At 40.4% G+C, this 52,997-nt stretch overlaps 2 protein-coding genes across 2 annotated transcripts in view; one reads left to right on the forward strand and one right to left on the reverse strand.

Annotated features, from left to right (window-relative positions):
* Nucleotides 1-4,973: 4,973 nt before the first annotated feature.
* SELENOT (selenoprotein T) lies at nt 4,974-31,071 on the forward strand. The gene is made up of 6 exons (XM_027876074.1): nt 4,974-5,122; nt 23,324-23,434; nt 25,843-25,969; nt 27,297-27,384; nt 28,036-28,189; nt 30,332-31,071. The coding sequence occupies exons 1-5, from the start codon at nt 4,989-4,991 to the stop codon at nt 28,152-28,154; spliced, it is 579 nt and encodes a 192-aa protein (XP_027731875.1). The 5' UTR covers nt 4,974-4,988; the 3' UTR covers nt 28,155-28,189; nt 30,332-31,071.
* Nucleotides 31,072-48,694: 17,623 nt separating this feature from the next.
* The window catches only part of ERICH6 (glutamate rich 6), a 41,806-nt gene continuing 37,503 nt past the window's right edge, over nt 48,695-52,997 (reverse strand). The window contains exon 15 of the mRNA XM_027876042.1: nt 48,695-48,958. Within this exon, the coding sequence (XP_027731843.1) occupies nt 48,695-48,958 (264 nt within the window). The remainder of the gene's footprint in view (nt 48,959-52,997) is intronic.

A 52,997-nucleotide genomic window follows, 5' to 3' on the forward strand; every position in this document is an offset into this window, starting at 1 on the left:
GTAGTGGATAAAAAATAGAATGGTTGGCCAATGGAATATATTAGATATACAACATACAGAAACAAATGACCAAGTAACCTAGTGTTTGATAAACTCAAAGATCTCGGCTTTGGGGCAGGAACTTAATATTTGACAAAAACTTCTGGGAAAATTGGAAAGTAGTTTGGCAGAAACTAGGCATAGATCAGCAACTCACGTTGTACACCAAGATAAAGTCAAAATGATTTAGACATAAAGGATAATATCATAAGGAAATTAAGGAACATAAAAGAAATTATTTGTCAGATCTTTAGATAGCGGAAGAGGTCATGACCAGACAAGCAAGACAGAGGTTTATAGGAGGTAAAATGGATAATTTTGATTACATAAAATTAAAAAGTTTTTGCACAAACAAAACTGGTGTGGCCAAAATTAGAAGAAAAGCAGGAAGCTGGGAGAAATTTTATAGCAAGTTTCTCCAATAAATGTCTCATTTCTCAAATATATAAAGAACTGAACTAAATTTATAAAAAAAAATGAGCTATTTCCTAATTGATAAATGGCCAAAACTCAAAAAATATAAACAGGCAGTTCTCAGAAAAAGAAATCCAAGTTTCAAATAAAAGAAATAAAACAAAAATCATATGAAAAAATGTGTTAAATCATTAATAATTAGAGAAAGGCATATTAAAATAACTCTGAGGTATTACTTCACACCTGTCAGATTAGTTAGAATAACAGAAAAGAAAAAGGCCAAATACTGGTGGGAATGTGGGAAAATAAATACACTAATGCTCTGTTGGTGGAACGGAGAACTAGTCCAATCATTCTGGAGAACAAATTGGAACTATGCTCAAAGGGCTATAAAACTGTGCATACCCTTTGACCCAGCATTGTTGCTATTAGATCTGTTCCCCAAGGAGATCAAAGAAAAAGGGAAAAGACCCATATGTGCAAAAGTATCTATGGCAGCTTTCTGTGATAGCAAAGAATTAGAAACTGAGGGAATGCCCATAAATTGGGGAACAGCTAAACAAGTTATGGTATGTATACATACATACCATAACTACATATATGTGATATATACATACCATATGATGTAATATATACACACCATAACTTTATATATGTATATATGTGTGTATGTGTATATATGTGTGTGTGTGTGTATATGATGGCATAGTATTGTGCTGTAAGAAATGATGAAGGGGATAGTTTCAGGAAAACCTGGGAAGATTTGTATGAGCTGATGCAAAGTGAAGTCAGCAGAACCAGGAGAACAATGTACCCAGTAACAGCAATAATGCAAAGAGATTCAATCCTGAAAGATTTAGTAACTGATTAATTCAACAATCCATCACAGCTCCAATGAAGCCCAATGTAGTAGTGGTGTTTGTCATAATGATGTCAGCATATTCTGCTGAGAAAAATATGGTGGCTAGTTGTGTGGCATATTCTACGTTAAAGTCAGATACTAATTCAGAATTCCCCTGTGCTTGGTTAGTTTCAGCTAGGGTAGAAATAAACATTATTGTAATAAGTCAGAAGATGGTTAGTCCTATGTATTCTTGTGTAATAATCAAACTTATTAGAGTAAGGGAGCCATAAGTGAGCATGTTTGGACGAAAGGATAATTACTAAGGTGACTTCAAATTAAATTGTCTGGTCAATTGCCCATAGGGTGGTTAATAGTGTGTAGCCAGAGTGTAGAGGCTTACCCTGCTCATAGAACTGGGTAGATGGATAGTCTTGATATTATACCATGCAATCACACCGTAAAACACTGGCTTTTTAAAACTAGGTTTTCATATAGGGAAGCAGTTTGGAATCTTTCAAAACACCCAGCAGTTTCCCAAAAGTCATCCAAAGCTTCTAAAAAGTTGGCAACATTTTGATTCATGCTTCTGAAACAAAGTATTTTGAGATACAAACTGTGAGGGACTGTCTGATGTTGGCTACTGCGAGGTGGACGTTGTGGCAAGATCGGGGTAAGATCTGGGTATTTGGAAGTACGGAGGCAGGGGCTGTGGTAGGCGGAGTTGTGGTGAACTGGGATGGGCTGGATACGGAAAAGCCCTGAGGCAGTGGGCAGTGCTATGTGAGATAAGCTGGGGAAGGATCAGGATACAAGGAAGTAGCGGAGCACGTGCTCCTGAGGCTGGGGGCTGTGCCACGTGGGAGTGGGACGGCAGAGGACGAGTTCCCTTTGCTTAGTCCCCTCCCTAAGTGCAACGTCAACCCCAGACACCTCCTTCCTGTGTCCTTCCTGACTTCCTGGGTCACGTACTCTTTGTCTATGCACTAATCCCAGACGCCTCCTTCCTGTATCCAGTCCTAGCCTCCTGCGTCACTTCCTCTCCCTTGGTGTGCTAAACTGAGACAGCCCCTTCCGGTATCTGACCCTACAATCATTGACTAGTAGGCGGGCTGAGGAGGAGGGGCTTAGTAGGTACTTAGGAATGGTAGCGGTGAGGAGCGCACGCTCTTTTTGCTCCTGCTCTGTTGTTCTGGCCTTCCTGCTTGGCCTTGCTGTGATGGCCTCTGAATAAAGCTCGGGTGTTGGCAGCCTCCTGATGGGTTCGTCTCTGTGTGTGTATCCGGGTAGGCTCCGAAGACTGGTAAGTAGTATGACTCTGGCAGCCTTCTCGTTATAGGAGGAGAGTGTACGGCGGGCCGGCACAAGGTCGGCGCAGCCGGTACAACAAACACTTAAATTCAAATCATGAAACAAAGGCGAATTTAAGTATCTCCCTTAAAATATTATTTCAGAAGCATGAATCAAAATGTTGCCAACTTCATATTACAAGAAGTAAGAGTGCTACAGATCCAGACAGTGAAAGGAGGGTCTATTGGAATGACTATATTTTAAGTAAGCAATGCCTTTGGAAAATGAAAATTCACCTTAGTTATTGACTCCTTTAGCTATTTGTACATATCCGAGCTTTTTCTGTTCACACAAATGCAAAACTCTAAGCTTCCAAGGATAAGGACTACATACTAATTAACTTTGAATCCCCTTCTGCACAATGATTGCAGAATCAACTTTTCTCAGTTTGTGGAATTGATTTAACTAGTTAGTGAATCTTCCAATTCCTCTGTAGGTATACTGGTTCTGTACAATTTCTTTCTTGCTATATTTTGATCTGAAGTATAATAAAACTGGTTTATTTTCCTGCAGCGCTTAAGCTCTGGATATCAGTCTTGAATATAATAGGTTGTGTTATTTATTTTTATTTGACTTTACTTTGCATTCTGGGAGATAATAATCTGGTAGTCATAATTTATGAGATCCTATTACCTGAGATTAGTGTTTTGTAGCACACTTTGAGTCAGAGGATGTGGGTTTGAATCTTTCCTCAGACATTTAATGGCTGTGTGACCCTGGGCAAGTCACTTAACTTTCAATTTCCTAATTGGTAAAGTGAGGACAATGACATATACTTCAGAGAGTTGTGAGAATCAAATCAAGTGGGATAATATATGTGAAGTGCTTGGCACACCTTAAGGTGCCTTATAAGTGTTAGCTATCATCTGTTTCACCTTGGGCAGGTCTAAACCTCTGTGGGTTTCATTTTGCTTATTTCTAAAATGACAATTGAGTGTTGGATTTGGGGTCTAGAATACCTGGGTTCAGATCTCACCTTTGCCATTTATTGTAAACTGTGTGACTGTAGGCAAATCACTTCATTTCTCCGGTGTTCAATTTTCTCATCTATAAAATAAGGCAGTTGGACTGTCAGAAAGCATTTATTCAGGGCTTACCATGTGTCAAGCACTGTGTTAAATACTGAGGATACAAAGAAAGGCAAGAACAGGGTCCCTTAAGGGGCTTACATTCTAATGGGGGAGACAACATGTAAAAACTATGTACAAACAGGATATATACAGGGTAAAGGGAGATAATCACACCAAGCACTTAATCTCCAGACTCTGGGTACTTTCACTTTCTTCTTCTCCCTTATCTCTATGTCCTGGTTTCCTTCAAGTCTCAGTTAAAAACCTACCTTTCTACAATAAACCTTTCATGTCCTAATCTTAACGCCACCCCTCTGAGATGATTTTTATCTCGTCTTTATTTTATCTCTCCCATTGAGCCTTTTACAGTAAGGGGCTTTCTGCCTCTTTTAGAATTCTCAGAATTTAGCACACAGCCTGGCACATAGTAGTCTCTTAACAGATGTTTATTGATTCTTGGATTATTTGCACATAGTTGTTTGCATTGTTGTCTTCCCCATCAGATCATGATTCCAGGGCAGGAAGTGCTTTAATCTTGCTTTTCTTTGCAGCTCCAGAGCACAGTGCCTTACACATAGTAGGCACTTGCTAAATGCTCGCTGATTTAATCTAAGAAGAAAGACACTAGTATTAAGGGGGGCTAGGAAGGTTCCGGGACTGGAAGACTTTTTCATTTTTAATTGGGTGATTTTCACTAACAACATCAAAAAACAGTAATAACAGCCAGCATTTATTTAGGGCAAAGCACTTTACACATGTTAACTCATCTGGTCCTCACAACCCTAGAAGTAGGGGCTGTAATTGTTTCCATTTTCAGATAAGGAAACTGAGGCTGAGAAAGCCAAGGTGATTTGTGCAGTCCGATGGAGTCTGAAGCAGGATTTGAACTAAGTCCACAGAGCCGCCAGGACGCCTCTACAGTTTCCTTCCAGCACCAAACAGATGTCTCTGGGTCAGGAAAGGTGCACGCAGGAATTCAGCGTTGCCTGGTCGCCTTTAGTGGCGCGCCTGCGCGCAGCGCTCCTTCTGCCCAATCAAGGGTGAGGCGCGCGTGCGCGTGCGCGTGTGCGGGAAGTGGAGGGAGGAGGAGTTCTTCCCTGCGCCTGCGCGCACTCAGGCTCTGGTTCGCCTCGCGCTCGCGCTCCCGTTCGGCTCTGCTCGGCCGGTGTTCGGCTCGGCTCGGCTCGGCACGCGCAGCTGCTCGCCGCCGGTCCCGGCCCTGCCCTGTCCTGCTCAGTGTCAGGCTGAGCGGCGGCCGCTGCGGCACCGAGACGATGAGGTTCTTGCTGCTCCTGCTCATGGCGGCGGCGGCGCTGCGGGGCGAGGCCTCGGCCGACACGGGCGGCGTGCCGGGCAAGCGGCTCAAGATGCAGTACGCCACGGGGCCGCTGCTCAAGTTCCAGATCTGGTGAGCGCGGGGAGGGCCGGGGAGGACGCGACCGCGGAGCCGGGCGAGGCCGGGGCTGTGCGGCCTAGTGCGGCCGGGCGGGCGGGCGGCGGCGGAGGAGGACGCGGGGTGGGGGAGGGGGCCCGGCTGCCGGCGACACCCACCTGCAGCGGAGGGGTGGGGGAGGGGATGGGGGAACGCCTCCAAACTTTGACAGTTGGTTCCCTGAGCGAGTGATGCCCCTCGGACCAGCCCCAGCCCTGCAGCCAGGGGGCCCTGGGTTCGAATCCCGCTCGCGGCCTTGGGTCCCTGCTTCGCCAGTGCGGGGCCCGGTCTGGGTGACCCCCGGGGTCCTGTCCGATGATCCCTAGCCGGGGTCCTTCCCAAGGCCGCCCTCCCCACGCGGGGCTTCCGAACCTGGGTGCCTTGGCCTTGAAAAAAGGCATCCCGAGCTCCCGTGACTGCTTCAGGGTCCCTGGTGCTTCGGTGGGTGCATTCAGTGCCTCCCTCCAGGAGGACCTCCCCAAGGGGCCCGTGACCCCCCAAAGACCGAGGACCCCGGGAATCAAGGCAATGGGGTGCAGAGGCAGAGCTGGAAGGCAGCGGAGAGGGCACCAGCCCAACCCCCTCATGCTACAGATGCCAAGGGATGAGGGAGTCGAGGCTCCGGGACCCAGATGACTGACTTAGCCAAGGTCACCCAGGTAAACCAAGCCTGGCATCTGAACCTCGTTGGCTCTTTGACTCTAGACCCAGGGCTCATCCCACTGGGCACGGAAAACAAAACCAACCTTGTACATTTTGTTAAAACCTCAAACCAAGGTGGCTTAGAGTTTTTTGGCTTTTCTCATGGATGACTTAAAAAATTACAGTACTTAGCATACTAAAATAAGATTCAGTTGGGAAAAAAAAAAGGCATGAAACCAGAGGAAACAAAAGGCAACTTGCAAACTTGCAGCCTCATCCATTCACATTATGTCCATCAGTTTCTATCCTTTCAACCTTCACCCCAGGAGAATACTTTCTAATAAAAATGCCACCTAATAGAAATGCTCACTTTACTCTTTTTGAATACAACTTATAGGCAAGTCCCCACCGCCCTCCTCCTAGAAATGCTCAAATGCCATAGATCCTTAGGGATCCCTTTTTCTGCTCTTCAGAAACTTGAGGCAGCCCACAGAACAAGGTCCCAGGAAAGGCAAAATCGTGTTTGAACAGAAGAGTTTGTGTGCTTGAGCACACATGAGAGTTCTCCAGATTGGTGGAGTGGAAAAAATCGGGGTACAACCTCGAACTGCCTTACCTTTGTGACCTTGGCCAAGTAATCCCACTTCTGTGGGTCTCAGTTTCCTTATTTCCAAATTGAGAGAAATTAATTAAAGGATCTCTAAGGTCCCTTCCAGCTCCAAATCGTTGATTCTGTTTTTTAAAGTTCATTCTATTCTTGTGTTCATCAGCTTTTATTTCTCAGTAGAAAGAAAAAAAACACAAAACTAAGCATTTGAAATATTAGAGCTTTAAAACTTGGTTTTAATAATGCTGTAACATCTGCTTCAGGAAGCTGACTTTTTTTTTGTTTGTTTTTGTTTCTTTTGTGTTTTTCTTTCATAAACAGGTAACCAATCTAGGACTTTTTCATTCTTTGCAATTCTTGCCTATGTGTCCCCTCATTAAGGCGTAAAATACCTTAATGTACTTTACAAAATAGCAAGTAATGAAATTAGCAAAAGAATATGCATTTTGAAAGTCTATGGCTACTGCCTTCTCATGGTGGGTGAGGGGCGGCTTGGCTTGTGTTTGGTCTTTTAATTGCTCATGGGATGGGAGGGGTGAGGCTTGGGTTGCAGGTTAGACTTAGTCCTGCATTGATTGTTTGCCCAAGAGAGAGGAAAAAGAAGAGGATTTGGGATAGTGGCTCCCTTCAAAGTCTTTTATATCTCCATGTAGGCAGCTTTTTCCTTGGTTTGCCCACCTGTGACCCTGGAGCAGGTAGATGGATAGAGCCCCAGGCCTGCAGTCAGGAAGATTCATCTTCCTGAATTCAAATCTGGTTTCAGATGCTTACTGAGCTCTGTGACTGTGGGCAACTCATTTAACTGCCTCAGTTTCCTCATCGGTAAAATGATTTGAGAAGGAAATGGCAAAGCACTTGTGGTGTCTTTACCAAGAAAATTCCAAATGGGGTCATGAAGAGTCAGACACACCTGAAACAATTGAACAACAACAAAATTTGTACAGCATGTTCCAGTGGATAAGTGAGGAATATTTGGGTTCAAGGCTTGCCTCTGACACATTCTGGCTCTGGTTTACAGGCAGTTCCTTTCACCTCCATGCCCATACTTGCTCTGCCTTGGTGGAAGGGGTTCCCTTATTGGGAGCTCCCTATCCCAAGGAAATGGCAGGTCCAGTTAGTCCCCTCATACCTGTGCCATAGGGGGTGGCGTTGGGAGCAGGTAGAATGAAAGGGAATGGCTGGGGGTGGGGCTTAGAGAAGAGCAACAATCATAGCTCACTTTTCTTAGTGCATTCTGGATCATAAAGTGCTTGCCATACATTCTCATTTAAACTCCACAACAATTCTGTGAGGTAAGCCTTCAATTATTTTTATACCCATTTTACAGGTCAAGAAACCCAAAACATTTTAGTGACTTACCCCAGATGGCCACTAGTGGCAGATTTGGGACTTAAACATGGGTCTTCTGATTCTTAATCAAGTGTACTCTTTCTAATACCGTACTGCTGCCATTAGTTTCATTTGAAACATTAAAAAGTCATATAAACTTAAATGTTCATTAATTATAATTACAAATAAATTCTATAAAAAAAGCATAAACTATTTTCACAGTGCTTTAACATTGTTTTCGGGGCATTTTTATTTTTTGAGCAATTTGTATTTAGCATAAATAATTTTTCTGTAAATTTGTTTTGAACTTGACATTATTGTTTTTCAACTCTTAATAGTACTGCTCTGGTGTACTGCTGTTACATCAGCATAGCAACACAACACACAAATGGGACCAGAGGGAGATATGTAGTGTTGTTATTGGTTTGTTTTTTTTTTTTTAAATAAAACTCTTCTGTTATTATCATTACTAAATACCACAAAATTGCTATAATATTTTTGAGTATTTGGTTTTTAATTGTAAATTGATGGAAGGATGAAGTTAGGTTGTAATTTTGATGCTGACATTGATTTTATATATGGAAAATAACGTAGTTATTTGAGCTTTTAAATATTGATCTAAAATAAATTTTCTTAACTGGAGCATAACCAATGTTCCTTTTAGTTTTTTACATTTGTGCGTGGAGTGAATTTTATTACATATAGATTTGTTTCACACACTAGTTAAGGTGGTGCAGAGAAAGAAAAACAAAAATACAAGTTTGGCATTATTAAGGGCTCTTCTCTTCCCTGCTTTGACCCCTACCATTTATTTATTTGATACTGATAAAGCCATAATGATAGTTTCCTTCTGATTCCTCCTACAAATTTAAGGCTTTATGTAATTAAGTTTATAACATTTAATTGACTATTACAGCTTAAAGAGATGTTCTGCCTTTGAGGGGATGATTAGTTACTTACAGTTTTGAGAAGTTGACTTGCTTCAAGAGTGTTAGAAGTTTTTTAGTTACCAGGGGATCAAAACATAAACACAATCTATAATTTTCGCATTTTTTTAAACTCACTGTTAATGAGCTTAAGAATCGAAATCCTTTTATTTGTGCTACCTATGACTTCAGTAAAAACATCTTCTAAATGGAGTTGGCCAATGGAACAACCCCTTGAGACAGATTTTTAAAAAATCTTTTGAGTGTTATTTGGAGTCAGGAAAATAACAACAAAAATAGAAGCTATGGAATCAATATATGGTACAGCAGAAAGAGTGCTTGACCTGGAGTCTGGGACCCTGGCTCAGATGCTGGCTCGGCCACTTTTGTTACCTGGGTGATCTCAGTGAAATCACTGGGCTGGTTTGGGTTGGATTGGACGACTCCAGGGTGCCCATCTTGACTGACATCTTTGAACCTATCAATGCAGGTGCATTGTAAATGCTCTTTGCAGAGAAATTCTGCTGAAAGTTAGGTTAGTTACTATACATAAATATTTTCACTTTCAAGAGTCAAACTCTTAATCTGCACTCCAGTATCTTTGCCAAGAAAACCCCAAATGGGGTCACAGAGAGTCAGACATGACCGAAAAATGATTTAACAGCAACAAACATTAGTTTGCCAACTGGTAGAAAATTTATGTTACTATTTCACTTGAAAATACTTCCTAATGTAAATCAATACCTTTTTGCTTTTTGATATCTAAGATCCCTTTCAGCTTTAACAGAAGTGTGAGATTACTCCAAAGTCTGACTTCACGGATGGAGACTAAACCCAGGAAGCTTGTGCACTGGTTCTTCTCAGAAGGCAAAGTCTGATATTGGCATGCCTTGCCTCCTTCTTAATTAATTCTTAATTAATGGTGACCTATAAGTTGTGGGAAAGGAAACCACCCCATATTTCCTTCCTTAATGACAGCAGTAAATTTCCTGGCTCTGTGCTAGGGAGAAAGAAACTTTGTAACTAGGTTTTAACATGAACTGTTAATAAGCCTTGATGGAAGGGTTCCAGAACTTTGGAGAGCTTTTCTGTGGAGGAATTGTGGGAAAACTAGATGCATGGTCTGCATCAGTGGGAAGAGTTTCTACAAAGTACTTTATAAAGTCTAGATGTCAACGATATCTACGATGGCAACATTTCTGAAACTGTGCTATGGAAATCTGGTGTTCTATAAAGTGTGAATAGACATTCCATGAGAAAATCTTGATGCTAGTGAAATCTCCCTCTTAAAATGAAATTATTTCGATCATTCAGGTATTATAAATAGCAGTTTTTCAAAATGACAATAGGCCAAATTTCCTTTTATTGTTAAAAATTTGCCCAGCCCTTCTTTTTTTGAGGGGATATTCCAGATAACCAGGATCAACATTTATGACTTCCTGTAATCCTAATGTGATGGATGCTAAATGAGTTTGGGAAATTCTTTGCTGAAGTCTTTGCCCCTGCTCACCTGCCTTTCTGTATTCCTTCTTCCCTCTCCAGGATAAGTAAGAAAATATAAATTTGCTTTTAACACTTACCCTGCTGTCTCTGATTGTTGCGTATTAGTCATGATTGGATGTATATACTACTAAAACTCTGTAAAAGACAGAGGTATAAATGTCTTATCTTCTAAAAATTAAATCTCAGCATTCCTTTGTAACTGAAAGCACAGAAAAACTATGAATTATAGGAATTAAATGAGTTTTTAGAAAGTTTCTTATACCGTGGGATCTAGAACTAGAAGGCATTGGAGATCATCGAGCTCAGCTTCTACATTTTACAGATAAAGAAATTGAGGCCCAGAGAGGGTGTGACTTGTCCAAAGTTATATAGTCAGTTAAAAAAAAAATTGAAACTCTAGCCTCACCATTGGAATCCAGATCCTTCCTTCTTCATTATACTCTCCTGTCTTTCTACCTGAAGGAAAAAGAAGACTAACAGAACAAATTCTTTTTCAGTACATTAGCTCATTGTTCTCTTAGAGTGCTATAGAGTTTACCAAATGATAGCTTAGTTGTCTGGCGTGGCTTGGCATTTGTAAGCAAGTTCACAGGAATCACGTACCTTTTTTCTGTTTTATGGGGAAGAGGTTATATCACTGATCTGGAGCTATTTATGGCTGTTGACTTGAATTTGTTGTTATAGAACTATTGAGGACAGGTAAATCTTCCTCTTTGTTGTCAACATGTCTTCCATTTTGTACTCCAGTGAGCAGATTAACTTCACAGCATTCATAGCTCAAGTAGGGCTTAGGAACCAACTAAAGAGAGCAAGAGCTTCTGAATACCATGCTGAAGTTCACATGGGAAAATAAACAAAGCCAAGTTTGAAATGAGTTCTTTTACCTCCAGGTTACATGTTGTTTTCACTATATGTCATAGGGGTGCACTGGTGGATCCACATACTGCATGTGTTTCAGTTCAGTTTTAATAGTAGAAAGAGCAAAGAAGATTCACATAATTTTAGGTAAAGCACAGCTATTGAATTTGAAATGGAAAAGGAAGATACTGTTAAATGACAGAAAGAAACCAATAAATTTTCATCCAGTGGTCTTTTTTTTTTTTTTTTGAACTGATCTCCTTCTCATGCCTGGCTGGAAGTATTAATGGTTACTCACAGTGATCATCATGGAAGCTTTGACCTGCTCTTTTTCTAGACTGGGCCAGTTAATGCCTCTTAGGCAGCCTGGTGCCCCCCTCACCTTCCCTTACTCCCTGGGGTTTTACCCTATGGGTGCAAGATTCAGTTCAGACACCTCAGAACCCCACCCTGGTCTTCCCTGGCAGTAGGGATCGTAGGTGTGTGCCACTTCACCCTTTTCAAGCCAGTTCTTAAGTTTGTGTGTACAGTTGAGACAGTGCAGTGTAATGCAAAGGACAGTGTGCTGGATATCATAAAGGTTGGCTGGGGTCTCCCCTTTACCCTTTACTAGTGTGTGACTTTGAACAAGTACTAGTGTCTTTGAACCTCAGTTTCCTCATCTCAGAATGAAGACATTTGTCTGCTTACCTCATGGGGTGTTGTGACCATAATAAATAATGTATGTGAAAATACTTTGTAACTGTAAAGCATGCTATGTGTATAAATGACTTCTAATTGTAGTTGGCTGGTTTCCTGTGGGCTTGTTTTGCCTGTTCTAGACTGAGTTCCTAGAAGGAAGGGACCATGAAAAAGACTTAAACTTATTGGTCTGGATGTTCTCTAAGATTCCTTCCAGTTTTAAATTCTATGGTCCTGTGAGGTTGGGGTTTTGGGTTTTTTTTTAAATTTTGTTTTTTGTTGTAAACTACTAGGAATTTTCTCTTTACCTTTTCTTGATTATAATTTGCTCTATATTGTACCAGTACAGTATGCAGTCCTTCTCCAGTCTTTCCCATCATTCTTCTTGTTGGAAAAGACCAAGTCAGGCTATGTTTATAGTTTCATATGACACTACTATATCTGTCCTTATCATTTGTTAGGCCTCCTCCAAGTGGGCAGTGTAATATAATGATAGAATGCTAGATAGGACTTGGGAGAGATCTGGTTTTGAATTCCATACTTGACACTAGCTGTGTGACTTTAACAAGGGACTTAACCTCTCTGAGCATCACTTTGCCTATCTTTAAAATGGGGATAATAATACTTTGGGGATAAATAACTTTGAAAACCTTAAGTTGTCATATAAATATCTTTTCATTTTATGTGTGGGCATTTCCTTATTTCCTTTGCCATCTACAATGGATTCTGTAGATCAGAGGTTCTTAACTTTTTTCTACCATGGACCCCTTTGGCAGTTTGATGGAGATTATGGACCCTTTCTCAGAATAATGTTTTTAAAATGCATAAGGTTAAAAATGAAGCCAGTTATAGTGAAATATAGCTATCAAAATATTTTTAAAAACAATTTCCCAGAACCCAGGTGAAGAACCTTGCTTCAGGTGCTTTGCCTTCCCTCTGGTCATGATTGAGGAGTCAGTTTCCTTCTAAAAATAATCACCTATTTCCCATCATCTGTGTACACTCAACACTGTGATTGGAGGATCATATATATCTTTTCTTTGAATTTTCTGAAATCAGTTTTCCTAAAGTCTAGGTAGTTATCTGCCAGAGTGTGCTAGATGTTTTTATTCCTTTCTATCATTACAACTTAGATGAAGTACCTTTCCCTTAAGTTTCATGCCATTCCTACACCCACAGTTTCTTTTGACTCAGAGCAGCCGTTTCCTTTGTTACTTCTGTCTTTTTTGAGATGAAACTGTCAGCAAGGCAAGAATTAATCCTGTTTCTGCTTTTAACAGACTCTCACTTGCAGCAGATGTCAGGGTAGTTGAAGTTTCCCCTCGCGGTAGTTTGCCTCTGTGTGATTTTATAATCTGTATGAGGAAACCATTCATTCACTTGTTGCCCAATAAATGCATTTTACCTGCTTTAGAAAATGACGTTTGATAACCCATCCAGTTTCATACTGTTATTTTTGTATATATCTTTCCACAAGGGATTGACCCAATATGGCGGAGACAGAGGAAGGTCTCTGATTCTTTTAAGGTTTCAGGGATATTAGCATAGTGGTTAGGCTCTTTCCATATGTCATTCCTCACTCTGTCTATACTCCATGACTGACCTGCCTCTTTTTCCAGTGATACATAGCCTTCATGAAATCCTTTTACACCATTTCTTGCAACAAGTCAGTAATGACAGTGTATAGCACACTCATCCTGCTTATTAATTGCCTTTTGGATCTCCGGCAGTTTTTAAATGCTAGTCATGCCTTGCCAAGCCCAATCTGGGTTTCCCCATTATGATCCTCTTTTTCCACTTCTGCTCATATACTGCTGGGCACTAGAGAAAGTCATGTAATTATGCCAACTTGGTTGAATACAGATTTGTTATCTAGTCTCATTTGGGCTCTTGCTTTTGTATGACCGTTCTTTTGTTCCTCCCTGATTTTTCTGACATTCTCAAGAACAATTATTCCCAATCTTTTCCTCTCTCTTCATACGTCTGTCGTCTCCCTTCTTCAGTAAGGATTCGCCTCTTATTATCCTGAGGAAAATATAGGCCATCTGTAGGCCATCTCCTTTTTGTCCTCTCTTCCACATTTTAGGAGCCCTCTTCATTATATCCGATTCTCTCATATTTGAAAACAGCATTCTTTGCAAGAATTTTTTCCTCCTGTCCAGCAGCAAATCCAAAGGTTTTCCTATAATAACTGTTTTGGATTATCTGTAATTTCACTGTTGATATAATTTCAATCTATTTCCTCTTAAACTGCTTAAGAGAACGTAAGGGTAACAAAAATACTTGTGTTTGTTGTGTCATCAGCCTTAGAGTTATGTATGCTATAATCTAAACAAGGTGTTCTGTAATCTAGTAGTGCAAACAAAGAAAAACTTTATTAAATCTAGAGGGTGCTGATTCAGTAAAAGAATAGTAGAAAAAATTACTGTAAAGAAAAAAATTTTTTTCTGTGAACTTTGAGTTTATCTGCAGGAGGGTGGGGTTATGGTTGAACTATTTTGGTTTTTGGACATGGGAAAATTTTAATGATATTTTGATAGTTCTTTGTATCCCCTTTTGGCAAGTGATAAGATCGGGATCCTCTTTCAACCTCTCCTCTCCCTACCAAAAGTCCATCATATAATACTGGTTGGTTGAAAGTGAACCTGGAATTGTAGAATGGATGAATGAGCACCCTGACGATTGCATCCTAAATCAACAGAGAGGTGTTTTGATGTGAAAGGTCCTATTCTCAGGATAGAACAGGACTGGAGCAACAGGCAATATTACGGGCTCCTAGGGGATAATGAAGGCCACGGTCAGTCAATGAAACATCAATTAAAGATGAGTTAGCATGGTATAGATAGTTACTTTCATATGCACTTCTGATATATTATCTATGAATTTTTATATACTACTTTTCCTTGTGAATAAATACCAGAAAACGAATTCGAGTGGTCTAGAGCATGGTATGGCAATGATAAGAAGGGAAGGAAGAAATGCCTTAGGTGGTCAAGTGACAGTGGTAGCAATGGAAGGAGGAATGATTATTGACAGATTGGGACTGCTTACTGACTGGAGGAAACTAAGCAGTCAGAAAGGTCAGGGATGAGGAGAATACACCTCCCAGGTTGGGGTGTAGCGAGTAGTGAAGTTTAGAAATAAGTAGAGAGAGACTTGGGGTCAAGGGTAAGGCCCCTGGGTAGGTTGTGAAAGGAGCTGCTGTCCGTGCAAGCAAAGGTTAAGTTTCAGATCCTTTACAGGCACACAGAATATCATAGATGATGATCAAAAGTGTGGAAGTTGACTTGCTTCAGAATTAAAGGACAAAAAGTCGTTGTAAAAACAACGAGAGAGGCATCAGCGTATCGTAGGTAGAGGCATCAGCGTATCGTAGGGCTACCATCCGTCACACCAGATGCGTGTTAAATGATAGTCATGTTTTTTGTTCCCTCCAGTTTCAGTTATCAGTCTTGAACCTTTGAGGACCAAGTCCAGACTCGCTGCTTCTGTACACATCCCCTAACGAACAGTGAAGTACAGAACAAATAAAGTAACTTCCTCCCTTCTCCCCCAGCCCACCTCAAAAAAAAAAAAAAACCCAAGCTAGCAAAGAATAATTCCCAGGCTTGCTACTTAATCATTTCGGAACAATATTGAACCTGTCTGTGTCTGATTGGACTGATGGTAATCCTGTCACCTCCCAAGAGTGTTGTGACAAACTATCAAAGGACTAGAGTCGGTACAGGTGTGAGGGTGATAAAAGGACAGAGGGAGATGTTAAAGAATTCTAGAACTTAAAAGGGGCTCTTAGTATTAGAAACCCCATTATCACGTAATTCTGGAGCATGGTTGGCATCTAGAACATCTGTGAAAGAGTATAGCAGTGCCTCAGGGGACAAATGATAAAATATTGAAGGTTCAAGGAGAATGTACCCATTGGATACCTATCTGGATATTATAGGCATCTCAGACTCAGTGTCTAAGACAGAACTAATTATGTTTCTCATTAAATCCAACTACACTACTTCCTAACTTGTTTATTTTTAGTCAAGGGCACCTCCAGGCTTCTGGATTTGTAAGCATAGAATCATCCTAAACTCTTCCCTTTCCCTCATCCTGTATCCAATCAGTTACTAACTCGTGTAAATTTGAACTCTGTAATATGTCTTATGTTCACCTCCTCGTCTCCAGTCACACAGCCATCACCCTCATTAGGGCCCTTATCACCTTTTGTCTGAACTGTTGGAATAACTTCCTGATTGATCTCCTTCCTTTCAGTCTTTCCCCTTCCTAGTCCATCCTCCACATAGCTGTCAACTTGACGTTCCAAAAAGACATCTGTCACTCAAATGTTCAAGAGCTTCACTTGTTTCCCCTTGCCTCTAGGGGCAAAGACAGACTCCTCTGATTGGCATTTAAAGCACTTCACAGTCTGGTTTCAACCTATCTTGACATACTCATTTCATATTATTCCTCCTTACTCTGCCTTCTAACTCTGGCCTGTTTGTTCTTTCCCATGTAGGACATTCCATTTCCCACCTCCTTTCCTTTGTGTAAGCCATCCTCTGTACGAAATGCACCCTGTCTTCACCTGCTTCTTGGAATCCCTGATTTCCATTAAGGTTCAGCTTGGGCATCACCCTCCATGCAAGGGCTTTTCTAGTTCCCCTAGATGTTCATGTTTCTGTCTGCTCCTAGTGTACTTCCAGGAGACTGGAAGGTTCTGGAAGGCAAGGACTGTTCAGTTTTTGTCTCTGTGTTCCTAGCACCTAGCACAGTCACATGTAGTGAGCACTTAATACATTCTTAATGAATTTAATTGCTCTGGGATTTAGATCCTTCACAAAGTTCTTCTCAAATACCTTATTGTGGTATGGTTCTGAATCTGGATTTTTGAAGAAGTCTTCATCCTATAAAAGAATAGTGACTTGCCCAAAGTTACAGTATAATCACTGGCAGAGTTCAAAGGGAAGCTAATTATCCTAACCCTGTTTTCTCGTATCAGCAGTTTCTTAGCTTTCTTAAAAGTCAGTCAAACCAACAAGCATTTATTAAGCCCCTACTATATTCCAGGCACTGTGCTAAGTGCAGGGATACAAAGAAAGTTAAACAGTTCCTATTCTCAAGGAACTCAGTCTAATGGGGCAGATAACATGCAAACAACAATGTACAAACAAGATAAGTACTGGATAAATGGGGGATAGTCAAAACAGGAAAGGCACTAACATGAAGGGGATCTCAAAGCACTTCTTGTAGCTAGTGAGCTTTTAGGTGGGACTTGAAGGGAGCTGAGAGAAGAATCCTTGAAATGTGAGAAGTTACAGCGGAGATTGTAGGAAACTATTTGTATGTGTTTGTGTGTAAGACAGGGACAAAAGTAATGGAAAGAAGTTTGTACAGTGATTCAGCTCAATGTAAGTGCAGTGCACATTTGTTAAGCACTTAGTGTGGGGGAGGCCTACAAATGCAAAAGTCAAAACCCAAAGTCCCTATTCTCAAGGAACTTACATTCTGTCTCAGATAATGATCAGTTCTGATCAATTGTAGGATGGCACTGTCACCTGGTAAGGCCCCATTTCCATGGCTTTCAGTTAGCTAACACCACCCCAACTTTTATACTACCTCCTACACTGAGCCTGTTCAGGTTTTTCACTGAATAACTTTCTAACAGTCTAAAATACATTTTTTTGAAAATTCAGCAAAAACTTCCTTCAAAATAATTGAACACTATGTCTTCCTCTTTATATTTTAAAATAATAAAATCAAGACTTTAAGATGATATAAGCATGAATGTCTGAAGGATGCATATGGATTATTTTGGATATAGATTTATACAGTAAATGTGTATGTGTGCATAACATAAGTAAATGCCATTCTTTTTTCAGATGCTATATTTCTCATGCAGGGAAAAACTTCCTTACAATTAGAGCTATCCCCAAGTGGACTGCGTTGCCTTTGAAAGTCATGAGATAGCTCTTATGGAGTCTTCCAACAGTGGTGGGATGACTCCTTGTTGGGGATGTCCTGGAAGGAATTATCAATGAGATCTGAGTAGGGTTTGGTGGGCTCCAAGATCCTTGACAGCTTTTGGGTCCTTTGTGCCCTAATTTTAAGAAAAAAAGTCACACACACCCCAGACAGTTGTTCCCTCCAAACTATTTTCTCCCTTTGAAACTAATTACTGCTGCAAAGGTTTCTCAAAATGGAACTTACTTTTCCTCGTATCAAGGCAGACAACTCAGTAAAAGGAGAAACTCAACTGAGTGTGTGTGTACAATACTGTGCAAACTAGTCAAGTTATTGTTATTGGCTTTGCAGCTAGTTAGCACTCAGTGTCTGTTTGCCCTCCCAATTGTCTTTATTTTCTCCCTTTTGACCACTGTAAGTCTTCAGTGCAAGGTGAGCAGAGAACTGACAAACCCTGATACAACTTAGGAAAGGTACTAGAAGTGAACTCCAACTGCAGCAGCGTCTGTGTCATTCACCTGAACCAAAAATGCTTCAACCCCAAACTTGGCAGGAAAAGGAAATGTGAACTGTTACCATGAGCTGCCTTCCAAGCCTTTTCTCCATGTTGCTGTTCTTTATTTTTTAAAACATTGCTGAAGAAAGGAAAATGTTATTTCTAGCTTTGAATTAACTTCATCTTTTATATAAGAATGAATGAGTCATTGCTTTTTACTAAATGGGAGTGAAAAAAGCAGATTGGCTGGAGTTGCCATGGGTGTTAAGGAGACCAGGACCCAAAAATGCATGTTCTGGAGTAATAATGTAATGAGACTAGAAGTATATGTTCAGCATAATCAAAAAAATTCAGTGGTTTAATTTAGGAGAGAATAGTACATATTAAGAAATGATGTGGTTTAGGGATGCAGGGATCCCAAATTACTGAGGTTCGGGGCAGAGTTGTCTGGAAAGAATTTGCGGACTCAATCCATCTTCCAGTATAGTGGCAAAAAGTTTATTGTAACACTAATATGGCAGGCAGAGCTCCTTTGGGGAAATTGCAACCTAACAGAAGTGATGTTAAAGGTTATATAGAAAAGTTCAGTGAGTGGTATGCCACGTACACTAATTAAGTGGTGAATAGTAAGTTAACTAATCAAGAGTTTTTTCTCCTTGCAGACTCTACTTTATTTCAAGTAACTTTTACTCCCTTTCCCCCTGTTCTGTGTCCTCACCTTTCTACCCAAAAATGCATCAATAAAAAGGTTAGCAAGCAAAATGTGGTTGAGGAAAAGTCCACTAGTATCTCCTGAATTGTAATAGAAATAATTAACTCAAAGGAATGTCACTGAGATGCTTCTAGCAAACTCTCATATAATACATTTACAGCCCTTTTTTTAAAACTTCAGACAACTGTATTTTTTTTAATATTTAACTTGTATTAACAGCACTTTAAAGCACATTTAAAGTCAGGTTTTTCATTGACTAGAGTCATAAAGTAGGGTCACAGTCTCACACGATGTTACTTCCATGCTATCATTTCATTTCTTTCTTTCTTTTTAAATAAGTTTGTATTGATGTTTTCTCTTATAGCATCATAGTTATATCAAGTATCCCTTCCCAGAGAGCCATCCAATATAACATAATATTTTTGTTTTAGAATGGAAAAAAAATCAACACAACTGATCAATTACATTGCAAAAGTATAAAAATATGTGCAATGTGTAACATGTGGGGACCTCCTACCTCCACAAAGGGGTAGGTGAATGTGTCCTCTCATCTCTTCATTGGAGTCTTCCTTGATCTTTAGAATTTTGTTATATTCGCTGTCCACTTTTTGGTATGTTCTTTCCATTTCCATTGCAGTAGTTGACTTATATTGTTTTCTTAGCTCTGCTTATTTCACTCTTCATCAGGTCCGTGCTTCTCTGTATTCATCACACATACCATTTCTTTCAATACAGTAGTATTCCATTACATTTGTGTACCACAGTTTGTTTAGCCATTCTCCAGTTGATGGGCATCTAATTTTTAGTTATCAGAAAAACTGCTGCTGCAACTATTTTGGAGTTATAGGGACTTTCTTCTTATCAAAGGCTTCCTTGGGTGTAAGTTCAGTAATGGAGACTATGATTCCAAAGGTATGAACATATTAGTCACTTCTTTTGTGTAATTCCACATTTCTTTCCAAAATGGTTGTGCCATTTCATAGCCTCACCAACAAGGCATTAGGGTACCTGTCTTCCACTACCCCTCCAACATTGACTACTGCCATTTTTTGTCATTTTTGCCAGGGTGTGAGGTAAATAGTCTTGCTTTATTCAAATTTTCTTTCTTTTATATTTGAAGACCTTTCTCCTCATAACTTGCAGAACTTATTTCTAAATTGAATTGTTAAATTTAACTACTATGTGTCTTGGAGTTTCCAGTCTTGGATTTTTTTCTGGAGATGATCTGTGACTTCTTTCAATTGGCATTTCATTTTCATTTCATAAGTTCTGGACAGTTCTCTTCTATTAATGTCTTCATTATAATGTTAAGGGTTTTTTGCCCTCTTGTTTTCTTCTGGGAGACCTGTGTTCCTTAGGTGGACTCTACACCCCCTGTCCTTGAGATCAGCATGTTTCCCTTGCACAGTGAGGCTTTTTTAGTATCAGTGTTTTTGCTCCTCTCATTCTAGGTTGCTTTGTGTTTGCTCTTCCAAACTGTTTTTTCTTTTGTTTCTTTGATGAGGTTTGTCATCTTGTCCAGTTTTTCTATGCTGACAGTTATTTCCTAAATTCTGCTCTCCTAAAGATCATTTCTCTTTCAAACCACTGAGGAGCAGCGTATTGTGGTTCCATGTTCTCACATTCTACAGGGTTCTCTGTTAAATCAAGAGTTGGATCTTTTCCTTTCATTTTGCAGTATTTATTCATAGATTCCTGATCTCATTTACTAGATCTGGAGGTATGCATTTCCTTCTGTTGTTAATGTTTTCTTTGTTGATTTATCCGCTTATGTTCATGAGTTTTCTTATTTCTGAGATCTTTGGTAATTTTAGGTTTGGTTTTTTTTTTTCCTTTCTGATTTTACCCTGTTCACTTTATGACCCTATCTCCTCTGATCCCACCCTTTGATGCTGGATCTCAGAGCATCTCCCATCTTGGGTAATGCACAGTTCACCAGCCTAGGTTTCTGCCCTGAGTGACTTTTGGGGGGGTCAGAACTGACCCCAGCTGTATACTGTGCTTGCTCCATCCCCCTCTGCCCCCCACCAGCGGACACAAGGTTCTGTGCTTAGTTCTGTGGCCCAGCAGGGGCAGTTTAGAGAGTTGCCATTCAGTGCTATAGGCTTGTCTGCCCCAGCACAGGTGGGATTGCCACTGGTGCTGCATGCCCTTGCATTTAAGCTTCTGAAGGAATGTCCCCTGCTACTCTGTCTCTGGGGGAGAAAATTCTGCAGCACTGGAAGGAGGGAGGGGGGTCTTCAGTGTGGGGTTGAGTTTTGTTGCAAGCCCATGTTCCAGATCCTTGGGTCTGCTAGTGCAAGAGAAGTACTGAGTAAGCTCACAGTCAGTGAGCATCAGTTCATAGGTTTGGTTGTTTTGTTTTGTTTTTTAATCTTTTTGATTCTGAGTATTTTAGACCATGGAGGCAGCTGAAGTTGTATTATTTTGGGTGCATAATTTCTGTTTTAGAGAGGTTTGAGAGGTCATGGGGATCACAGAAAATGTCTTAAGCTTCTATCTTTTTGCTCACGTGACCCAGAAGTTGTCACTTCATTTCTTTGTATAAATCACAGAGCCATAAGTGCTCCCTGAAGAATATCCAGTTGGTTTGTAGTTGGAGTCACAGTGGGTTAAATAAAAAACTTAGAACACTTTCTTTTTGCAGAAAATCAGTTCTCCCTTAGGGAAGACTTTCCACATAAATACTTTTAGGGAATAGGGAGGGCTAAAAAAGAGATAACAAACAGTGGTTAGCTGACTCATTCGACCTTGCCCAGTGACCTTTCCACAAACCACCTTTATTTTTCTTCCTTCTGTTTGCCTTGATTACTGCTCCCAGGGACAAAGGTGATGGGCATTTCTTTTTTTTTTGAAGTTCTAATCTATAGATTTATAGAGATAAACTAGACCAGTGAGTTTTGGTTGTAAACAGCTGCTTGGTCCTTCTGTACCAAAGGGGTTCAAATCCTAAATCTTAAACATAACAAGAAAGAAAACCCAAAATAAAAACAGAAACCAAGTCTTAATCATATTTTATCTCCCCAGTAGAATTTAATCTCCTTTCCTTATTTTGTCTTTGTATTCCAGTGCGCAGCATAGCAACTTTGTTCTTAATATTTTTTTTAAATTGAATCACTTGAGTTTGAACTAGATTGTGTTAGATAAATATAAAACATCTAGAAATTCATTTCTGAAAACATTTATTGCCCTTTAAGAATATAGGTATACCTTCCTCAGAACTTTAGATAGATTTTTGAAAGTGGATATATATTTGGATATATATTTTGAAAGTAGGATTGTAAAATTCACTTGGTTTTTAAATGTAAATAGACATGTAAATGTCTAGAATGTCTTTCATTGACCCAGGTATACCAGTATTAGGATATTAGTCTAGATCTAAATCCTTTTACTGCCAAGCTATATACTGTGTGCTGGCTTCTCAATGGGCTGTGATCTGTTGGTTTGCTCTAGGATTCCCAGATTCAATATGGACCTAGAGCTGTACTAGATAATAACAGAATTTTAATTGGTGATGATATCCCTAAATGATATCCTTGTAGCCTGAAAGTATATTTCCAAAACACTTGGGTTTTCTGCTGAATAATCTTATTTTCCAGGTGTGTCTGTCCAATTTCTCTGTTTTCCCCATCTCTTTGTATTTCCAGTGCCTGGCACATGGTAGACACTCAATAAAAGCTTGTAGAATTGAATTGACGATACTGTTCTCCACTACATTTCCATTCTCTTGATATTACTTAATAACTATCAGGTAAATCAGTCAGTGACTTATTACAAAGCTAGATGGTGTTAATTGCTGTTAATTTCCTTTATATACTTCTATTTTCTAGATTAATTTTCTAGATTTTCTTTTTGTAGAGTAAACCAGAATCTTAGAGGTGGAATTATCTAATAAAGTTAGCTAGATATCCCTTAACGAAGGTCACATAGCTGATTAGTAAAAGAGCTTGGTACTCCTGACTTCCAGTCTGGTATTCTTTGTGCTATAAAATTGGAAGACAAACATTTTTCCCTACTTACTGTCCTTTTCTGCTCTGTGCCCTTATCTTTTTTTCCCCCTTTCATTTCTTGCTTAGTCATTTGTAGAACTATGTACTTTTAATCTCATCACTTCCTAGCTCAAATTTCAGAAGAATGACATGAACTAGTACAGCATTTCTCCCATAGTTGTATGCTCTGTGAAGGTAACTAATACCCCAAGAGCTATAATTTGTGTGAAGACTTTATTTACTGAGGCACTTTTTAAAAACTAAAAATATCCCTTTTAGGGAGAAAGGATGGATGAGTAGGAATTTGCTGCCTAGCCATTGTTGGCTTCAGTCTATTGTTTAATGTGTTTTAACTAGAACCATTTGATATTGACAGAGGTAGTAATTACTGGGCTTTTTACAACTGTGCCAAGATAAATCTTGGTAAATATTTCTAAATCGTTTAACAGAAATACCATTGTTTTTGTTGTTTTTTTTTCTTATAGTGTTTCCTGAGGGTACAGGCGGGTGTTTGAGGAGTACATGCGGGTTATTAGCCAGCGGTACCCAGACATCCGCATAGAAGGAGAGAATTACCTCCCTCAACCAATATATAGGTGAGTACATTATAGTAAAACTGATAAGAAATAAAGAAATTGACTTCTGAGCTTAATGGATTGGTTTAATTAAATTGAAGTCAGTTGATATCCAGTGTTTTGGTCATATTTAAGCCAGTTTGCCTTGTATTTTCTTTACTTTTTTCCTCATCACTGTAACAGTATTTCTTTGCAATTAATTTTAGCATGTTTATATAAGTAGAAGATTTTTAATGTTTAAAATTTTTTAAAGATAAATTATTTTCAAACTGGAATTTTACTTAAATATTTTACTCATACATTTTAAAAAATTATTTTTCACTTAACAAGCTTTTATTTTCTCTCCCACCTACTTCTCCCCTGCTCCAGCAGTTGAAAAAAAAACCAAAAACTCCTCCTAACAAGTATGCATTAGCAAGCGGAACAAATTCCCAGATTGGTCATATCCAGAAAAATATATGTCTAATTTTGCACTCTCTTCTATCTGTCACTTCTGTGAAGCAATTGTTAGCATCTGAAATCATAGTTGGTCATTGTGTTGATCAAACTTTTTAAGTTAGGGGCAGCTGACCTTGGAGTCAGGAGGACCTGAGTTCAAATCCGGTCTCAGACACTTGACGCTTATTAGCTGTGTGACCCTGGGCAAGTCACTTAACCCTGATTGCCTCACCAAAAAAAAACAAAAAAAAAAGTTTTCAGTTTTTCAAAGTTGTTTTTCCTTATAGTGTTGTTGTTATTGTACAAACCAGGTCTGTACAACATATGACCCGTGGCCTGCCAAAGCAGCCCATCAAAGTGGCCCTTGGGTAGTATGTTGTGTAGGCCTGGTATAAACTATTTACTGGTTCTGCTCACTTCCTATATGTCAGTGCATACAGGTCTCCCTAGGCTTCTTCAAAACTGTCTCTTTTATCATTTCTTCTAGAACAGTGGTATTTCATTACATCCACATATCATGATTTGTGCAGCCATTCTCCCAATTATCACTCCCTTAGTTTCTATTTCTTTACCACCACAGAGAGCTGCTGTAAACATTTTTTATTCATATGGATCCTTTTCCTCTTTTTTTGACGTCCTTAGGGTAAAGGCTAAGTAATGGTAGTTCAAAGAGCGTGCACAGTTCAGTAACTCTTCATGCATAGTTCCAAACTGCTTTGCAGAATGGCTAGATCAATTCACAGATGCACCAACATTGCATTAATGACCCTATTTACCTGCACACTTGTCATTTCCCTTTCCTGTCAATTTTGCCAGTCTAATAGATATGAACCTTAGAGTTGTTTTACCAGTGAGGTATTTTACATCTTCTTCTATTTTTTCATTCTTTTGAGTTTGTTTGATTGATTCTTGGTGTCTTAGAGTCATTAGTTTCCACTTGCCCAGTTCTAACTTTTAAAGAGTTGTTTTCCTCTATTAGCTTTTGTACTTCCTTTTCCATTTGGCCAATTCTCCTTTTTAAGGAATTGTTTTTTTTTTTTTCAGTAGATTTTTGTATCTCCTTTTCCATTTGACTGATTCTGCTTTTTAAGGAGTTGTTTTTTTTTCTAAGCCGTTGACTCTTTTTTCGTAATTCTCTTGCATCACTCTCATTTCTTTCCCCAGTTTTTCTTCTTATGATTTCTTTTTTTTGAGCTCTTACATGAGTTCATGCTGGCCTTGAGACCACTTCCCGTTTTCCTTTGGGGCTTTGCCCATAGGTTTTTTGACATTGTTGTCTTCTTCTGAGTTTGCGTGTTGATCTTCCCTTTCACCATAATAATTTTCTATGGTCGGATTATTTTTTGTTGTTGTTGTTGTTGCTTTTCGCTCATCTTTTTTGGCCTTTTTCCTTTCTTTTAAATTTGAACTCTGCTCCTGGGGTATAAGGGTTACTATCTCAGGCTTCTTGTGCCAGGGGCTGCAAGCCCTGGCTGTTTAACTGGTACTATACTGGTGTTGCCCTGAGATCCATGGGGGACCCTTGTGTCTGGTGCTGCACTGAGGGAGTGGGGTGTGGGGTGGTTGGCGCTGCTGGAGGTAATGGGGGGCTGGCAATTTACCCGGTGCTGAGCCAGAATCCTAGTGCTGGTGTCTGGTGTGTGCTGAGACCAGAATGGTGTTTCTTCATTTTCCCGGGCTGCACTGAGGTACCTGGAGGTTCTCATGGCCGAAGCTAGAGTCTGCCTGTTCCCCGGCTATATGCTAAGGCAAGTGGCGGGGTTCTGGTGTTGGCTTCTGCCTGCTGCACTGTACTGGATATGGAAATGGGGCAATTTTGTTACTGTTTTGTTAAAGTTTTTATATACATATTATATATATATTTATGTACACTTAGTATAAACTAGAAATTTTAAAAAATGTGTAGTTTCATGTATAACCTTATTTGTGTATTTGAATGTTTGATGGTTATTACATTATAATAAAAATGAATTTTTCTCTTCTTTTGATAGACACATAGCATCTTTCCTGTCAGTCTTCAAACTAGTATTAATAGGCTTAATAATTGTTGGCAAGGATCCTTTTGCTTTCTTTGGCATGCAGGCTCCAAGCATCTGGCAGTGGGGCCAAGAAAATAAGGTATGTAGCTGGTTCTTTATTTCAAGTTGACAGTGAAAGTGTGGGATTATATTGTTATTGGGAGAGCGTGGGACTTAACTGTGGGCTGCTGGTGGTGGTGGTTTTTGTTTTGTTTTGTTTTTGGGAATCTAATGATTTATTGCATTTGGGATGATAGGTAGCTTTGAGGGTCTTCTTAACTTGGAGTCAGGAGACCTGGGTTTGGATCCTAGACCCAACACTATGTAACAGATCACATAAGATCTCTGAGGCTCAGTTTCCTCATCTGGAAAATGAGGGTAATAATACTTGTACCGCCTACCTCGTGGGGCTGTTGTGAGGAAAGTGCTTTGTGAGTTGTAAAGCACTATAGAAATATTCATTCTCATTTGTTTTTTCTCTTAATCTGTCCCATTGAATGTCTTTTCTTCTGAAAGACTAAGTAGAAACCCATCTTGTGCTTTTTCTTAGTTTCTTACTGGGACAGAATTGTCTAAGCTCCCTTCTGAACAGCAGAGAAGTACCTTCTCTCTTGTAGATCTTCTTGGCCCTGCCCAAATTTTATGTTTGTTTGTTTTTTTTTAATTTTTTTTAAGGCAATTGGGGTTAAGTGACTTGCCCAGGGTCACACAGCTAGTAAGTGTCAAGTGTTCGGTCCGAGTCCGGATTCGAACTCAGGTCCTCCTGACTTCAGGGCTCGTGTTCTATTCACCTACCCAAATTTTAGAACCTGAGAGTTAAAGCTGTTTCAGTAGGAACTGAGGAGGGGCTTTTGCAGAGAAGGGGTCAGTTGGCATTCATGAGGGGGCAGAATGCACTTGTAGTTCTCAGTAACTCTTGTCCTAAGTGATTTTTCTCATAAAAGCTTATGATAATTTTCTAGGAATGTGAACCTGGTTATGTTTAGTCTTATAATAGTTTGAAAACCCTTGAACAGGTGTCTACATGAAGCTGCTGAATATTGCATCATTATTCCTTTGTGAATACTTTTAAAAGGTGTTCAGTGAACTGTATAGTTGTTCTTTTTTAAGAATTACTTGGACTTTTGGGGTGTTTCTTTTAGATCTATTTTCTCTAAATCACAAATATGGCTTCTTAAAATCTTTGAACTGAACTAGTATTAAGCTTTTTTTTAATTTCCTTACTGTAATTGGGTGGTGGCAATAGAAGTGTTAGTTTGTGTCTAAGCTGTAGGAATGTGTGAAGGAAGAACAGAATTTATCAGATGAAAAAATCGTTTTAGAGGGAAAATGTTGAGAGTTGCCACATCATGTGTTAAGTATTTTCCTCTTAAAAATCACATTCTCTGAAATACAATGGCAACTCTGAATTTTTTTTTTTCTTTTAGGTCTATGCGTGTATGATGGTTTTCTTCCTAAGTAATATGATTGAGAACCAGTGTATGTCAACAGGTGCATTTGAAATAACGCTAAATGGTGGGTTCTAAATATTTTTCATATTGTAATAAACTGTGTTATTTTAATCTTTAGTCAACATCAAGCAGCATAAACTTGTTTTTCCTGTCATAAATTATAATGTAAGAAAAATTGTTTACTAACATACCCATGAGAGAATAATGCCTGTTAATACTGTTGAGGGCACCACCATCCTGGTTTAGAGGAGATTGTTGAGTTCTTTGTAGGTGTTATCAGCCTCTTCATCCTCTATATCAGAAGGTGGTGTATAATAATAGATAGCATTTCTATAGTGTTTTAAGGGTTACAAAACACTTTACAATCAATTTCTCATTTTATCCTCACAGCAACCTTGAGAGGAAGGGGCTGTTTTTATTCCTATTTTATAGATGAGGAAATCGAGGCAAATAGAGGTTAAGTGACTTGCCCAGGGTCACATAGCTAGGAAATTTCTGAGGCTGGATTTGAACTTAGGTTCAGTCAGTCTTCCTGATGATAGGTCCAGCTCTCTATCCACTGTGGCACCAAGAGGCCTTGAGAAGTACATTAGGAAGTATTTTGATTATTATTATTTTTTTAATTTTTGATTCTTCCTATTATAGAGTGAAATTTTCTGAATTGTAGTTGACCATAGAATTATCTTTAATTATTTGGATTATGTTCTTTTTGTAGATGTACCGGTATGGTCAAAGCTGGAATCTGGTCACCTTCCATCCATGCAGCAGCTTGTTCAAATTCTTGACAACGAGATGAAACTCAACGTGCACATGGATTCAATCCCACATCATTGATCGTAGCCCCATCTTTCAGCCCTGAAAACTCTTTTGTAAGTACTTAAAATGTACATGCCTCAGCTAATGAGCAACAATAGCAAAGACAGGACACACGTGTATTTCCATGGTCTGTTTCTCTGATGTTTTCATGGGATTATTAACGCATAAAAATGTCATTGGTGGAATCCCCCAACATGGCGAGCTGTGCTTGTATTTGTTCTTTTTCTTCACGGCTCAGATTTCTTACCATTGCCTGGTCCTCTAAAACCAGATTGAGAATGAGCCATCAACACAATTACCAGGTGCTCCCTTGCCCAGTTGATAGATGCAGATGAGGTCTGCCTACTAATTGATAAAAAGTTACTTTGTAATAAGATAGTTAAAGAATGATATAGTCAGATTGTTGTATTGAGCTCCACGTTTAGTAACTGCTTAATAAGGCAGCTTAGTAGGGCAGCTAGGTGGAGCAGTGGATAGAGTGCCAGGCCTGGAGTCAGGGAGACCCAAGTTCAAACTCAGACTCAGACACTTACTAGTTGTGTGACCCTGGGCAAGTCACTTAACTTTGTTTGCCTCAGTTTCCTCATCTAAAAATTGAGCTGAAGAAGGAAATGGCTAACCTCATTTAGCCACTACATTTGCAATTTACTATGGTAGTCCCTCATAGTCTACAGAAAGATATAGAAATGGCAATAAAGGAAGCAAAGATGGCAAACACCAACTGGATGGACTGAATCTACACAGAAGAGGTCTCTGTGGGAGGAGACACAATTTTAAAGATATTAAAGGTTTGAGTCTGAGATACCTGAAAGAGGGTGAGTATACCAAACCATCGGTATTACTGTTACAAAAAAGGTGATCAAGAAAACATCAGTAAGTAACAACCCATATGCCTTCTTATCTCTATAAAAAGTTTCCAGGAAGAATCTATACAGATTACTGAGCATATCCTTGAAGATGGTAGGAGAAACAGAACAAGCAGCTGTAACAACATTCTGCATTTCTCCATCAGACTCCATCCTTGTAGTTGTGTAATTGGAAGGTGTGCAGAGGATATCAGATTTCATTGTTTGTTGACTGTAAAAAATAGATACAGTATAGCCAAATGCAGTCTTAGAGGTTGTCTTCCAATGAGGTGACTCCCGTGTATATAGTAAAATCACAAGATTCCTTGAAAGATGCAACAGCTGAGAAAATTTTGGCTCAAATTATCCATACTAATGGAAGCATCAACCCAAATGTGTGCTTACGAAGAGTGTTTAGCCCTGTTTGGGGACCGTCTCGAGCAGACCCCACGAGGAAGCAGCATTCCCTATAAAGACGCTTTTGTTTGTGGATCACTTTGTGCTGGGTGCATTGAGCCCGGGCATCCTCACAGTTTCCTAAACAGGATCTGCAGTCTCCAAATGAATTCATCCTAGCAGATGATGCAGGAAAGACCACATGTGTGAAGAATGCCTGTTATCAGCAGGAGGATGTACAGTTGGCTGGAGAGCCCGTCAGACTGGCCCATGAGCACGGCTTGGGTAAAGTGCTGTGGACACAGAGCTGGGCCCGGCATTGAATCAAAAGGAAGAGACTGGGATAAGGGTTGCATTTGAGATACTGGACGACGTTGTCAGCGCTTCGAGGCTTTTCCATCTCTTTATTATAACTTTCCTCCTAGCGATGCTTTGTTGCTGTGAATGACGGTTTCCAAAAAATCAAAATTGCCCATGGTCCGAAGAGTGATGGAGAGATGTAGGGTAGGGGAAGATAGGCTGATGGGTTTCACTGATGACGACTTGTGCCAGGGAGCCAAAATATATGATGACGAAAGGAAACGGGCTGATCACGTACCGAGAGTGAGGGTTGTAAGACCCAGCAAGTGCAGCCTGCATTGATGAAGGGTGTCCCAGCCTGACAGGGTGCCTTTGTCTGTGAAGGAGTGACAGGAGGACATGAACAGGAGGGACCCAGATGACGGTAGGCACGAAGGGAAAACCCACCTTGGGGACATCACAGATGTGCCAACGATGCAGACTTGGGGGGACTGAGCAACCTTTCTGTGGATGGATAGGAATTTTAGCATCAGGGTAGCGAGTGCATTCTTACTTTTGAGGAGACGTGTTCCTCTTCTTGCCTTGTGTCTGATTCAGGGGGTGACTTTTCTGAAATCTGTGGTTTGACACAACATCTTCTTTAATATATTTCAGGCATTAATGGATTTTTGCAAGAGCAGCGTGGTTGGCGCCAATGAAGGCCTGTACTGAAGACAGCGTGCTGTTAGTACAGACCAGATACTTATTTGCAGCCTCGTTGAACTTCTTGGAAAACCTCAATGCAAGACAGTCTTTCAGTGTTGGCATGTTTTGGAATACTGCACATTCATGGAGTGCAATAATACTGTATAGTTATATTTTTTTTAAAGGGTTAATTCAGCCAGTTAATTGTTTTAAAATGCAGGCATTACTACTTGTAACTTTATTTCTTAGTCATGTTTGGGGGGGGGGGAGTGGCAAATTGAGTTAATATCTGATTTTTTTTTCCTTGAAAGGTGTCTGTTACATCTGTTGTGATTTTATATGAATTTATGTTCTTTTTGTAGTTTAAAATGGGTATTTGGGAAAATAGCTGATATTCCCAAGTACTTTACAAAGTCTGTCAAACATCTCTAATTTGGTTATGTCCTGTTTGTATGGTTTTCAAAATATTGCAAATTGTGAACAGTGCATTATACTAGATTATGAAAAAAAAAACTATATCCTGAGTACAATACCATTTTGTGATTACAGGAGAACTACTAAAAGACCAACCGCTTTTTAAATCCTGTTGTCTAGCTCAAATGTCTTGCCTTGACCAGTCTAATGAATTGATTAACTGGGCCTTTATACTTATCCTAAATATAAAACTAAGCAAATTTAAGTTAAATAAAAAGTTTTCATTTCCTGTGTAATGTGCCTTTAAGCATTATATTTAATAACTACTTACCTAAATCTTCTTCTTTCTTTGCTTACAGAAAATCAGAGAATGCACACTTCAGTTGTCTGAGAGACTTCCTTTTTCTGTTAGCTGAAGTGCTTATTTTGTTCAGGAAAATACAGTTGGGCCCTAATAGGGTAATAAACATGTTGTCTCAGGCTTTTACCAGATCCCTCAGTTTGCAGGAATAAAATCTGATCCAGGGTCTGTTTGAATACATTGTGAAACCAAACCAGATTATAATGAGATACTACTGTTAGTGTCATCTCAAGAAATTCTAATGTTCCACTTTTACAATAGTTCTATTTTTATACTTATATTGTGATGGCAATTATTTGTTAGATTAATAAAAATTCTGTCCCTTGGTGACAAGTACATCATCGATGTAGTGACCAAATTTAGGTCCTGTAGAAAGCAGCACGAGTGATATTTAAGCACACTTTTGAAATTCAAATTCAGCATATATTGATGGGCATTAATTGATCTGATGAAAACAGTTCTTTTAGCAAATGATTAGCCTTGACAGTAGAAGTGTAAGAAGACTATAATTAATGAATTGGATCATTTTTCTTTTCTGCTTTGACCTTTAGCTGGTTTTGGTCTTTAACTGGTAAAATCTCAGCACTTATGTTAAAAGTAATTCATCAGTTTGCCAAAAAATAAAATTTAACTTGGTGATTTAGATGTTGAATATGACATTAGCAGTAGAGTGGGCTGGTCCAATGGCCTATTCCTGTTTATGAATTGGAAAATTGAGAAAATAATTCAGAGGTTACCATCATTAACAGGTAGTTATTGAGAGCCTACCACGTACAATGTATCGGATAGCTCTCATTCTCATTCTGTTTGTAATCTTGGTGGAGGGAGAAGAGGTGTGTGTCTAGGAAATGCCGTCTATGACTTAATGTTGTGGCTAAGTGACAAATATGGCAGAGATTGTAAAGGAGGCGGGTGTGCTCAGAGGCACTTCTGCAGTGGTCCATGGATGGAAATGCAGGTTCATAGATTTGAGAGTTGCAAGGGACAACAAAGACCCCTTCTCGTTTTACAGTTTGAGAAACTGAGACCCAGAGACACTAAGTGATTTGCTTAAGATCACACAGGTAGTCAGTAGCAGCGCCAGGATTCAAGCTCAGCACACTTTCTACTGCATTCTCTTCCTTGTTGGAGGAGAGGCGGCTTCAGGAGGCAGTGAACGTTACCTAGAATTTTTATAGCGTGGGTAGAGGGCTGCCCTTGGAGTCAGGAAGAACAGTCAAAATCCCACCCCTAATACAAACTGGTTGTGGGACTGAGCAAGTGCACGAACCTCTTTGAGCCTCGGTTTCCTCATCTGCAAAGTGGGGGTAATAGTTATAGTACCTACTCCACAAGGTTGTTGTGAGGCTCAAGTAAGATAAGTTATGCAAAGCGCTGTATAAATGTCGTTTGTCTCTCCAGTGGGTTCCTGATCTCTTTGAGAAATTCCTTCCAGGGACGCAGGTCACAGTCTCTTCTTGCCAGCTTACCTTGGGCAACTCTTGTCCATATCCTCCCATAGGTTCATCACAGGGGATCCACCCAGTGTGCTGGATACCTTTCTCACTTTCCCCTGACATCACGAGGGTGTCCCAGAGCCTTTAGGTCATCTTCCTGTGACTAATCCACGTTGTCCTTTACCACTGTCATTACCTGGTTCTTGGCTTATACCAAGAGAACATTTTCCTAGGCTCCATGCAAGCCCGATTCTTTACTACTGAAAGATTTATTATTAGAAATGCCCTGTGAGTCAGGAGAAAATAGCCTTGTTATGAAAAAGTTTGTAATGTTTTAATGGTATTTTGTGAGGGGCAGTATCTTTTCTTGCATCTTCATACATGTCAATTTTAGTTAACATGTTAGTTTTTCTGAATGTTGCATCCACATTTTTAGGTCTTATTTATTTATTCAGTATGTTTCTATTTTGTCATTCTCCTTGTAAGATTTCTTTGTTATAAAAGTTTATAGCCTATTAAGATATCCTAAGAAAGTTTTGCTTTCTTAACTGCTGGGGGCTTCTCTGCTCCTAGGGAAAATGACTACCCATTGACTTAATAAATATGTTGTTTCAGGCTTTTACGAGATTCCCTCAGTTTGCAGGAATAAAGTTTGATCCATGGTCTGTTTCAATTCATGTTGAAAACAAATCAAATTATAATGGGATCCTGTAGAGTTCTATTTTTATGCTTATAACGTGATTGCAGTTATTTGTTAGGTTAATAAAAACCCTGTCCCTTTTTTAGAAGTACATTGATGTAGTGACCAAATTTAGGTCCTGTAGGGAAAAGTAGGATGGGTGATATTTAAGCCTTTGAAATTCAAATTCAGTATATATTTATGAGCATTAATTGCTGTAATAAAGACAGTTCATTTAGCAAATGGTTAGCCTTGATAATAGAAGTGTAAGAACTTAGACCGTAGTTAGTTAATTGGATCATTTCCCCTTCCTGCTTTGGCCTTTAGCTGGTTTTGGTAAAGTTCAGGTAAAATTTTAACTCTTACATTAAAAGTCTTTCATCACATTGCCAAAAAATAAAAATTGATTTGATTGATTTAAATGTTGAATGTGACATCAGTAATCTAGTGAGGAAGGCCAGTGGCTGCCTCTTCCCGTTTTGTAAATTAGAAAATAATTCAGAAGTTATTAACAGGTAGGTCATTGAGAGCCTACCACATGCTTTACAGATTTTGACAGGAAGGGTCAGGTTCCAGTTTTGACATTGACTAGCTGTTTATGACCCAGGAAAGTTGCTTTCTTAGCCTCTGTTTCCTTATTTATAAACTAGGAAGCAGTGTTTGCTCTAAATAACTCTGAATGAAAGTGCTTTGAAAAGCTATAAAATGTTATACAAAGACCATTATTTCACTCCTTGTTCTTGAAGACAAGTATGTCCAAGATCCCAGCTATTCACCTGGTGGTATCCTTTCTTGAGTACCCCTGTTCCCCAAAGCTCCTGTTTCTGTGCATTTTGCTGTGAGTTGTAATGATTATGACCAATATTCTCTAATGGCAAAGAGTCAAAGGGGAACCCTATGTTTACACAAGCTTCCTTGGTGTTAAATTTATTTTTGTTGGGGACCTGGTTGCTTCTTTCCCTCATTCCAGGCTCTGCCTCATGCTCTTCTTTTTACCTGTCTTTGCACTGCCTCCTACACACACTTAGTCCATATCAATTAAATATTATTGGTATGGTGCCTATTTCAAGAGGGGAATGTGGGCTGAGAATATTATACCAAGCTGACAGTCTACCAGCTCCTTCTATGGAATTTCACAATATTTTATGAAAGTCCCTGGCAATCCTCCTGCAACCTGGAGGGAGTCCCCTTTATGGCATTGAGGGCCACCCTAATATAAATCAATATAAAAACATCATGTAAAGATTATGGATCAGGTTTGTTGCAGTTGGCCCTTAGCCCAAGGATAAAAGGTGAGACCTCAGGACCTGGAGAACCAGGTTCATGTATTGACTTCTTAATTTCCCTTAGGCTTCTACAAAACTCAGTAAAGAACCAAAACTTGAAGAACAGATCCAAAAATCAGCTACATGCATGACTGAATATTAAGGTCAGTTTGCAGAGAAGCCTCAGCAAGTCAAAGTGCAAGGGCTGAAAAGCAGGTCTTGGACCTTGGGCATCTAGAAGAATGAGTTTCTCCCCCTCTAGTGTATGTCCCAGCACCCTGACATCCTCACCTTACCTTCTAGGGGAGAAAGAAACCATATCCCTCTCTCTCCCTATGGTCCAGAGTCCTTTGAATCTTTTCCTGTAGATCCTTTTGTAACTGGTTATGATGACTCCTCCCTTCTTGCATGTTTTAGCTGGTAGTGAGTGATTAAATGAAACAAGGATTGTTGATACTACTTGCCAAGAAAAGGTTGATAGACCTAAAGGACTACATTCTTTTGTCCAAAGCTACCTTAGTCAGTAAGCCGCTGTAAATGACTTTGCTTCTCTTTCTGTGTGGTGACAGAGCAGATTGGGTTAGCTAAAGCCCCTGACATTCTTTTTTCCTTTTGGAATCCTTCACTGGGACTCTTAAATTGCTACCCATGCACATACCCTTAGCCAGGGAAAATCTCTTGGCCTGCTTCATAACCATCTGGTTACTGAGGTGGTCAGTAATCTTTGATATTGATAAAACAACTATATTGATCCACAACTGAACCCTTGGGTATCCAGATTTTTTTGGGGGGGGGGGAGGATGCCAGAGTTTTCTCATGTTCCTTCTCCAGAAGCTCTTCCCCACTTTATGCATGCTGGGTTATTTCTGCCTCCACCCAATCCATGTTTCATGAACAGGGCCCAGTTTCAGTCACGGCCTCCCAGTCCATTTTGACAAACCATCTGGACCATTTTTATCCTGACCTTGTATGGTATGATTCAGGGATCTCAAGGTCCTCCCACAGTAGAATCTGCTGGTGTAAGTTCCATTTGCCATGTACCTTTGACCTTGTCACTCACTGAGTCTTTTTGGCGGTTAATAAACTATGGTGTCCCTAAGGCACAAATTGATGAGAAACCCACACACAGTATCTTGGACATCTACTAGTTTGTGCTGTACAAGAAATTTTCCAGTTTGAAGCACCCTGACCAACCCAGTTCCAAATAATGCTTGTCCCTACAGAACAAGGGGGTGGGTAGATGCCCAATAGTCTCCCCCTAGGTCAGGCTAAGCACTCTACCTAGGAACATGGAGTAGACCTGTTCTTTCATTGATACAGGGAACTCCCAGGTGAGAACACTCCATCTACCAGTCTAGGTTGGCACCATAGTTTCCTGATCTTTCTCTGACTCCTTAAATCAGGGGGTCTTAGGCCATTTCACCAGGGTAGCAAGAAGTACCCTGGGAGAAGCACAATGAGCAGACCTCTGGGCTAAAGGTCTAAAATAAGCTTGATCCTGGGAGATCTTGTTGCATTTAAGAATACCGGGTTCACTTTTAGAGTAGTAAGATGACTGAGGAGAAACTAGTTTCCCTTTTCCCTGGCAACAGATGAATTATTGGGTAGTAATTGTCTCTCATCTAAATATATTTGGTCATTTTGATGTTTCTGGGGTGGGTGGAGAGCCCTGCCTTGTGAGGGCAAAGATAAATCTACTGAAGCCCCCTGTTGTCCCAGGTAATTCCTCTGGATTGATTGGCACCAGTGAGATAACCCAGATTCTTAAGGAATCGAAGCAAGGAGTGAAGGTTCCTATTGCATCCCCCTTTTGCTTCTTTGCCTGACCTGTAAATTTGGCTGGTGTCTCTTTGGATAGCTGATCACCCTGAATTTAACAAAGCTGTTCTTTTGGTGACTCCTGGGATCTGCCACGGTTCGAGCCCCCTGCAGAATTGTACAGGGTGATGCCTGTCCTTCTGGGCCCCTGCTTCCTGAAGTGTCCTCATGTGTACGAGGGCAGAGTATGTTTATTGTCCATTCCTGGGTATATATGTAAACCCAACCACCATGGTCTTATTAGGTGGGATCTGGACCGCCTAACCGCTTGAGGGACAGGCAGCACCGTCATCCATCCACTCCACTGACCGTCGTCAGGATTATGGCGAGCTCTTGGGTTGGATATGTTCTCTTTGGCTCCAGAGGGTAAACTTGGAGTAATGAATGAGTAGAAACTATGAAAATACGAATTTAGGTTCGATTAAAAGAAAAATAACAACCAGAGCTGAGGAACAGGCCACTTTGGGAAGCAGTGAGCATCAGAGGCCTTTGTGTGAAACCTGTTGTGTTGCACTGGGGGTTATTTTCACGTATTGAAAAGAGAGGCAGTGTTTAGAGCCAGCCTACCGATCAGGAAGATCTGGGTTCTTGTCCTGCCTTTGACACATAATAGCTGAGTGACCTTAGATAAGTTGCTTACTCTCCAAGTCCCAGACCACTCTTTTAAGTGCTCGTTACCCCAAAGCAGGAGGCTCAGCGTTTGGTAATCTTGTTCAGGTTTTGGCAGTAACGCATTCCCCATCTTGCTACAGCCCATTTTCAAGGTCACCAGATAAGTGGCCATCTCTGAGTATGGGGAGCCTTAGAGGCCATTCAGCTGGGTGTGAATTCTGCCTTGCCGCTACCACCCTCTTATCCCCAGTGAGTTCTGACACTGTTGAGAGAAGGAATCCTGGAGTCTGTGGAGCCTTGGGGGGGAAAGCAAAGGGACTCCTTGGGGTTCTAGAGCAACTTTTCCACCTGGTTTCATCCATATAGAGTTGTTTGCTTGATATTGGGCTCTAGTTTAAAAAAAAAAAAGGACCAACCCAAGGGCATCCTCTGATCAATAGGCACCAGTTACCCATAATGTCATGGGTCTCCTGTGGTTCCTTTTCCCACAAGGTTGGCTACACACAACAGAGTTCCACCATACAATATGTCTAAGTCTGAGACCATACCTTTCCCAGCTTTGTTGAGCCCAGCATGCTCCAAGAAAACATGACATCCCCAGAATGAACATATTTTGGTTCTGCCTCTTTTCATGCCCACCTAATCTGACTGGTGCAGTAGGGCTTATCTTGGGAAGACTTCAATCCAGATGCAAGGATCTGCCTGCAGTTTACTGATGTGAGCTCCCAAATGTGAGTGCTAGAAAGTGGTGGAATATGATTGCCCTCTGCCAAGAGTTTTTAATCTAGAAGTCATGAACATACACACACATACATGTGTATGTGTGTATATGGGTGATTGTATTTCAATATAATTGGTTTCCTTTCTAATCCTATGTATTTTATTTTATGCATTTTTAAAAGCATTACTCTGAGAAGGGGTCCATTGACTTTGCCAGACTGCCAAAGGGATCCATAATTCAAAGTTTAAGAATCCCTACCCTGTGTTTCTGTCAGGTAAAACCTTAAAGGACTCTTGGCATAGGAGTTAGTCTCCTGGGACAGGTATTCATTTTAATCCAATACCATCTTCTTCCTAATAGTACTTGTGTGTCTTATATGTTTTGGATTATTGTTATAGATACCCTTTTCATTATATAGCAGCTATTCTGACAGAGCGGTATATTTGTAGTTATACTCATTTAAATTTGCATATTAATTAGTGCTTAATAGTTTTCCCTAATAGCCAGCGTGCTGACAGTTATGGTTAAATAACTCAATCAGAACTGTGTATCTTATGGGGTTCTTTGTCTGATGCCTAGAATATCCCAAGAGCACTAGACTCCAACAGATTTGGGGGGAAACAGGCTAGATGTGAGCAGTGGAGGAGTTGGGAAATGTTCCCCTAAGCTCTCCCCTTGTTTTGGCAGTTTTGCTAACACACGCCGATGGGCTGAACTGCTTGCAGACCATATGTGGCTGTCCAATGTGAATGTGAAATAGGAAACTGAAATATTTCTTCGGAAATTGTCAATGGTTTTGTCATGTTCTGCCACCTGGTGGGATCACAATTGGAAGACTGAGAACAGTGAGGTATGGGGAATAACTGTTGAGGCAGGCCATATGTTAATGGGCCACATGTACTGTCACAGTTGCTGTCATTCACTGAAAACCAGTTAAACAACCGAATTGGTGCCCTCGTTAGGACTATAGTTACTGCCTACCAAAAAAGATTGTATTCAGGTTTCTTCAATGGGTCCATGAAGCAAGTGGTCATAGAGACAAGGATTCTTGTGGGTTCATTGTCTTCTTCCTCTTCCAGAGGGAGATTTGGTAACTACTGTTGCATTCTAACCAACCTGCCAACTAGCTTTCAATCCCAATATAGACATGTGCCTTGTGTAATCAGCACCAGCAATATAATGCTAACTAGACTACACTGGCTTACTTCCTGCCTGGAAGGTGAGCTGTTAAGTGTTTGTCAGGTTTAATAACTTACTCTGGGTTTGGTTTTACCCAACCTTGCTCTCATGGGAATTTCCACTATGGAAGGACTGATGAAGTGTATGATATATTCCCAGGACCTTACAGGACCTACCTGAAAGTAGTGCCTCAGATCAAGGAAGAGCTCCCTCCTGTAAAGGATTGGCCCTCAGTGTTTGTTACTTTTTCCATATTCCTTACTACCCCCCAGGCAGTGAGACTAATTTATTTGTGCCATAAGTTCTAGCTTCAGCTTCCTGTAAGGAAGGAGCCTCAAATAATAGTGGGAAGGAACAATCATAATAGCAAGCATCTATCTATCTATCTATCAAACTTTAAGGTTTGCAATGTACTTTACAAATATTATCTCATTTGATCCTCATGACAATCCTGAGAGGTAGGGCGCTGTTATTATCCCCATTTTACACGTAGGTTAAGTGACTTGCTCAGGGTCTCACAGCTAGAAAGTATCTATGGCTGAATTTGAACTCAGGTCTTTTTGACTTTAGGTCTGATGTTGTCCCACCTAGCTGCCTAGGGTGAGTATAGGTGATCCAAGGATGGGATAAACTGATTTCCTCTGTGGTCTTTGCCCTAGTGAAAGGGAATTCCAAATGGGTGTGTTCATGGAGTGATCCCTGCTCCAGCCCATACTTCCATAACTAATTAAATGAGGATTATAACCTTTAATTTCACTAACCCCAGAACCAAGGAGTTCGGAATGGTGGGAATGGGTCCTGATTGTGGGACTTCCTTTCCTATATTTTACTGTATGTGTTTTATGTCTGGCTCCTTTCTCTTGGTGCAGAATGCCCAGTTGTGTCTTTTCACAAGAAATAGAAACTTAGGAAGGCTTAGGAGGACTTAGGAGGGCTTAGGAGGTCTGGCGACCAACTACGAAAAGCCAGGGTCTGTACCAAGGAATGATTCCCCACCTGCTCCTAGTTGTCTCCAGGCAGAGTCAGGTGGCTGGAAAGACTCCTGACTCATAATCTGGTACTTTTTCCATTTCGTGGTGCTGCTTAAGTAATAATTAAAATGCAGTGTGGGAGGCTTCCAGCAAGATGACAAAGTGCATGGTTCTTAGCATAACTCCCAAACTCACCACCTCAAAAAAAAAAATGCACCAAATATATAGAAGTTAAAACTGTATAAGGGAGAAAGAAAAAATGGGAAATATCTCCCTACTTTTGAAATACCAGAAGGCTATATAATGGATAGGCCCTCTCTTCCTAATCGAACTTGTCCGTTGGAATTGACCTCCAAGAGGCCTACGTTCAGACCTTTGGCCATGGCCGCTTCTTTCCTGGACCTCTTGGCCTTTATCTTATTTAACATCTCTCTCCACCCTCACTGCCTGACCATCCCAAATGGATAGTGTTTATTAGGTTTGATAACTCACTCTGGTTTTGCCCACCCTTGCTCTCAGGTCATAGGAATTTCTACTATGGAAGGACTCAAACTGGTGATAGAAATTAAATGATTTTTTGTTTGTTGTCTCCTTGATTGTTGGATTTGAGGGCAGGAATTGCTGTTCATAGACCCAACTGTGAGAATCTCCCTGTGGAATTTTCACATAGCCCAGATCCAGCCAAACTCCTCTGCATCGAGGAGGACATTGAAACTGCATTTATATTGTGCCTTAAGGTTTGAAAAGCGTTTTAAATACATTATTTTGCTCACAACAATCCTATGAACTATATATATCACAAGTAGCATCATCTCCATTTTAATACAGGAGAAATTAAAGCTCTGAAAGGTCAAATTCCTCACCTATGAAAACACAGTAAGCTCTGGAGGTGAGAATTGAGCTAGAGGCTGTCTAGCTTCTGAGTCCAGCAGTGTTCTCACTACGTGACTGATACACATTATTCAATAAAGGAATGTGATGGGCAGAGAGGTGGTAGATTGGTAGAGTGCTGGACAGGAAGATCTGAGTTCAAAATCTAGTCTCTGACACTTAATAGCTGTGTCACTAAACCTCAGTTTCCTTATCTGTACAATGGTGATAGTGATAGCACTTCCCTCTCAGGGTTATTATGAAGATCAAATGAGATAATAATTGCAAAGTGCTGATCACATAGTAGGTGCTATGTAAATGTTAGCTATTATTATGATGATGTCCAAACAAAAAAAGTAAATTCCTCCTTCCCACAACCACTACAAGAAACTAAAATGGTTCAAAAGAGGAGACAATTGAAAAAAGAAGTTAGAATGGAAATGAGAGCTTTCAAACAAGAAATCAGTGAAATGAACAAGAGATTAGACAATTTAGAAAATAGGATGGAAATTTCTCTGAAACAGAGATTTTGAAAGAGAATGAGAGATGTCTACCACACAAATACTGATTTGAAAGAAAATTTAGGAGAACTTAATAAAAAGGCAGTGTTAGTGGAGCACAAGATTCCTTTATCAATCAAAGAGGATCTTTAAGCATGAAAAGTCTTCCAGGAAAACATTCTGAATTAAAAGAAATTGCTGTGATTAGAAAGTCTATGATTATTACCTGCATGGGTAATAATTTACCTTTACTAAATGCCAACAGTGAGTAGAACCCTGTGCTGGGCATCAATGGAGATAGCGTTTTGAAGAAATATGATTTTAGCATCCATGGACTAGGAGAGTTATAAGATACAAACTGGCGTCTTGTAATGTGTTGTGCTAAATATAAGTATCAAGTTGCCAAACAAAGTGCAATATGAAGTCTTCAGGGGAAAGGATGGACTTATGCTCATTTTGCTGAGTGGTAGATAACAAAAATCTCCATTTCAAAATGATTTTTATCATTCTTGCTTTTTTAAAATTTGTTTTTGCCTTGATGATATTGTTAGGTGGGAGGGGGAACACTTTCCTAGGCACTATTTCTTTTTTATACCATCTTTTCAACTCTGCAGCGTTCACTTCCTCCTCATTATTGTCTTGCGTACTGATAGATAACACAGTTACATTGTACTTCCTGCATGTGCATCCTCTTTGGCTAAGATTCAAATACTGCCACTGGAACGGTAGACAAAAGTCTGCCATGGACTGTTGGCTGTCAATGGTCGATAAGGTACATGGAGACAATAGTTTTGACGTCAGGATGGTGGAAAGCAACAGCTCCTGGCTTGAACTCCTGGGCAGTTTCTATTCTGTATCACAGACCAGGGTCAAGAGATCTCAGTCTTTGTGTTCTGCTTCCATATCTTCAATGAGCTAGCCCTGTTTACCTTCCTCACAGCTAATGGCTAATTGTATTTGGAGGTTTGCAAAGTACTTTACAACTATTATCTTATCATACGTTATCATGAAGTTATGTGACTTGTCCAGGGTCTCACACTTGGTGGGTATGTGAGGGAGGATTTGAACTCAGGTGTTCCTTGGGTCCAATGCTCTGATCTAATGAGATAATATTTGTTTTTTTTGCTAAGGCAATAGGGTTAAGTGACTTGCCCAGGGTCACACAACTAGTAAGTGTCATGTATCTGAGGACGGATTTGAACTCAGGTCCTCCTGACTCCAGGGCTGGAGCTCTATCCACTGAGCCACCTAGCTGCCCCTTTTTTGGGTTTTCTTGCCAAAGATGCCAAAGTGGTTTGTCCTTTCCTTTTCTGGCTCATTTTAGAGATGAGGAAATTGAGGCAAACAGGGTTAAGTGACTTGCCCAGGGTCACACAGCTAATAAGTGAGTATCTGAGACCACTGCACCACCTATCTGCCCCAAGACAATATTTGTAAATGACTTAGCACAATGCTTAGCTATAGAAATGCTAGCTGCTGTTATTATTTTTTATCCATTGCATCACCTCACTGAGTATTCTGTTATCCTCACTGTCAACCTCCTTCTGTAGTTAGCTATTATTATTTATGTTTCTGTAGGTATTATTATGATTATTATCCGCTGCATATCTCACTGCGCATTCTGTTAGAGCAATCCTAGACCATCACAGATCTTGAGGTAGAAGGAACCTCAGAAGCGACATAGTTAAGCCTTCGTTTTACAAATGAAGCAACTGAGACTCAGGGAGGTAATGACTGGCTCAGGGTCACACAAGTAGTCACTATCAGGGGCAGGATTTGAACCAAGTTCCTCTGACCCCACCATCAGTAGCACCTGTCTAAATGAACATCCTCCCTGTCCTGACTCGTTACTTCAGAATGCTGTGCTATGCGAAGGCTTCTCATTCTTGTGTGTGTAAGCTAAGCAAGGCGGGTACTCGGCTATTCACCCACAAAGGTGATCAGTCCCTAGCAGAAGAGTGGACCTGGCAGTTGGCAGCCTTGGAGGAAGGGGAGCACCCATAGCCAGGAGGCAGGGCATAGCAGGCTCCCTTGGGTCCCTGGTGTGCCTCTGGTATAACAGTAACTCTCACTGGAGAGAAGACAATTATTTCTCCTTTGCTATTTCCAAGTGCAGGTCTGTTTGCAGACAGGGCAGCTTGCCAGTGACTGACTGCCTTCCCTCCTTCCCTTATCCCTCAACCCCCTACGTTGTTTTAGGGAAAAAATAACAACCACCAACCTAGAAATCTGAACTGGAATACAACTGAACTGTAACTTAAACCTGCCCAGCAAATGTTTACCATACAGAGATGAATGACTATTTTTGTTTAATATGTTGAAATGGAGATGTCCCATATGAAAACTTTTTAGCAACTTCTAAATGTGGGACATCCCCCCCCTGAAAACACTGCATTTTGTAGATTCATAGACTATTACAGGTAGATAGGACATTGGAGATGGTCTGACCCAGTCCTTCATTTTGTGGCTGAGGAAGAGGGTTGACTCTCCCAGGGTCACCTGGGTAAAGAGGCAGAGCTTTAAGGGGCTCAAACCTAGAACCTCTGGTTCCAAATCAGGCATCTTGCCATTATACTCAATTCATTCAATCAAATTCAATTGAACACACTTTTAGTAAGCATGTATTATATGCAAGATGGGCAGCTAAGTGGCACAGTGGGTAGAGTGCTGGTCCTAGAATCAGGAAGACCTGAGTTCAAATCTGTCCTCTGACATGTAATAGCTGTGTGACCCTGGGCAAGTCACTTAAGCTTGTCTGTCTCAGTTTTCTCATCTGTAAGATAAGCTGGAGAAGGAAATGGCAAGCCACTCCAGTGTCTTTGCCAAGAAAACCCCAAATGGGATCATGGAGAGTCAGATGTTACCGAAAACAACTAAACAACACGTTATGTGTAAGACAAAATGGTAGGAACTGAGGCTACAAAGACAAAGATGAAACACAGCTCCTTCCTTGGAGAATTTACGTGTGTAAATTCCGGGAAGGGACTTACCTAAGGCCTGCCAGAGACTTTGTTCAGCCCTCTCCCTCTCGCTTTATTTATCAAGTCCCAGAAAGGTGAAGTAGTTTGCTTGAGATCACCCACATAGCAAGTGTCAGAGCCAGAATTTGAACCCAGGTGCTCTGATGCCACAATACAACTGTCTTTTCATGTAATAAACAGCTGCTCCGCAAATGGATCTGCTGAGGGTCATGCAGAAATCTTAGGCTGTTATCTAGTCCAGTCTCTTCATTTTTTGTGGAGTAGGGTCTAGAGGAAAGGACTTAGACTCAGAAAACCCTGGGTTCAAATCTCGTCTCACTTATTAGCTGTGTGACTCTTGGCAGGTCACTTAACTTCTTTGTGCCTCAGTTTCCATATCTGTAAAATGAGGGTTGGACTTAATGGGCTCCGTGGGCCTTTCTAGCTGTGAATCCTGTGAAATTTAGGACTTTCCCAAGGTTACATCATTTGTTTTCATTTTATTTTGTTCTGTTTTTTTTTTTTAATGGAGCCAGGACTAGAAGCCAGGTTTCATGATTTCTAGTTACCATGCTTTACATGGTATTTAGTGTTTAATGTTGACTTGTATTTAGTCATTCTTTTTTTTTCTTGTTCCTGTGTTTAAAATAGATAAACTCTTTTCATTTGTTTCTATTAAGTTTAGTTATTGTTTAGTTGTTTCCAGTTCTTCATGATTCTATTTGGAGTTTTCTCGGCAGAGATACTGGAGTGGTTTATCATTTCCTTCTCCAACTCATTTGACAGATGAGGAAACTGAGGCAAACAGGGTCATACAGCTAGTAAAATCTGTCTGAGGCCAGATTTGAACTCAGGTTCTCTTGACTCCAGGGCTGGCACTCTATCTGCTTCATCACCCAGCTGCCCCTCTTTAATGTGTAGGATCCTGGTCCACATCCTCTCAAAACAATATCTCATGAGCCTTCAGAGATGACGGCTTTTTATTCCAGTCTAATTGAAGACAAAATTAGTTCAAAGCAAAAGTGTTTAGTGAAATAACCTGGTAAGACTTGGGGTAGAACATTTCTTCGGTCTTCCTGCCTGAAATCCCTCCCTGCTCCAGAGCATCTTCCACTCAGCTGTCTAAGTCATCTTCCAAAATCGCTTGTTACCCTCCCTTCCCCCTCTGTTTAATAAACTTCAGTGGCTCCCTACCAGGGAGCAAATAGAAATTCCTGTTTGGCATTTAAAGCCCTTCCTAACCTGACCCCTCCTTCTCTTTCTAGTCTTATACTTTACCACCCCTAGCTCTCTTCCCCCTACTCTGTGATGTAGCAATACTGTCCTCTGTGGCTCCTGGAGATCTCCCATCTCCAGGCATTTTCACCAGCTGTCCCCCTGCCTGGAACTCTCTCCCTCCTCCTCACCCCCCCCACCCCCGCCTTCTTCCTTCGGGTCCCAGCTAAAGTTTTACCTTCTATAAGAAGCCTTCCCTTATCCCCCACTTAATTCTAGTGCCTTCCCTCTATTGATTATCTCCAATTTATCCTGTGGATATCTTCTTTGTACATAGGCTCCTTTTGAGCCTGGACTGTCTTTAGCCTTTTTCAGTATCCTCAGCCCTTAGCCCAGTACCTGGTACATAGTAGCTGCTTAAGAGTCACGCTACTGTTTTCATCGATGCTTTATTGACTAAGAGTACCCCAGGCTAAGATATAGGGATTTTTTTTTCTTTTTTCAACTACTATGTCTGGACTAGGGATCGAAGCCTTCTGCTACAGAGGAAAACTCAGTGTTTGCCACCCACTCAACCCACATTCCTGTTTTAATTATGCAAATCTATCAACAGCAAAGCGTGATTACTGTGGTGTTCTGTTTTGGCCAGCAAATAATTTCCTTTTCCTAGCATTTGTAAAGGAGGGCCCCCTCAGGTTTTCTAGCTCCAAATCTGTGAGCCTGTGATTCCAAGGCTAAAGGGTTCAAGTTTCGATTAGCACATTCTGTCAATTACAAGGAGACACTGGGGGTGCTGGGACCTTCTTTCCACTGCTTCCTTATCAGTCTTGTAGGGGCCTTCTCCAATCGTCCTGATCTATATCCTACCAATGGACCCAGATGGCTCTGGAAGAGAAAGGGAGGCTGGTGACTTTTTGCACAGCCCTGCCTCACTTAACTCAAACTCACTCTGTTGTAGACTTATGACCCTGTTATCCTACAATCTTATGAAAGAGGGTTGGCAGCTCTTCGGACCCAGAGGGTGCACAGTTTATACTTCTCTTACCCACACACACCACATTTCTCCACTATTTATAAGCAAAAACCTGTAAGACGTGTGACTGCTATTATAAACGTGTTTTTATGGCTAGTATAGAATGCCAGTAAAATAATTTGCAAACTTAGCTGCAAGTTGAAGTGAAGGAGAGAACATGAAACGGGCTCCGCTGATCTGGGGGTGGCGAGGCACTATCCCAAGCTTCAGGCTTTCTCATGCTGCTGTTTTCAGAGCTAGTTCTGGGCTAGGGTGGGGTGGGGGGTGGTCTGTAAGTTTTCAGTGTTTCCAAAGTGGTGTGGTCTGGGGAGAGGTGTGGGCACTTCTCTCCTGGTCTACACTCTGGTCTTTACCTAAGAAGGACCCCTGGTCCCCTGCAGCCCCAAGTGCTAGTGCTCCTCTTGGCCCTGGAACTGTGACCAGGAGCCCTGCTCCCTTGTAACTGACCATAGACGCTCCTCTCCACTGTGGAACTGCAAACCAGAACTGTGTTTGGGCAATAGAGTTGCTAGTCAGCACCAGCTTCGCCCAGGGCCAACAAAAGATCCCCTGTAAGTCTCTTTCTGACCAGTTGTCCAACTCTCTTACCATCTCTGAGCTGAGAGCTCCCAAAGCTGCTGCTCTGGCTTCTGTTACTGAGGCTCTGGACAGGCCTCCACCTCGGTGTCACAGTCCTCCCCTGAGGACCTCCCAAGTTTTCTTACCTGGAAAAATGTCACCCTGACCTTTTGTTGGCCCTGCCACTCCAAAATTTCATTTGAGGAGTTATTTTAAAATTGTTTCAAGGGGAATGTTGAGAGAGTCCCTCTGGGTTACTGCCTCCAATCTGCCATCTTGGCTCTGCTCCCCCACCAAAACCCTTTTTATCACATCATATTTATTTTTGCAGTTGCTATTGGGGTTTGGACCATTTAATTCTTTGACTAAGGTGAGGGTAAATGCTGAGATAGCTGCTTAAGGCTTGCTCTGAGAACTGAAAACATTGTGATATTAGAGGAAATAGACATTTCTGAAATGACATGAATTATCCATCTAGGACCAAGGTTGAATTCATATTACATTGGAAAATTCTGGGGGGGGGGGGTGGTTCCTACCAAAGGCAGCATTCAGTATGTTGCCATAGGAAGGCCTTCAGGCAGATAGATATGTCTTTATTTCAAAGGACCTCCATGAGTTATTCCCTTCCAATTGATTTATTTCAGTTAGGAGTTTTCTTAGCCTCTTTGCCTTGTGAAAAGACTACAATAATGATTGGAGTGTAATGGAGTAGAACTTAATCTGTGGTTAAAGTGTTCATCTGTCTTGATATTGATAAATAATGCTACAGAAAAGGAAATGAGTATCCTCAAGAAAAGGTGTGTGTGTGTGTGCGCGCGTGCGTATTGGGAAAGTAAGAGTGTTAGAAGAGACTTTAATCTGGCAGTCCTTTTCCACTAATTCTGTTTGGTTCAATAAAATTTTTCTAAATTGATTCTACTGGAGCTCTGTGTTTGGAATACAAAGAGCAAAACAAAAACTTTCCCTGTCCTTAAAGAGTTTACACTGCCATTCCTTGGCATCTCACCTATAAAATAGGATCAAGAATTTGTGAAATTTGCAGAATTGAAATGTGACCTTTACAGATACTTGTGTAGATGAGAATTAACTTTAATTTTTAATAAGAAATGAGATCAAAGGAAACAGAAAGCAGAATGGATTAGAAACCAGAATCCAACAATATGTTGGGTATAAGAGACACATTTGAAACAGAAAGACACACAGTTAAAATAAAGGGCTAGAACGGAATCTAGTATGCTTCAGCTAGAGTAAAAAAAAAAGGCAGGGATAGCAATCATGATCTCAGACAAAGCAAAAGCAAAAAGAGACCTAATTAAATGAGATAATCAGGGAAACTACCCCACAGATAGGGAATGTGGTTTACAGAGGTTAAATGATTTGCCATGCTCACATAGCTAATACGTGCAAGAGATCGCATTTGAACCCAGATGTCTTCACCAAGTTCAGCACTTTCCAGTAAGCTACAGGGGCATATCGTAGGTGGCTGATATGAGGAACAAGCCAAGATGATCTCATTAATATCTTTTCCTAAATCAACCATCTCTTTTTGTAGCACAGATATTGGAGTGAAGCTAGTCTCCTTTTCTAGATCCTCTCTTGGCCCTTGAAGCATGTACTTTTCTGGATGAAAAGATTTTGTACCTTGGACCCTTGAGTACATGGAAACTGACAAGGAAGCACATTGGAGTCTTTCCTACTCAATGTGGGGAAGATCTTCTTAAATCCAAACAACAATTCTTAGTTAAATTGGTTCATTTAATAATTCAGTGATTGTTGAAATCGCATCTTTACTTAACTCATAATACTGACAGAGTAAAAGTAATTTCACAGCACGAGTTCCCAGGTAGGAAGGTGTCTTCAATTTATACCAGTTCTCAATGCTGGGAAAGTTCATACATATCTCAAATTTGCTCAGCAAACGTCGAATCCTTATGATGAATGCAAGCAGAAAAAGGTCCTCATCAAGGAAATATTTGAGCTTGGGCACCTCTTCATATCCCCGCACCTTTTTAGAGGAAAAAAGACAGTGAATGATTGGCCAGTGACTGGTATTGAAAGGAGATGAACACCTGTCATTATGTCTGAATCACGGAGATGATTTAGGACAGAATTCTTCACTCTGTGAGGGCCTAGTGCTATTGTCTAGGAATAAGGGCAGTACCAAATCAAATGCAATAATATGTATAAAAAATAGTACTTAGCACAGTGCCTGGCTCATCGTAGGCTTTGCTTCCTCGCTTCCCCTTCCCTACCATCATTCTCCTCTGTGCTTGAAATAAGAGGAACTTAGGTAGCGAGTTCACCAAGAAAACAGTTATATTGAGGGTTATGATAGTAAACACAATTTCAGGAGTATAGGTTACAAATTCTCAGTAACAGCAGAAAAAAAGTTTTTTCCTCTACCACTAAAATGAATGTATATTCCTTTCTTTTCATGAACTTTTAAAAAAATAGGAAGTTTATTTTTTATGAAGAATGCATCTGCCAGAACTTTTCTAGGAAATACACACAGTCATATACACATATACATTTTGGTTTAGATGAGTGATTTTAATTGCTTTGGAGAACTACCACTAAGTTCTGCCTTTGTAGATCTGCAACTGTCCTGCATTTTATGACTTTGGAACATTACTTGAGGCATTAAGAGATGAAGGGAGCTGTCCAGGGTCATGCAACCAGTCTGTATCAGGGCAGGTCCTGACCTTCCTAGCTCTCAGGTCAACTATTAGTTCCTATGCCATGCTGATTCCCTTGCACAAAATGGGCAATTTTTTTTAAGCACCTGTAGAAATAAATCTGATGGACTAGTAAGAACTAAAGATGAAGAAACCAAAGTTTAGGTCAAGTAACTTTTTTTTTTTCTCAAATTAGGGGCAAGTATGAGACTAAAGATTAGGGTTCCTGATTTTTATTTTGATATTCTATTCACTTGTTTTTGTTGAGTCATTTCAATCATGCCTGACTCTTCATGACCTCATTTGGAGTTTCTAGGCAAAGATACTGGAGTGCTTTGCCATTCCCTTCTCCAGTTCATTTTACAGATGAGGAAACTGAGGCAAACAGGGTTAAGCGACTTGTCCAGGGCCACATAGGTAGTTAAGTATCTGAGGCTCGATTTGAATTCAAGTCTTCCTGACTCCAGGCCAGGCACTCTATTCACTGTACCACCTAGCTGCCCCTTCTATCCACTCATCCCATGCTAATAATAATAACAACAAAAATAATAATATAAAAAATTAAAGCTAGTCTGTGTATTTTGAACTAAAACACCCTGACTGCCTCAGACAAGCACCTTATTTTTCTTCAGATGTGACCCGTATTATTGCCTTGGTCCTCCTCTTCACTCAACTGTGAAGCCAATGTGAGTATTATATTCCAGGAAAGGAGACCCTAAGCCTTGTCCTTTAGAGAACCAAAAATGAAGATTTCACTGAGACCAGTTGGGAGCAGCAGGTATGCCAACTGGATTTACTGAAAGGCATTTTGAGAAAACTAAACTCTGAAATAATTACAAGGCTGCTTTAGTACAATATGAAATTCTTTTTTTTTTTTTAGGCAATTGGGGTTAAGTGACTTGTCCAGGGTCACACAGCTAGTGTGAAGTGTTTGGTCTGAGGTTGGATTTGAACTCAGGTCCTCCTCACTTCAGGGTCACTGCTCTATCCACTGTACCACATAGCTGCCTCACAATATGAAATTCTTGCTATGGGTTCTTTCCTTCAATTCTAAAATTGTGAGTCAAGTGATAAACTACATACAGTCAAATGATGAATTCAATTCAAAAAGCATTTATTTACAGGTACTAGACACTGGGCATACAAAGGCAAAAAATGCAAAAGCCCTTGACCTGGAGAAGTTTATATTCCAATGGCCATACCATGAACACAGATTAAATACCAAACATGTTTAAAGTAAATACAGTTGGTGGAACAGTGAACTGATCCAACCATTTTGGAGAGCAATCTGGAATTATGCCCCAAAAGTTATAAAACTGTGTATACCCTTTGACCCAGAAATACCACTATTAAGTGTCTTTTCCAAGGTGATCAGGGAAAAAGAAAAAGAATACGTATGTTCTAAAATATTTATAGTAGCTCTCTGTGGTGACAAAGAACTGGAGATTGTGGGGTGCCCATCAACTGAGGAGTGGCTAAATGAGTTGTGATGTATGATTGTGATGGGATACGACTGTGCTATAAGAAATGATGAGGTAGTTGATTTTAGAAAAACATAAAAAGACTTGTACAAAATAAGGAAAAGTGAAATGAGCAGAACCAAGAGAACATTGTATACAGTGACAGCAATATTGTTTGAAGACCAACTTTGAATGACCAAGTTATTTCGAGTATTACAAATACTCAAATCAACTGTAAAGCACCTATGAAGGAAGATGCTATCCACTTCCAGAGAAAGAACTGACAAATAGAAGTATGCGTAGTATAGTTTTACACACACACACACACATGTGTGTGTGTGTGTGTGTGAAATGGTGGCCTTCTCTAGTGCGGGGTGGAGAGGGAGAGAGAAAAAATAAAAATAAAATGTGCACAGCAAGGAACAAAAGAAAATTCAGAAGGAAGTACAGAAAAGCAAGGTAGTTTTGAAAACAATGTGTAGTATTTATTCCAAAGTTGTTGTTGTTATTTTTTTTTAAAGTAAACTGTGAAATGAAGAATCATGGTTTCACATTGAATCCCCTTTTTGTGTTGTGCTGTGTACATGGAAATACTTTTTTTGTGTGTTTAAGTTCAAAATGAATAAAAAATTTAAAAATAAAGTAAATAAAAAGTCATTTTGAGGTGGGGAAGAGCTTGTTGTTCAGTCATTTTCAGTCATGTCTGACTTTGTTACCCCATTTGGGATTTTCTGGGCAAAGATACTACAGTGGTTTGCAATTTCCTTCTCCAGTTCATTTTATAGATGAGGAAACCAAGGCAGATAGGGCTAAGTGACTAGGGTCTGAGGCCAGATTTGAACTCATGAAGATGAGCCTTCCTGACTCCAGGCTAGGCACTCTATCCATTGGGCCATGTAGTATTGCCAACCAAAAGCTTCTTGTAGTTGGTGGCACTTGAGCTGACCTCTGAAGGAGGCTAGGAACTCTGAGAAGGAGGCAGAGGGGAAGAAGGGGAGCATTCTTGGCAAAGAAGCAGAGCAGTCAGGGAACAAAGACATAGACCTGGGAGACAGGAAAGCTGTGTATGAGAATCAGGAAGTGGGATGTAGAATGTATAATTATGGAGTTGTAACATGAAAGAAACTAGCAGTGCTAAGCTGGGGGCAGATTATGAAGGCTAAACTGAAATATTTCTACTGAATCAGAGAAGCAAGAGGGAGCCATTGAAGATTCTTGAGGCTAGGAGTGACATGGTCAGGTCACCTGTGCTTTAGGGTGATAAATTTTGCAACCATGTAGAGGTTGGGTTGGATTAATTAGTAATGCCATCCTCTAGATAAATGATAACAAAATCTTTCCCAAGAGCTCTAGAGAAATACTCCCCTTCGTGTACTAGATGGTTTAGCCCAGGGATGGGGAGCCTGCAGCCTCGAGGCCACAGGTGGCCCTCTAGGTCCTCAAGCATGGCCCTTTTACCGAACCCAAGTTTCACAGAACAAATATAAGTCACAAGGTCACAACCAAGGACCTAGAAGGTCACCTGTGGCCTTGAGGTTGCAGGTTTCCCACCCCTGGTCTAGCTTAAGGGTCAAATCTAGCTCTTCCCCTGTTTTTGTACAGCCTACATGCTAAGAATGTTTTATATATTTTTAAATAGAATAAAACTATATTTTAAAATGCAAAACCATTCTTAGTTAGCCAGGGCATAGTTTCCCCATCCAGCCATGTCAACTTCTATATGAAGCTTTTTCTGATTTCTCCAGGTGCTGGTGCCTTGTGCCCCCCACATGACCTTGTCTCTTATTTTGTATGTGTCTCTAAAGATATATGTGCCCCCCACATTACCTTGTCTCTTATTTTGTATGTATCTCTAAAGGTACATGTGCCCCCCACATCACCTTGTCTCTTATTTTGTATGTATCTCTAA

The sequence above is a fragment of the Vombatus ursinus genome, unplaced genomic scaffold (assembly GCF_900497805.2).
Source record: "Vombatus ursinus unplaced genomic scaffold, bare-nosed wombat genome assembly UNPS02014810.1, whole genome shotgun sequence".
Classification (NCBI taxonomy): Eukaryota; Metazoa; Chordata; class Mammalia; order Diprotodontia; family Vombatidae; genus Vombatus; species Vombatus ursinus.